Here is a 72,089-nt window from a genome sequence, read left to right on the forward strand (position 1 = left end):
TGTGATTTCTCTTTTTTCTGTATTTGAAGAGCTTATGCTATTGACTCTGTTCTAATACTTGGAGGTGTTGTGTTAAAGTGTTAAAATTGATTTTCTCATCTTTTTAATATGTGAATTAATTACTATAAACTGACCACTGAGCATGGATATTTCTGTGTCCCCAAAGCTTGGTCTGTTGAGTTATCATTCTCATTTGTTTCTAGGAATCTCATAATTGCATCTCTAATTTGGGCTGATACACAGTTTATCTCTTAGTAGTGTGTTGTTGAGCCTCCATGTTTTTATTCTTTCTATTATTGATTTGAGGTTTTATGGCATTCTTGTATGAGAAGATTGCTTGAAGGAGCCTAGCATGTGGTCAGTTTTAGATGATAAACAATGAGTGTCAGAGAAGAAGGTGTTTTGGGTTTTTTTTTGGGGGGGGGTTGCTGTTGTTTAGAGACTTTGTAAATACCTAAGAGGGTGAGCTGTATGATTTTATTGTTCAGCTCTTCAGTTTCTTTATAGAGTTTCTTTCCTGTTGCTCTATCTTTCCTTGAGAGTGGTGTAGTGGAGTCTCCTACAATCATTGCTGATCTGGTGATTTCTCTTTTCATATCTTTAAGAATTTGGCTGATGTGTTTTGAGTGCATACGTTTGGTGCATACGTTTTTATTATGGCTACATATTCTTGGTCTATTGATCCTTTGATCATTATGTAACATCCACTCTTTTGAAGTCTATTTTGTCAAAGATTAATATTGCCACTCCTGCTTCTTTTAAAATTTCATTTAACTTGATTATTTTTTTGCCATCCTTTCACTTTCAGTCTTTTTTTTCTCTGTGAGCTTGAGATGTGTTTATTGAGCACAGCAGATTGATGGATTTTGTTTCCTGTTCCAGTCTTCTACTCTTTGTATTTTGATTGGTGCATTTAGTCCATTAGGAAAATGCTGTCATCTCATATTAATTGTGTTTGGTATTTTTCTTTATTATTTTTGTTTTTTGGGTGTGTATTGGTTTATTCATCTTCCCCTGCGACCCCCTACTAGATCTGTGTGATTTGAGGTACTCTTTTAAGTGCATTGACCTCTCCGTGGTGTTGCACACTGTGGTGGTCTCATGTTTGTGTGCTAGAATAGTTGATTGTCTCACCATAGAGAGTCAGTTAATGTTTTTGTAATGGTGGCTTTGTTTCTATGAATTCTGTAAAAATGCCCTTGGTTGAGAATACTTTTACTTCTCCTTCATATTTGATATAGAAGTGTTAGATAAAGGATTCTTGGTTGGAAATTTTTTTGGGGGGCGGTCAAAGTTTGGAATATGTTGCTCCATTTTCTTCTTTCCTGCATGGTTTCTTCAGAGCAGTCTGAGCTTACTCTTATCTGCTTAACTTTCTATGGGACTCTATATTTCTCTCTAGTTTCTCTCAAGATTGTCTCCCTTTTCCTTGAACTACTGATGTTTTGATTTGGGGGTTGTTGTTGTTCAGGGTGGGTGGTTAATCTATTTGGTATTCTCTTTGCTTCCTGGCTGGCTCTCATCTCCTCCTTTGTGATATTTGGGAAACTTTCATCCTTGAATTCCCTAATTATTTAATCTGTACACTTGTTTTTGTCAGTTTTTAATATTCTTTTATTTTGGACTTTATAAATCAAGAATAATTTCAATTTAGTATTCCTACTCAAATGAATATTTTTGAAAATTCTCTCAACATCTATACCAAGCCAATAGTGATATCATTCCTTTTTTTTCAAAACTAATTTTTCAAAGTTAAATGGCCATTATTGCCATTATGGTTTATATTCTGATACAAAAATCAATTAACAGTGTAATTCAAGGAAACTTACTCTTCTCCCACTCAGTCATTTTATTGCAGTAATATTTGTAACACTCTTCAATACTGATGTGAGAGCAATGTATAACCAATTGTTTTTCCTCTTAGAATTTTTACTCTTATAAACATGCTGCTCTATTTACCGTAACTCTGGAAGCTCAATGCTTGGACTGCAGAATAAGATATAATTTATTAAAATCTGTTCTAGGCCAGTCTAAGACCGAGAGTTCAGTAGTTATTACTATTTCTTCTATTTTCATATTAGAGAAAGTTGAGCTAAATGCAGTAAAACTTGTGACATTAGGTTCACACTCAATTCTTTTATTAAAAGAATAAGTTTCTGTCATTTGAAATATACTGTTACTAATAAACACCCAAAAGAAAACAACAAAACATCATTCCTAAAAGTTTTTCATTGATCTATTCTATTCTTTGCTCTTTGGTATATTATCCTAGCAATTAAGTGCTAAGCAAAGGCTCACCTTTAGGAGAGAGAAAAGGATCTATATAATTTTGATTATTAAAGGCCCAGCCAGATGAGGTGACCACATTGAGCCAATTAATGGGCAAAACCAGCCTCATTGATTATTTCTGAACATAAAATAAAAGCCCATATCATAATATCTAGTACTCTGTTACACAGTGCTGAATTAAATATAATATTTTATTTTAAGTGCACTCAGTACTAAATTTGTTGAGAAAGATATGATTGTGGAAAATCATTTATTGAAAAAAGATTACAACTGTCCCTTTGAGTTTCTGAGACTATAATTCTTTTTTTAATTAAATACTTTGAGGGCTCTTACATCTCCCACAACAATCCATACACTCATCCATTGTGTCAAACACATTTCTACATATGCTGCCATCATCATTTTCAAAGAATTTTCTTGAGCCCTAAATATCAGCTCCTCATTTTTCCCCTTCCTCCCCAGCCCTAACTCATGAATATTTGATAAGTTATGGATTATTATTTTCAAAACTTACATCATCCTCTGTTGCCTGTCACCCAGTTTTCTGTTGTTCATCCCCATGCAAGGGGGTTATATGTTGATCCTTGTGATGAATTCCCCCTTTTTGCTTCCACCTTCTTATCTTCCTGATATCTCTAATCTCATGGTTGACTCTGAGGGTTTTATCCATCCTAGATTACCTGTGTTTCAGGCTCTTCTCTGTAGCAGTGTGCATATTCTGTTCTAATCTGATTTGTAAAATGGAATTGAGGTCAAAATAGGTGAGGGGAAGAAATAATTAAAGAACAAGAGGAAAGTCGTGCGCTTCGTCGGTGCTATACTGCACCCTGACTGGCTCGTCTCTTCCTTTTGACCCTTCTGTAAGGGGATGTCAGATTGTCTACAGATGGGCTTTGGGTCTCCACTTCATGCCATACCACCTCCACCCCTCACCGCATTGGGGTGATTTTGTTCTATATCCTAGAAGCCTGATACCTAATCTCATAGACACCTCATGATCACACAGGCTGATATGCTTCATCCATGTGGGTTTTGTTGCTTCTCATCTAGATGACCACTTGGTTGTCTTCAAGCCTTTAAGACCCCAGATGTTGTATCTTTTGATAGCTGGAACCATCAGCTTTCTTCACCACACTTGCTTATGCACCCACTTTGTCTTAAGTGATGATGTTGGAAGGTGAGCATCATCGAATGCTGGATTATTAGAAAAAAAGTGTTCTTGTTTTGAGGAGGCACTTAAGTAGAGGCCCAATGTGCTACTTTAATTCCATATATATATATATATATATATATATATATATATATCCCCCTATTGTTGCATATAAATATATTTACAAGTGTACATGCCTGTATTTAGATCTCTATAAATGTCCTTTGCCTCCTGGTTCTTTCCTCTATTTCCTTTTACTTTACTCTTGTCCCACCATCATGTTCAGCCTTCATCCATGTTTAGTAATTTCTTGATACTACATTGCCTTTGATTAAGCCCCACTTGGTATTCTACACCCTTCTCTGCATTGATTTTAGTTCACTTGTAGTTCCCTTGTCCCTGTGTTGGCTTCCCCCATCTTCCTTTCTCTCACCTCCCCTTCTCCAATATCCCCCTGGAACCATCAGTCCCATTCTTTTTGGCTCCTAATTGATTATCTTATCTAGATAGACCTGCAGAGATGTTAAAAAATGCAAAAACAAGGCAAAGCCAAACAAAACAACAAAGGAAGTCAAAACCAAATAACAATAACAACAACAAATAAAAAAGGCAAAATAATAACAAAAAGAAAGCCATTGACAAAAAATGGATAGGTATATAAATAAGTCAAGGTCTGTTTGTTGAGCTTTATGTGTGATTTCCAGTTGAGTCTGATGGGGTGCCACAAGGTGTCTCCGAGGTCTATTTTTTGTATTCCCTGGGGATTTCGTCACTTTGCTCCCCTTGCTGCTTTGTTGGATGGCTTAGTGTTTTGCCCAGTGTGATGGGGTCAGATTGGGCACAATCCCTGCATTGTGTCTCCAGTGTTGTCTCCCATAGTGCTATGGTTCAGTAATCTAATGTGTCATTGCTAAATATGTTTTCCCAGTCGCTGGGCTCTCATACTACCCTCTTCGTGAATTTTTTAACCATGTGCACAAGGGTCTTAACTTCAGTATATCCCACTTGTCAATTGTGACTCCTCTGTATTTTTGTCCTTCCCTTTTTCTGAAATTCTATGTGTTCCCTGTGCCAAGGTTCTCAGGTTTCTCCAAATTCCCTCATTAATGGCCCTAATAGTTTGGGGTTTTACCTCAAAATCTGAGCTCTACCTTGAGTTTATTCTTGTGCATGGAATGAGGTAAGGGTCTTGTGACATTGTATGCAGGTAGATATCTAATTTTTCCAGTACCACTTGTTGAAGAGGGCATCATCTTCCCATTTGCTACTTTGGGGCCCTTTTCAAACATCAGTTGTCTGTGTGCTATTGATTTTATTACAGTGTTTTCAGTTCTTTTCCATTGGTTTGAGTATCTGTCATTGTACCAATACCATGCTCCTCCTTGTCTCATATTATGGCCTATACCTTGAGATCAATTTTGTCAAAGATAAGATTGCTATCCTTCCCCGTTCTTTTTAAATTGCCATTTGCTTGGTATATATTTTCTCCAGCCTTTAATTATCAATCTGTTTTTGTCTGTAACCTTGAGATGTGTCTCCTAATGCCTGAGTTCAGCCCATTGAAATTCACTATTATTCCATCCATCTGTGGACTCTGTGATGTCATCTTGTACCTTTTGTGTTGGGTGTTTTTCTTCTACCTATCTTATCAGTTGTGTTGTGTGGATGTGCGTGCGTGCATGTGGTTCATTATTGCCTTCTTTCCACCATTCAGCTAATACTGTTTTGTGGGTTGTTTTTTGTTACCCTCGGGTTCGATGTGATGGTCTCTTAATTGTGCTTGATCAGTGTTGTTCTTCTGTTCATACTGGTAGGCAAGGATCTTTTGTAGCAGATTCGTTTTATGTAATCTTTGAGTTTTTCCTTGTCTGGGAAGGCTCTTCCTTCTCTATCTTTATAGATAATTTGTCTGGATTTAGTATTATTGGGTTTGCATTATTTTCCTTCAATTTTTGGAATATGTTACTCTACTCCCTCCTCTTCTTCATCGTGTCCGCTCATAGGTCTGAACATATTCTAATTTGGGTAACTTTATAGGTGACTGTGTTTTTCCCTAACTGCTGTTATGATCTTTTCCTTGATCTCATAGTTAGATAATTTAACTATTATGTGACTTGGAGACTTCTTGGGTTTCAGACTGACTGGTGTTTTTTTGGCCTCCTGAATGATTGCCTGATTTTCATTTATTAAGCTGGGGAAGTTTTTCCTCTAAGAATTACTTCCCTATTTTTGCTGCTTACTTCTTTGTTGTGTCTTGTTCCACTAGTCCAATTATTCTAACGTTGTTCCTATTCATAACATGAGACAAGGCTCTCAGGTTTTCTTCAGCTTCTCTGATTGTCTGATTTGACTGACTTTCCCATTTGTTGAAATCCATCTGGTTATCTTCTGTCACTGGTGCAATTCTCTGCCTTCTCAAGTGTCTTGGAAAGCCTATTAATTTGCTACTGGGTTTTGTTATTTCATCCCTTAGGTTTGTATTTCCCTTTGGTACGTGGCCTTTATCTCCTCTGTAATTTCATTCATTTTTTTGTATTGCTTCCCTCATATTCTGTATAATTCCAAGCACATCCTGAAGATTTCTTTCTGTGGAAGGCCAAGATCTGCTTTTTTTTTTTTGCACACCGTTAGGTTCATGACTTCTTCCAGCATTGTCTTCTGTTTCTCCTGCTTTTTCATTGAGGCAGTTTGGATGGTTGCTGTTTATGTGTTGGTTTAGGGGATCCTGGCAACATTTTCCAGAGAGCCGAAGAGACAGGGCTCTCTCTGGCCAGCTCGTATGAGTGCTTATTTGAACCACCTGCAGGTAGCAGGTACTGGGGGCTCAGACTATTGCTGTATCTTCCTGTGGTTTCACTCTTACCATTGCCAACCTGAATTCCATTATTTGGAATGTGAGTTGGATAGTGGACCCATGAGGATGGTGCTTCACTGGCTGATCTCCCCGGTAGCTGTGGTGGTGTGTCCCATGGGGCTTGGAACACCTCGGATGATGTGTGGAGTTTCCTTCTAACTGGAAGGCTACGAAGGGTGAGTGGATGTATCCTCCTTGGTGTAGAGCAACATGGATGGCTGGTGGAATTACCCTAGTTAGAAAAATCACTGTAGAGTTTGGGCAGATGTTCCCGCAATAGCGTGGAGCACCACAGATGACAGACAGGAGTTCCCCCAATCACTTGTAAGGTCTTGGGGGCATTGTAAGGTCTTGGGAGTTACCCTAGAAGTTTGAAGGGGGACCCCCCCCAGTTGATTGGGGTGCTACAGAGGGTGCTACAGAGGATTTCCCTAGCTGAGTGTAAAGCAAACAAGTACATGTGGGAGCTCCCACAACTGGCAGTAAGAGTGGCCTGAAGGCCAGTAGTGGCTTGTGAAAAGGAGGAAAGAGGAAGAGAACAATAAGAGAAAACAAGGGAGAAAGGAGAAAACAAAGACGCGAGGGGGAAAAAATCCCAATACACACGCGAAAAAAGCAAAGAACAAAACAAAGAAAACCAAGAATGAAAAAAGAAAAACTGAGCATGTTGAAACTGTGTCTGGAAAGAGAGAAGATATAAAAGAGGAAGAAAAAGAAGAAAAGGGGAAAGAAGAAGAAAAGAAAAAAATAGATAAAGCGATGTAGCTGTTCTCTGTCTCGCACCATGTGCACTACTGTCTCATGTCATGTGCAGCACTGCCACAGGGGGCAGGCTGGAGTTCTCCCTGCTGGGTGGGTGGAGGTGCCCTAGGCGGATAGTAGGGGGCTGGAAGTCAGCAGTGGCATGTGGAAGGAAAGAGAGGGAGAGGAGAGATGAAGAAGTGAAAAAGAGAGAAGAAAGAAAAAAAGAGAAAGAAGAAAAATCCCCACAACTGTGCTCACTAAGAATGACTCTGGTGGGAAAGAGAGAAGAAGAAAATAATAAAGAATAGAGAGCATATCCCTGATAACCCGAACGTGGAGTTAGAGGGGTTTCAACCCTGACCCAGGGTGGAGGATAGGTGTGCCTTTTTGTGCAGAGTCCCTGAGTTTTGGTGGAATTTCCCAAGTTGGCAAGATCACCATGGAGGCCAGGTGGAGGTTTGCTCAGCAGCATAGGGCACTGGAGACAGCTGTCTGTCATGGTTTCCTTGTGCGGTGTACAGCACTCCCACACAGGGAAGGCTGGAACTCCCCCTGCTCTTGAGCAGAAACTCCCTAGGCAAAGGGTAGTGGCCCGGAAGTCAGCAGTGGTGTGAGAAAGGAAAGAGAGGGAGAGAATAAGAAAAGGCAACAAAAAGAAAACAATCAAACTGGGACCTCTGAGACCGACTGTGGTGGGAAAGAGAAAAGGGAAAGAGAAGAGAGAGAAGAAAAAGGATAGAAAGTAAGGAGATAGGTGATCCCTGATCGCCTGACCGTGGGGCTGGAGGCGTTCCAACTCTGTCTCATGGTGGTGGGGTGGGGTGCCTGCTTAGTGCAGGGTCCCACAGAGGCTGGGCTGAATCAGCCTCGTTGGCAAGGTCAGAGTGGAGGTCAGGCAGAGGTGCCAGCAGTAGTGTGGAGTGCTGGAGATGACTGGTACAGCAGTCTTGGGCTGTATACAGCACTGCAGCTGATGGGGGAAGTTCCCTCAGCCATGTGTAGGATCCTAGGACAGAGAGGAGATTCCCCAGCCACGCAAAGGACAGGCAGGACCTCCCAGCTGTGTGTAGAACCACTGAGGGTGAACAGTAGCTCCCCCTGTTTTGTTGCAGAGTTGCCTAACTTGTGTCAAGACTGCTGATGCCCCGGTCCACTTGTTTAGTATTCTTCCAATATTCCAATGAGAGGTATATTATTTTTCTTCACGTCATTCTGTATCATCCTCAGACTTCCTTCAGATTGTTTTTGCCTTTTTGTTTGATTCTCTTGTTTGCTGACGTCTACGTGGCTGTCTTTGAATTCATGGATTCATGGATTTGGTTTTCATTTTCTTCTATGATTCAGTTCTTGTACCATGAATTTTTATTTCTGCTATATAATTTTCTAGGTTCTGGGTTTCCTTTGGGTGTGAGGTTCTTAGTATCTCAATTTCTTCCCTGTTGTCAATTTGATCACCAGATCTCTTGTATGGCTGAAACATCGTCATTTTCTTTCTTTTTTTCTTATTTTCCTTTCTGGTAGTTTAAGGAATCCTTGCTCTGTGTATTCCCTTGGGTTTTGGTAACCTTCAGTTGTTGACACTTGTTTATCTTGATTTCTTGCGATAGCTGCTGTTGGCTGTTGTTTTCATGGCATAGTTGTATATGTGTGAAGGGTTCTGGGTTGTATGTGTGTATGTGGCAGAATGGAGTGTTTTGGGAGGTTAGAGGCTGAAGATCGGGTAGGAGCTGGAAATCTTATTTTGTGGACATTAGGAAAATGTGATAAGGTTGGGTGTGTTGTATGAATAGGAAATAGGGGCTTGGTTGAAAGTAGGGTTTAAGTGATGGAATTAGTAATATGTAGTCTTCTGGTTAGATTTTTTGATTATTTGGCAGAGTGGATTTTAAGAAGTGTGATAGTACTTATTAGTTCATGTGAAACGTGTGTCTTACTGAGAAAGGACAGCAGAGCATTGAGGTTGTGGTGCTTGGGATTGGTAGAGAGCACTTATATTTAACACAGTCACTTATGGACCCACTATATAATATAGGAAGAGTGCAACAGATGATGCTATTGTGTTTATAGCTGAGGACCCATAGCTTGGTGGCACAGCGTTTCTCTGGTCAAAGGGAGGGAGTGCCCTGCCAGGGAGAGTAGAGTAGTCTCTGGCATCCGTATCAAGCTATGCTATCTGTCCTTTATGCTGGAGTTCCAGGGTGGCAATAAGCTGTAGCCATGGAGGGCCAGGTGAAGGGGACCTTCTAATCACTGGGAGGTTGGGATGAGGTAAGGATGGGATGTCTCTGAGCTGGGGGCGGGAGAGCCACCAAAACTTGCTGGTATACTGGATTCCATGTACTTCAAGGGAAAATGAGTTTTGTAGGTTTCTTTCTTTTTTATTTTTTTAACAAAAATAAAACTGGAAAAGAAAATCTTGTCTTGAAGCACCCAGAGTTCAGGTTGCACTTCTGGTTTCCCCGGGTTGGGTCCCTATGTGTTAGACTCTAGGTGAAACTGCTCGTGTTCACTGGGAGTTTCTATCTTGTGACCATAATAGCTGAACTCTTGTAAGGATGGGGAGCGTAGGCCAGGTGTTAGCTAGAGCTATGGGGATTCTTTCCAGCCCACCATGAATTCTAGCCTCCATACATAGTTACCAGGGGTTAAAAAGGATTGTGCATGTGGACACCAGGCGAGGGGTGAGTTCTGTTTGGGGGGCAGTTAGTAGTAAGAGGGTCCCTCACATTGGAGAGCTGCCGAGCTACAGTAGCGGAGGCTGAGGGGGTTGATGCTGTCCTGGGCTCTGAGTTCACCGGGGTTGTAAAAGAGCAGTGGGTGGGGTGGGGAGATAAAAAATCTTCCTAGAATACCAAGAATTCAGGTCACATGACTGATTTCCCCTAATTCAGGTCCCTCCCTGTTGGTTTCTGGCTTGGACAAGGAGCGATCTAGTTCGGAGAAGCTATCTGGCCACCATCTTCTCGGGATCACCGTAATTTTTTATAAGTTTTCATTTGCCTTGATTCATGTTTCATATGGTACACAGTCTTATTATAAACAAATGCTTGTAGCTGCTTCCGCTTATTTGAATTGTGAGCTATCAGCAGATAAAGGTTCCAAAAAATTTGTTTCATCTACATTATTTAGGCTCACTCTACTTTGAGAGGAAACTTTTCCCAAGTCATCTTTTGATGGCCTTCCAACCTTAGGGCTCATCTTTTAGCACTGTGACAGGTAAGGTTTCACTGCTATTTATAAGATTCTCAATAGCTAATCCTGCAGATGTGTACTGTCAAGCTCTAGTAACTCTCTGGTACATGGCATGTTGATGGCTTAACTTCCAGCATTGCAGTTACCAAAGGCCAGCACTCTATGACAAACTGACAGACAACTGGGGATGTCTTTTTATTTAGACATTAGCATATCTTTAAGGCCATCACTACGGCTTCATTTAAATTGGAAAACATCTTTCTATACTAACTCAGAGCTCCTTAATCCTAGTTGTTAATTAGAATCTTTGGTGTGTTTTTATAAAATACTTAGGCTTTCAGACTCTCATCTTATCTTAGAGACTCCCAGATAATTCTTCTGGAATGGAGCCCAAGTATGGATATATTTTAAACTCTTGCCATATGATTTGTTGATTTTCAGCCAAAAATATAAGTTAGGGTCTGATATTTCTCAATTACAGCTCACCTGTAATTTGCATATTTCCAAACTCAATCTCAAATTCATTGACTAACAACTTCTGTCGGCTATACTTGGAAATTCCTGTGTTCTTGTGTCCTACTTATGTGATTCATATGAACTGAAAATTTGACCACTGTTGTGTGAGCTACAAATATCTAATTAATTAAAAAATATTATAGTTGTAATCTTTATAAAGTTCAGATGAGTATTTTATTTTCCTTTAACCAATAAAATCTGTTAAGTCAATGTCTTCCATTGAGAATCAGTGTACTGTGAACACTCTTCAAAACCATGGGTTGAACTTAGGGAGTCTCTTTTCAGAGAGGCTTGAACTAAGCCATAAAAACGGACAGCCTCAAGGGACTTTTAGCTCTCTGGTTTATCTCCTCAAGCGTATGTTGGAGTCCATGTTGCTCCTTTACGATTGATCACAAAAATTCCCGATCTGTTGTCTAACAGCCTAACTGCAACTCACTGCTAGCTGAGAATCTAGTACTTGAGGAGTGAGACTTCTGGGAAACACGCATGATAGGAGCAATCACCTTTTCCTTAGGACTAACTATAAGGGCAAGTTCCATGAACAAGATAAAATTTGTCTTTGCCACACTGACATAGGTCCACAGCAAAATTTTTGAAAGAATAGTACAGCCTTTTGACAATTTTTCTTCCCTAATCTTCACAGTAACCCATTGAGGAGAGCAGCTTTAATACTATTTCTATTTGGAAAATGCAAAATAACAAATTTAGAGACGGTCGCTAATTTGGCAACATAGGCTGAGAAACATCATTGTGGAGTTGAACCTTAACTTTAGTTTTCAATGAAACCATAGCTTAGGCTTTGTAGTATAACATAGTCCTCTGTGTAATTTAGTGATAGATAATTGGCTGTGTGCACTAAGCACACATCGGACAAAGGGGATTTAATAAGTGCTAACTATTGCTTTCCTGACCATCCTTGTAATAAAGAGCGAGGCTCCTTCTAAACCCTACAAACTCAGTGACCAGGCAGATCTCCCCTGCTGTCCCACACCTACAGGGTTTTCTTCTGCTACTTTCTCCAACTGGTTCCCACCCAATACATGGCTTTCCAAATAGATTGAGTTTAACGCTTGTAGCACAACCATGACTGACAGTATTTTTAAGAAACTCACAATGCATGTCCTTGGCTTCTACTGTGAAAGCACATGAACTCATGGACTCTCCTGAATCCATAATCCTGTAACACACCCAACAGCTGCCTGTTATCACTGCTGGTCACAGCATGACATGTTGCAACACTTACTTTGTTTGCTTTTATTAAAATTATTTTCCTTCATTTTTATTTGTTTATTTTCTCTTGTCTACTTCTTCATTCTATCCCATTTTCTTTCACCTCCCTTTTCTGTCTTTTTATCTTGTCTTAAAAAATCTATTCCACAGGACAGGAGGAGAATATTATTTCCCCACTAGTCAGCCACACCTATCACACCTACCACTACTAGTGTACCCAATAGGTGAATGCCACAATTCATTCCTCCATCCATGGATCAATAAACACAGTGAGTAAAAACAGCTCCCCCTGCCTGAAGCTGCTCTTTATGACCAGCAAAAAGGCGCTTGTATGTACACTCCTCCAAGCTACTCCACCCACTAGACAGAAGGTTAAAGGGGAGAGCACTGCCAAACTGATACCAGACTAACATGCCTATGCCTACACTGAATATATTAAAACAACAGCAACAAAATAGAGTGCAAGAGAATAATACATACCACCAAATAAATATAGCAACTCCTAAAAGTGCTGAACACAACAGGCAGCTTCAAATCAAATAAAGAAAAGTTATGATGGGGCGATTAAGTGATAAAAATAAATAAATGGAAATCTCCTCAATGAATAACAGATCATAGAACTACCTGATTGGAAACATTGCATATGTAAAGAGCTCAGTGAAATGATAAATGAAATTAAGGAAAACACAAACAATACCCTAGAATATATATTTTAAAACCATACAAGAGCAAATAGACAAAATGAAAAAGGCAATTATAAACTATAAAATATCAATTATGTATTCAAATTATTAATGTTAAATTTTAGGAGACACATCTTGCTGAAAGGATAAGAAAGTAGAATCTAATCAATTAGATTAGATTAGAATACAAATTATTGCTGAATTAGAATACAAATTATTTAACATAAATGTGTATGAAGAAAGAAGTCAGGAAAAAATGTTGACAGATGAATAAATCTTTAAAAATATGTGGGACAGATCCAGGAGGGACATTTTTTTTTTTAAACAATTTATTGGGGCTGATACAATTCTTTTCACAGTTCATACATATACATACATCAATTGTATAAAGCACATCTGTACAGTCTTTGCCCTAATCATTTTTTTTTCTCTTTTCTTCTTTTACATTTTATTAGGGACTCCAACAACTCTTACCACAATCCATACATATACATACATCAATTGTATAAAGCACATCCATACATTCCCTGCCCCAATCATTCTCAAGGCATTTGCTCTCCACTTAAGCCCCTTGCATCAGGTCCTCTTCCCCCCCCCCTCCCTCCCCTTTCCCCCCTCCCTCATATGCCCTTGGTAATTTATACATCGTTATTTTGTCATATCTTGCCCTATTCGGGGTCTCCCTTCCCCCCTTCTCTGCTGTCCCTCTCCCAGGGAAGAGGTCACATGTGGCTCCTTATAATCAGTTCCCCCTTTCCAACCCACTCACCCTCCACTCTCCCAGCATCGTCCCTCACGCCCTTGGTCCTGAAGGTATCATCCACCCTGGATTCCCTGTACCTCCAACCCTCATATGTACCAGTGTACAGCCTCTGTCCTATCCAGCCCTGCAAGGTAGAATTCGGATCATGGTAGTTGGGGGGAGGGAGCATCCAGGATCTGGGGGAAAGCTGTGTTCTTCATCGATACTACCTCACACCCTAATTAACCCATCTCCTCTCCTAAGCCCCTCTATGAGGGGATCTCCATTGGCCGACACTTGGGCCTTGTGTCTCCACTCTGCACTTCCCCCAGGAGGGACATTTTAACAGCGATACTAATACCAGAATAAAAAGGCGGTACTATAATACAAACAAGACACAGAGAAAATTGTTGAAGATTTCTAGGGAAAGATGTTCTCAATAGCATATGCAATATGAACATGTATACACCCAAGATGTCCAACAAAGCCCTCACAGGAAAGATCCTTAAAGAAAGTCAATGAGATATATAATAATCAAACTTTTTAAAACCAAAGACAAAGGAATAATCTTGAGAGCAGAGAGAGGAAAGAGAGGTGTTACCTGAAAAGGGTAACCAGTAAGTCCAAGCTTTGATTTCTCAGCAGAAACCACGAAGGCAAGAAGTCAACAGAATGACAAATATAAAACCATGGGGGTGGGGTGGGGAGGGACCTGACAATTATATACCTAGCAAACTTATTTCTCATAAAGTAGGGGGATTTGTATAAAACCAAATCAATTTTATAAGAAACGACCAAATAAGTTCACTGGACAGTGAATAGATATCAGATAACGACTTACAATTAAGACATATGACAACATCACTGAGAAAGCAACACAGAAAAAATAATTTTCAATAATAAAATAAGCTTACAAGATTTAAAATAGAATGCCAGAGGCATCCATTTGTAAACGATAGCATCTACAAGGCAAAAAAGAGAATAAATGGTATAATTACATAGCTTTCAAATAGAGAGAATGATATCAAGATGGAATACGCTGATAAATATTAGGAAGATAAAAATAAATTACAGGGTAACCACAAAGAAGTATAATGGACCCTCTAACAAAAATGAATAAGAAAAACATCATGAAATCTTATACGCATAAGATCAACAACAACAAAGAAAATCTGTTAACAAAAGGAACTCAATACAGAAAAATATATAGAACGGAGACATCATCAGCACCATTATAAAAAAACCTAAAAATGACAGCAGTAAATTAACACCTATCATTAATTACAGCAAATATAAATGTTTTAATGCACCAACCATTGAGAGTGGCATAATAAATTTGAAAAAAACTGACTCCACAATGGGATGCCGACAAAACACACATTTTATACACAAAAACAAAATTAATAACCAAAGTTGGAAAAATATGTTAAGCTAATAGCAACCAGAAAAGAACAGGTGTGGCAATATTTAGTTCCAATAAAAAAAATACTTCAAGGCAAAAACCAGCATAAAGACTAGGAAGAGCATTTTATAATGATTAAAAGGTCAATCCAACAAGGGACATAACTGTGGTAGTTACAATATCTGTTGTCAATTTGAAATATAATTGAGACATAATTTGTTGTCACTAAGAGTCAGTAAGAGTGAAGGGGTGGAGTTTAGCCTGTCAATCAGGCCACAGCTTGATGACCTCATTTGGAGGTGCTAAGGAGATAAATAGCTCGCTTGAGGTGAAACATATACTCACTCCCTGCGAGACAGTCCTGTGGAGAAGACACAGTAGCCACGCTAGAGCCCTGGAGCTGAAGGAGCCACATGGAGACCCCTGCCATTGCTGAGATGCTTCCACTACCACTGGATCCACAAGACTTTCCACCCACTGGCCTGTGATCTTCCTGGATTTGACATCATTTCAAATGTTTTGTGAGTCGGAAGAGGACTTTATAGATTGGTATCCGACATATGGGCTAATATTGGACTTATGGACTTGATCTGGGCTGTGATGTTTTCTCAATATTCAATTGCTTTTGTATATAAAATTTTTGTTATACACATATGAGTGTCTATGAATTTGTTTCTCTAGTCTACCTGGACTAACACAATAACTATAGCAAATGTCTACATACCTAATCAAAGAATACAAAATACACAAAATTAACATTAATAATGTGACACCAGCATAAGGAAGACAACCTGTTATATGCAGACAACACAAATTTTTTGTTAAAAATGGAAGGAGTTGAAGCACTTTTTGATAAAGACCAAGGGTGGTAGCCTTTGGCATGGATTCCAACACAATGTAAATAAGACCAAAATCTTCACAACTGGACCAAGAGGTAACATAATGATAAATGGAGAAAAGACTGAAGTTATTAAGGATTTTATCTGGCTTGAATCCATAATTAATGTGTGTAGAAGAAGCAGTGAAGTGATCAAGTGATGCCTTGCATTGGGTAACTCTGTTGCACATCTCTTTAGTGTTGAAAAGTAGAAATTTCACTTTAAGGACTACGGTGGACCTGACCCAAGCCATGATATTTTCAATAGCCTCATATGCAGGTGGAAGTTGCATAGCAAATAAGGAAGACCTAAGAAGAATCAATGCATTTGAGTTGTGGTGATGGAGAAGAACACAGAAAGTACCATGAACTTCCCAAAGAATCAACAGATCTGTTTTGGAAAGGTGCAACCAGAATCCTCCTTGGAAATAAGGATGGTGATACTTCATATCATATATTTTTGGTAGATTTTCAAGAGAGGATAGTCCCTTGAAAAGGGCATCATGATTTTTAAAGTAGAAGAATAGCAAAAAAGAAGAAAGCCCTAGACAAGTTGGATTGGCATAGTGGTTGCAACAATGGGTTCAAACACAACAAGGGTTAGTAGGTGGCACAGGACTGGGAGGTGTTTTGTTCTGTTGTATATAAGGTAGCTATCTGTGAGTTAGAGCCAACTGGACAGCACCCAGCAATATCAGCAAGATGGGAAAGAGAAATAGTCAGCTCCACAATATTAGCAAGAGAGCTTAACATAATATTTTCATGTAAGATAGAACAACTTGTAGGAAAATCTCTAAGGTACAGAAAATCTCAACAATAGTCAATCAAAATGACCTCATAGATTGATGCAAAGTATGCTGTCAAAGAAATACAATAAAATTTATATTTTATTCTATTGTACATGAATCATATATTATGAGACAAAGAAAGGCTCAATCAAGTTTAAAAGATTTAAATACTACAAACATCTCCTCAGACCACAATGCTATAAACTTATAAATCAATAGTAGGAAGGTCTGAGGGATGTTATGGAGAGATCTAATACATAGAAACTGAACAACACATTGTATAAAACTACTGAGCAATAGAAGAAATAAAATGTGGGGGAAACTTCTAGAGAAAATATAAATGGAAACACAACTTTTCAAGAATTTAGGACTCAGCAAAACCAGTGCTCAGAAGTAAATTCATAGCAATAAATCCATATCAGAAACGCAAACTAAAATCTGTATCTTAGCCCCAAAATTCCAGCAATTAAAAAAGAGCATCAAAATAGGTGGTAGTTTCTTGAAAAGAGAAAATAGTAAAAATTAAGCAGAAATAGAATGAACTAGATTAGACTAGACTAGAAGTTGCTTCCTTAAAAGTGTAAACAATATTGATAACCATAAACAAATTCAAAAAGGAAAAAGGGCAGATGCAAAAACTATCATTAAGAAATGAAATATGTGAAGTTACAACAAAACTACTGGTATTTTTCTATAATATATAGTAACATGATACTATAAGACATGTACTACATTCTATTTCCCTCTTGTTATATATAAATATATTTACATAATATACATGCCTGTATTTAGCCCTCTATAAATGTCCTTTGCCTCCTGGTTCTTTCATTTATTTCCTTTCACTTTCCTCTTGTCCCACCATCATGTTCAACCCTTATTCGGGTTTAGTAATTCCTCACTATTACATTGCCCTTGATTAAGCCCCAATAGTCATCCTATGGACTTCTCTCCATTGATTTCAGTTTACCCTTGTCCCTGGGTTGGTTGCCCACCCCATTTCTTTTTCCAATCTCCCCTTCTCTGGTATCCCCCCGCCCCTTACAAATCAGTTAGACCAGAGCATGCACACTGGTAGAGATAAGAGCCCACAACACAGGGATTCCAGGATAGATAAAAACCCTCAGGACCAACAATGACAGTGGAGATACCAGGAGGATAAGGGGAAGGTGTGGGGAGGAAGGGGGAATCGATCACGGGGATTGATATATAACCCCCTCCCAGGGAGATGAACACCAGAAACATGGGTAAAGAGTGAGAGCAGATGATGTAAGATATGAAAACAATAATCTAAACTTATCAAGTGTCCGTGAGGAAGGGAGGCCAGGGGAGGGAGTGGTAAAAAATGAGGAGCTGATGACAAGAGCTCAAGTAGAAAGAAAATGCTTTGAAAATGATGAGGGAAACATGTACAAATGTGCTTGACACATTTGATAAGAGTTGTAAGAGCCCCCAATAAAAGAATTTAATAATAAAAATATACACTATAACAAATTGAAAACATACAATAAAGGGGAAAATATGTGGAAACACATGACTTGCCTAAATTAACACAGAATGGGCTAGAGATTTTGAATAGACACACAATTAAAAAAGAAATTTAATAGGCCAATTTCCCTGTCTTTCTTTAAAAGAATGCTTACTTAGATGGCTTCACTAGAAAATTCTTCTTAACATTCAAATAAAACATTACACTAATTCTACTCAGACTATCCTAGAGCACAAAAATTACAGAATATTCTTGAATTCCTTTTGTGAAGCAGCATAACCCTGATAGCAATGCCAAGCAAAGACACCAGTAAAAATGCAACAGGGGACCAATATCTATCATATCATGAAATATATATTTTTTTCAAGAAAAATCTAGCCAATGGAATCTAAAACCATAAAGATATACAGTGGATTATGAAAAGTGGGGTCCACACCAGATAATCAGGAATAATTCCACATCAGAGAAGCAATTTCACTTAATCCAATACATAGATGAAATAAAGGGAAATATCAAATGGTGGAAAAAGGCATTTGATAACAATCTAGTCCATACCCACTTCCCCCCACCCCATCCAAAATGTCAGCAAAATGGGAATAGAAGAAAAATTACTCCACCTAATTGAGGGCATATCCACAAAGCCATCTGCTAATATTATTTCCAATGGTGGGAGAATGAAAGAATTCCCCTTGTGAACAGGCACTAGGCATGGATTGTCTATATTGCCTTCCCTTTTAAACATTCCTAGCCAGGGCAATGAGGCAAGCAAGAGAAACCGAAAGCATCAACATTGGCCAAGTACTACTGGAGATGAACAACAAAGTAAAAGGTTTCACTCTTCTTCATTTCACAACTTACTATGCACTTACCAGGAGCCTTGGTGGCAGTTCAAAACTACCAACTGCTCCACGGGAAAGGTTGAAAGATTTGGCTTCTTTGCCCAGTGAAGAAATAGATATAGCGTAGGATACCCATGGGGTCATTTCAATTCTGTTCTATACCCTTGTTGTGAGTCAGAATTGACTCGAGCAGGGAGTTGTTTGCATTGAGTCATTATGCAGTTATAGTAGTTAAAACTCATACAACAGACACTTAGACCAGCAGAACAGAACGGAGAAAACAAGTAAATCTATACATTCATATAGACATATGAATATCCCCGGTTTCTTTGGTCTTCCATTTGCACTTTTAATTCCCTCTCTCTTTTCTTTACTGCTTTAACTCTAGTTCAGAATATATATATATATATATATATATATATATATATATATATATATATATATATATATATATAATATAATTCTGGATTATTCTCCAGGCTTTTTTATTCAATGTCCAACTTTCCCCAATTCTATACTGACTATAGATGATTGAAATCAATAAAAATTTCCCAAATTCATTCTATGAAGGGAACATAACCCTGATACCAAAGCCAGGCAAGGGCCCCACAAAGACAGGAAACTACAGACCAATATCCCTCAAGAACACAGACACAAAAATTCTCAACAAAATTCTGGCCAATAGAATCCAACAGCGTATCAAAAAATAATTCATCATGACCAGTGGTATTTAGACCAAGGATGGAAGGATGGCTCAATTTTAGAAAAACAATCAATGCAATCCACCCCATTGAGATAGTTTATTGTACCAACCTAGCCAGTAAACACACATAGGGTTAATTGAAGGGCGGAGAGATAACTCATTGAGCCTCGCCTTCCTAGTTCTCGGGTCTCTTGCTTTCTGATGGTCAGACCAGGGTGCAGCTGCCTTAGCCAGTTCCCTGCTTCAGCTGGCAAGGTTCACTTCCTGCAGCACATCCCTGAGGAAAAGCCACATGGACCTACCCCAATGAAGCCCTGGGTGCTGGAGCAAGCGCGTGGAGACCCCTGTCAGCTCTGAGATGCTTTCACATTCACTGATTTGGCTTTCCTTGTGCAGTCGGCATCATTGCGTGTGTTTGTGAGATAGAGGATTTTGTGGATTGGTGTTGGACATATGCGTTAATGTTGGGCTTATGAACTTGGGCAGCACTGGGTTGGGATGTTTTCTTGATGTGCACTTACCCTTTATTTAAAACTCTGTCTTATACATATGAGTTTCTGTGGATTTGTTTCTCTAATGTACCCAGACTAACACAACATTGACAGGACAAAGAATAACAACCACATGATCATATTAATAGATGCAGAAAATGTATTAGGCAAGATCCATTCCTATTTCCAATGAAACACTCAGCAAAATAGGAAAAGAAGGAAAATTCCTCAACATCAAAAAGGCAATAAATAAAAAGCTAATGGCCAACATAATACTCAGTGAATAAAAACCAAAAACATTCCCCCTGAGAATGGAACCAGACCAGGACGAACCCTATCACCACTTTTATTCAATATTGTGCTTGAATTCTTAGCCAGAACCATTATACGACAGAAAGAAGTCAAGGCAATAGTCTGGGGAACGAAGATGTGAAACTTGTTATTTGCAGATGTGATGATTTGATATAGAGAGAGCTTCGAGGACTTCACAAAACAACAATAAAAACAACAACACTGTTGAAACAATTGAGGGATATGGTAAAGTAGCAGGGTGTAAGATTAACAAGAAGAAATAAAATGAGCTTCAAGCTTTTAAGACCCCAGATGCTATATCTTTCAATAGCTGGGCACCAGCAGTTTTTTTTCACTATATTTGCGTATGCATCCATTGTGTCTTCAGTGATGCTGTTGAGAAGGTGTGTATCATATAATACCACATTATTTGAGCAAATTTTTCTTCTACTGAGGTAAGATTTAAGTAGAGGTATGTATATATATATATATATATTTACATATACATATCTAAGTTTATACTTATATATATATGATTTTTACTTTCTTCTTTTCTTCTTTCTTTCCTCCTGCCCCACTATCATGTTTACCCATTGTTCACCTCTTGGTAATTCCTTTCAGATACATTTTAATTGATCAAACACGACCATCACTTTTAGATCCCTTACTATTCCCCTGTCACTGTCATTATTTGCTCATTGCTCCCCTCCCCACTCCTCTTCCTCTCTCATGCTCCCCTTGGAACCATCAGTCCATTCTTGTCTCCTTGGGCTTGCTTATGCTGCCTAACTTATAGAGACAACGAGAGAGAAGGAAGAAAAAAAATAGAGCGAGAGTGAGAGAGAGATACTATACATATAGTTCCAAATCTAACTGTTATCCAGACCCAGAATAGATGAGTATTCCTCTGTTCCATAGCACCCAGGGCCTATTGTAATCCACCAGTCCACAGGGAAGCAACAAAGCCCACATGGCAGAAGCACACCAGCCTGTGTGATCATGAGGTGTTGACAGGAAAAGATATTAGAAGTTCAAAGGCAAGCAATCATCAGATTGACATGAAGGAGAGTAAACAAAGTGGAAACCCCAACCCCACCTGTAAGATAATTGGACAGTCCCTCACAGAAGTACCACATGGAAGGGAAAGTATATCCAGGGTGCAGTATAGCACTGATGAAACTATATCCTCTAGTTCTTCTTACTATTATGGTCTTAGTTTCACCTCATGAATCTTGTTAGACTTGTGTAAGCTCATTTGTATAATTAAGGTCATTCAATGCATGAAATCCAAGATTGATAACTGCTTCAGAAATAGTAATGGGTATCACGATTCCCAGAGAGGGGTGAAGGAGGAATCAATAGCAATAATGACTGTATAACTCCACTCAAGGGGAGTGAATAAAAGAATTGTAGGTGAACGGATACATTGGATTTTGTAAGATATGGAAAAATTAAAAGTAAATAAACAAATACTCTAGTAATGATATATAATATAATAATAAGGCTTCTTGTGGTATAGTGAGGGAAGAAGGAGGGTAAAGGAGAGCTGATATCAAAGTGTTCAAAAAGAAGGAAAAAATTAAATGATGGAGTTTTTTTTATTTTGATGGCAGCAATAGGACAACTATGCTTGATCTAATGACTTAAGGAATTTTATAATATCTGTAAGAGGTCCCAATAAAATGATTTCAAAAAGTAAGAAATCAATTTTATTGATTGTGAAGAGAGCTCTGAAAAAGACTTCAAGCAAACAATACCATTTACCATAGCCACACAACAGTTGAAATACTTAAGAAAAAACTTAAGAAATAAAAGACTTATACAAAGAAACTATAGAACATTATTTTAAGGAACCAAAAGAGACCTACACAAATGGAAGGATATTTTATGTGAATAGATATGAACATTTAATATTGTAATATTATCTAAATCAATCTATAAAAACAATGTTACTCTGATTCAAATCCAATGTCATTCTTTAAAGAAATGGAAAAATTAATTACCAACTTCATATGGTGAGGGAAGAGACCCAGAATAAGCAAAGGATTATTTAAAAGAAGACAACGTAGGAGGACAGTCACTACCCAACCTAAGAACTAATAACACAGCACAAGTAGCCCAAACAACTGGTTATTGGTATTATGATAGATACCTAGATCAAAGGGACAGAACAGAAAACCCTGAAACAAATGGATCCACCTGCAGGGAACTGATTTTCAACAAAGGACCAAAAAGCAGTAAATGGGGAAGGGACAACCTTTTGAGCAAATTAGCTTGAAAAATACAATCTCTATCTGCAGAAGAATGAAATGAGCCCCATAATTTACCCATGCACAAAAATGATGGTTGTTGTTAGGGGTCAGTGAGTTGGTTCCAACTCACAGTGACTCCATGTACAAATGAAAACATCGCTCGGTTATGTGCCAAGGTGGATTAGAGTTCTAAATGTAAACTCCTGAGCTATAAGGATCATCAATGAGAGAATTGTGACAAACTTAAGGACCCTGTTGCAGGACATGCACATTCTATCAAAATATAATAAAGAATAACACATAGGTGAAGAAAACATAGATTTGGACCCACTAACAAAGAAATATTTGTCATATGAAAAGACTTCAGCAACAGAAAATCTGGGAACCACTGTGCTGAATGAAGTTAGTCAATCACCAAAGAACAAATATTGTATGAGTCTAGTAGTATATGAGCAAAGATCAAACAAAAGTAGACTTCTGTTCTCAAGTCATGTAATCTTATCTCACAAGCAGTGAGATAGTGCTCGCCTAGTGGTCATGAACCATATATCACTTCCTTATTTTCACATTTTTAAAAACAGTTAAATTAGGGAGGCCTCACTTCAGCTGAGTTTAGTTTCTCATGATGTATGGACAGAGAGACCATCAGCTCCTGCCAAATAACATTTTTGTATGGTAATCCCAAATTAACAGACACTCTTACAAGAGTGGTTAGTGATTAATTATATAAGTATATTTATATATGATGATGGGGAAATATATCTACATGCATATATTTATAGGTTTGGTATTAAGGTAGCAGCTGGACATTGGGTGTCCACTCAAGTACTTCCTCAATGCAAGAATACTTTGTTCTATTAAACTGGCATTCCATGATGCTCACCTTCCCAATCGCTGAAGACAAATGTGTGCATAAGCAACTGTGGTAAAGAAATCTGATGGTGACATAAGGTGTCAAAGGGACCAGGTATCAGGCATCAAAGAACAAAAAATCATATCATTGTGTGCCCACCTTCCCGATATGATCGCTGAAGACAAATTTGTGCATAAGCAAATGTGGTGATGGAAGCTGATGGTGCCCGGCTATCAAAAGATATAGCATCTGGAGTCTTAAAGGCTTGCAGGGAAACAAGTGGCCATCTAGCTGAGAAGCAATAAAGTCCACATGGAAGAAACACACCAGCCTGTGTGACCACGAGCTGTTGAAGGGATCAGGTATCATCAAAGAACAAAAAATAATATCATTGTAAATGAGTGTGAGTGCAGAATGGAGACTCAAAGCCTATTTGTAAGCAACTGGACACCCCCTTACTGAAGGGTTGTGGGGAGGAGATGAGCCAGTCAGGGTGCAGGGTAGCAACGATGAAACATATAGCTTTCCTCTAGTTCTTAAATGCTCCCCCCACCAACACTATCGTGATCCCAATTCTACCTTACAAATCCAGCTAGACAAGAGGATGTACACTGATACAAATAGGAACTGTAAACACAGGGAGTCCAAGACAGATAATCCCTTCAGGACCAGTGGTGAGAGTGGAGATACAGGAGGGTGGAGGGAAGGTGAGGTAGAAAGGGGGAACGGATTATAAGGCTCTCCATATAACGTCCTCCATGGAGCTTGGACAACAGAAAAGAGGGTGAAGGAAATCGGACAGTGTAAGATTTGAAAAATAATAATAATTTATAAATCATCAAGGGTTCATAAGGTAGGGAGGAGCAGGGATGGAGGGGGTGGGAAATGAGGAGCTAATAACAAGGGCTCAAGTAGAAAGCAAATGTTTTGGGAATGATGAGGGTAACAAATATACAAATGTACTTGACATGCAATGGATGTATGTATGAATTGTGATAAAAGTTGTACGAGCCCCCAATAAAATTATTTTTTTAAAAAACAAGAGTGACATCCTAATTGAACACTTGATTTAGTTTCTATCTATCTCCTGGCTATGCAGGCTGAATATTATAGACAATTTAGACTTTATACCTGTCTTTTCCAAGAAAAAAAAACATGTTCTAAAATTGACTGCGGTTGTACCATTCTTTTCTAATATAATTGAACTATTGAATTGTATGATATGTGATTTTTATATCAGTATAACAGTGGACAGTGAACTATATGTTTGGTGACCAGAAGTTGAACTAGTGAATGGACATAAATGCTCATCATCAAGTATTACTGGATTTCTGATTATCTTCTGGTGCATGGTAACATGAGCACTTCCTTTTTTTCTCATTAACATTAGATATGAGCATCAAATTTGCCTTGAGCTATGAAGTGGGAATAGAATTTATATGTGTGTCATATCTAAGCTGATGCCTTCAGAATTAGTGTGTGATCCACCTTATTTTCTCTTCTCTATTCTTCTACAGAACACTTATAATTAGTGAATCTTCTTCCATCAAACTGGTTCCTCGAGGAAGGAGACATGGAATAACTCTCCTTGTTCATCTACAGTCACTAAGGTTTTGAGTTATTTGTTATGCAGCATGATAAAGACTGTCTTATCTGCTTCACAAAATCAGTACCCTCATTAGCTGTAATCTATAATTAACTGCTTTTCTATTGTCACAGCACGCTTGGTCCTAGTAAGCATTATGTTTTTAACTCCCGGAGATAATTTGTAGTTTCTAGTACTAAAATTCTTTGTCCTTAACTTGTGTTTCTCCCTTTGAGCAGAACTATATTTAAATTGTATCTGAATTCTATCCTAGCAAATTTACTAATATTAAAGTAAGAAAACCTAGACCTGAGTGTTGACTTCATCATTTACTAACCACAGGAAGCATGATGAATAATTTACCCTCTCTTACTCTTGATCACTGTGTCTATAAAATATAATAATGCTTGTCATATTTCCCTAACAATATTGTGAGTAAAGGCTGTTCTGTTGTTGCTATTTGCCATTGAGTTGGTCCAACTCATAGTGGCCTTATGTAAAATAGCATGCAACACTACCCATTCAGGAAACATCCTCATAATCTTTGTCATTTTCAATTCTATCCTTGCAACCCTCTGGTCAGTCTATCTGGTCAAGAGAATTCCTCCTTTTTGCTGCTGATCTACTTTATCTAGACGATACCAATTTCCAGGGACTAGTGTCTCCTAACAACATGTCCAAAGTATCTGAGACAAACTGCTACCATCTTCATCTAAGACCAGCACTATCATTCAATTTCATTGATTCTTCTTCAATATTCCATCTTCAATGTCCAACTTTCACATGCATATGAAGTGATTGAAAATACCATGGCTTCTCAGGTATATGTTAATCCTTGCTTTTCAACCCTCTAGAGAGGTTTTGCAGAGTAGATTTATATTATGCAGTGCGATGTTTGACCTCTTGACTATTATTTTCATAAGCATTGATTATGTTTCTAAGCAAGATGAAATTCTAGACAACTTCAGTATTTTTCTCACTCGCTCATCAGGTAGATGTCAACCCATAGTTGACCCTATAAAACAGAGTTGAACTGCTCACGTGACTGTTCATGAGAGTAGAAAGCTCTGTCTTTCTTCCAATATTTTTTTCTTTACTTTTCCCCAACAGTTTTATTGGCATATAATTTACTATTCATACAATTAAATAGTTCAATCACATCAAGAAGAGTTGTACAATCATCACCACAATCAGTTTCAGAGCATTTTCTTCATTTTTGTACTCACCTCCCCTCAATTTCCCCTGTCATATGTCCAAGGAAAAATTAATCCAGTTACTGTCTATAGAAGATTTATTTATCCCAATATATTTTCTAATTTGGAAATAATATCTATGATAAAACATTTCCATAAAGTGAATTCTAATTCATAATAATCTTATGAATAGAGTTTCCTAGGCTGTAAGTCTTAGGGGGAAAATAACCTAATCTCTCTCACTTATCCTATAGACAAAACTATCTCTTATATACATATGAGTTTATGTGGAGTTGTTTCTTAATGCACCCAGACTATCACACCTCCTTTCATCGGTCCAAAGTGGGAAGACAGATTGTTGTAATTGCCAAAAGCATTGTAGCTTCTGCCACCTCCAAAATTGCTTCTGTCATTACCAAATTATTATAACCATCGCCACAGCTGCCACCAAAGCTGCCACATCCACTGAAGTTTCTGCCAGACCAAAGTTGTCATTCCCACCAAAACCACCTCCTTGGCTACCACCGAAATTTCCAGAATCGTTTGGACCTCTCTGTGTAGAAGAGGGACTGGCCATCTATTGCTTCAGCAGGACTTTCCTTACTTCACAGTTGTGGACATTTACAGTGTGGTATTTCTGAATGACAATCTTCTCTATGGAATCATGGTCATCAAAAGTCACAAAAGCCCCTCATCTGGCCACTGCCTCATTCAGTCAGGATTTCAATCACTTCAATTTGCTCATTTTGCTCAAAGTAGTCTGATAGCAGGTGGTCTTCACTGTCTTCTTTGATACCATCAGCATGATTTCTTCACAGAGAATAGGCACCTGGTCTTTGAGAAGGTCTGACTGAGACAGCCCTCTTTGTTTCTAAAACCCCTCCACCCAATGTGCGTGGTCTTCCATTCATGGTTGCATCCACATCCTCTGCAGTAGAGTCAGTGACAACTCCAACGCCTCTGGAAAGCTTGGTGTTTGGATCTCTCATTACTACACAGTCCAAGAGAGTTCCTCATTGCTCAGTACGGCTCCACACACCCTGATCTGATGTTTGAAAGCTCAACCCTCCAATGAAGAGTTTCCGTAGCTGCTCAGTGTCTTTTGGAGACTCTGATGTAGGCCTGACCGCAGTGTGGGGGGGTAGGGAAACCCTGAGGACGCTTCCTGCACAGCACACACAGGCAGAAAGCTGTTAAAATCTTCATTAGAGCACCATTTGGGAATGATGTATTATGCATGTTTGTTCCAGTGTCAGTAAAAGGTGCTTCTACAAAATAATAACATGTTTTACTAAGTTGAAATATTAAAATGTGAAGTTATTGTTTCTTTACATTTCTTCTTCATATTTCTGACAGTGTTGTTTTCACCTTTCCAGGCCATCCGAGAAGAATTTCGTGCACTTTGATTTTTAGCACATTAAAATGACTTTTCTGGCATCCTCAACGAACTCAAATTATGTTCCTTTGGAATGTGACACAGATACATCTGAAGGGGCAACTATCTGTAGGGTGAATGGGGTGTGATTTCCTAATGAAATTCTCATAGGAAAACCCTTGCTAACTGAGATAGTTAGTTTATTGTGCCAACCTGGTTCATAAACATATGTGGGGTTAATTGAAGAGTGGAGCGATAAATAGCTCGGTGAGCCTCACCTCTCAAGTTTCAGGGTCTCTTGCTTTTTGCTCAGCGGACCAGGGTGCAGCTGCCTTAGCCAGTTCCCTGCTTTAGCTGACAAGGCTCTCTTACTGCAAGACATCCCTGAGGAGAAGCCGCATGGACCTACCCTGATGTGGTCCTTGGTGCTGGAGCAGCTGTGTGGAGACCCCTGCCAGTACTGACAAGCTTACACGTTCACTGACTCGGCTTTCCTACTGCAGTTGGCATCATTGTGTCTCTTGTGAGATGGAGGAGGACTTTGTGGATTGGTGTCAGACATATGGGCTAATGTTGGACTTGTGGGCTTGGGCAGCACTGGGTTGGGATGTTTTCTTGATGTGCACTTACCCTTTATATAAAACTCCCTCTTATACATATGGGTTTCTGCATATTTGTTTCTCTGATGTACCCAGACTAACACACTAACTTTTAAACAGATAGAAAGCTGCAATTAAAAAAAACTCTTTGGCACAGTTGTCTTGGCTTTTTAATTCACTATCCCAGTATCCCATTTTCTTGGGACATCCATGTAGTAAGCCCCTGTGTTCATGTTATGGACTTCAAGACAATCTACCAAGACGATTCTTTTGGAATCCCCTCAACCAGGTGCTATGCAGACTTCTCGTTGAACTGACAGAGCAGATCTTCCCAGGAGCCACAATGATGATTCAGCCTTTCTCTGAGTCATGTTGGCAAATCCAAGAGTCTGCGAGTTGTCTTCTTTAGCTTTATGTTTGCTAAAGAGATCGAGGTAACGATAAACTCTTTGAGTCAACTGATTTTTGTGCAACACTTTCCTCATTGCTGGAGGTATCTTGAGATTAAGACAAGTTATTAATGAAAGAACTTATCTGCAGCCATCCACTGACTGCAGAGGTATGTTTATACATGATTTGATTAGAATAAGTCTGTGCAGACACGCACAGGAACCCCCGGGAGTAATACTTTTTGACTCACTAGGTATGCATCCAAATGCTTGCTCACATAAGGTGCTTTACTTTTATCTTGGATTTAATTGATTTAAATGAAAACTCAGTAATATCATTATAATAAATAACAACTTCTGATACAGGCTGTCTGTTTCCAAGCACACCTTCACCTTCTCCAAAAACCTTATAAATCTAGCATCTAGTTTAACACTATATTGTAGTGAATTTGACCGAGTTTAGAATTGATCAAGAAAAAGGTATGACCAAGAGCTTGCATTGTTGCACAATAAGCTTTTCAGGGTTGTATTGACAGCCTCTTGCAGTGGGAAGCCCCTCACAGTAGAGACCAGGAGCACAGGGAGCCCCCAGAAGGGAAAGAAGGCATGAATTCCCACACGTCACTGCCAAGTAGAGAAAAGAATTGGATACCTACACAATCTTCCTGACATAATTCTTCAAGCAAGGCTGTGTCTCTGGATTAGAGAACTCTGAGCAACAACAGTGTTTAAGGAGCCTTTAAATGGCAGAGTTTTATTTTCTCTTAGGCTAACAGACATTGGTGTCAATTTCTAGGGATACGGAAAGTAGCCAGACTCTAAGTGGTTAAAATCTGCTTATTCAAACCGCAGTTTTTTATACTATTGGATGTGGACATATTGGAGTTACTTAAACTCACACCACTTTGTTCCCCTAACAAAATATGGGAAGATCAAACAACTTAAGAATCCGAGTTCCACAATTTGCTGTCACATGTGAGACCATGTGCATCCAGTTGGTTTCTCAGAGAGTCGGTGAACACCTTGTACTTGTAGAACTGAAATTGTGGACCCCACCCCCCCGCATTGTCCTGCCGTGGGGTTAATTAGAATAGTTGACACAAGATTTCTGGTGCATTTCAAGCACCGACTTTCATCCCTTATCTGAATTTATGAAGATGATCTACTTTTCAGAACATTGCTTTCTCCTCCAGGTGTGGACAGAAAGTTTTCCTCTTTGACCTAATATGATCCAAATTGAAAGTAGAATATTGAAAGAATGCACAAGAAGCACTGTCTTCATTTTCAGCCTATGAATTAACAAAGAGAAGGCTGAACTAGCATGAATAATTTAACCTTTTGAATATCTCATATTGCTCTAGCTGAAATAAACAATGTAATTTTAATTGTTTCACTCCTCATCATGGTGAAAATAATTAGATATGCTATGGCATATTATGATGTGTTTACGTATAAAATATATATGTGAACATATGTATGTTTAGAGAACAGTGTCATGAAATTCCATTGATTTAAAAAATACATCACTAGGTTATATGTGTATTTTTGTTTAGAAAAGATAGCAAAACACCAAGGGTTTTGCTTCCTTATTTGTTGGGCCAAAGCATGTTGAACTCTTAGTATTTCATAATATTAAAACACATTATTTAAGTACCAGAATAATTGGAATTTCCTCTTCTAATTGCTTTCTCAATATCTGCTTCAGTTATATTTGACAAATAAAACATCCAAGTAATTCATTCCATTTTGGGTGGTGTTTCAAAAACAATAACCAATACGTTACCCCCTTTTAAATATACATTCCTTATTTGTGGGAATTGCTTCTCCATCCCCTCTGAATTGTGTAGAACATGTATTACAGCTTTGTCAAACACAGAGTGGCACTTTGTTGAGGATAACATTTGTATCCCTTCCTGATGAATGTTTTTAATCAACTTGGTTGAAGGTAAAACCAATACACACAAAGCATTAAATCTATCAATAAAATATCCAATGGTGTACAATATGATGTTGATTAAAATTACTTTTGTTGTTTCCCTCAAAATTTTTTGAAGTCTTGCCAGCCTATATTTGTTCATTACTCCCTGCAATATGATCTCACTTATCCAGTATCAGCAGACAGTCAGACTTGGCCCTAGTAGCAATGTTTATAAATAATGGCAGTTCAAGTATTTGAATTCTAAACTGTTTAATCATGTTTTGTTAAAACATGAGACTTGCATTTATAACCAGTTACCCTCACCTAGACTTTGATTCATGGTGATCCTGTTTGTCTCAGAGTAGAATTGTGGACCACAGGTTTTCAATGGTTGCTTTTTTAAGAAGTAGACCACTTGGCATTGGTAACAAGCAACATTCTATAAATCAGTGGGATACTAATTGAAATATTTGAATGAATGGATGTAGTACTGGAGGCATTCTTTCATCTCTGCCAAGAAATTTGGAAGGTAGCTATGTGGCCAATGTATTGGAAGAGACCAATATTTGTACTCATGTCAAAAAAGTGTGATCCAATAGAATTTGGAAATTACCAAAAAGTGTCATAAAAATCACACTAGTAAAATTTTTCTGATAATAATTTAAAAGTGAGTGCAGCAGTCCATTAACAGAGAACAGGCAGAGATTCAAGGTGGTCTTAAGAGTGATGCAGAATGAGGGATAGCATCACTGGTATCAGATGGATTTTGGGTGAAAACAACAAAGACTATCTGAGAGATGTTCACTTATGTTTCATTGAGTAAGTAAAGGCATTCAACTGTGTGGATCTTAAAAAGTTATAGGACATTTCAAAGAAGGGGAATTCCAGAATACTTAATTGTGCTCATGAAGAACCTGGGAGGAGAGGTAGAGATAGGAATTCAAACGGGATAAGAGGATGAAATCAGGTAAGGTGTGTGTGGGGGCTGAGTACTTACACCATACATACGCAAACTGCATGCTGAGAAATAATTTGTGAAGCTAGACTCTGTGAAGAATGCAGTCTCAGGACTGGAGGGAGAGTGAAAAACAACCTGAAATAGGGAGAGGACACATCCCTTTCTCTCTGAAAATGAAGAGGACTTTAAGTTCTTACAAGCCTTCCATATAGAAAGAGGTGGGGAAAGAGTCCTCACAACTGAACCAATAACTAATATGATCAACAGAGAAAAAAAATTGAATTTGTCAAGGAATTCATTTTATTTGTATCCACAGGCAATACACATGGAAGCAACAGTCCAAGTAATCTACAGTCTACATTGGTGATCAGCAATTAGGGTCTTAGAACTTCAGAAATCATCTAAAATATCATTTCTTCGTCTCTCCCTGACTGGTGGGAAGAAGAATGAAAGAAAAGAAAGTTCTATGGTTTTAAAAGCCCAGTTGCAGGATCTAGACACACTATCAAGTGTAATGAAGGAAACACACAGATTATGTAACAAAAGAGATGATCAGCATCTACTAAGAAATAAGACGTAAGTGCATCAAAAGACTGTAATAAACAAGTAACAAAATCACTGCAATTATGAGATATTACTTTATACTTACAAGAATAGCCATGGCAAAACAAGCAAAACAACAAAAAATAAAACAGAAAAGAATAAATGCTGGGATGGGTATAGAGAGATCTGAACCCTCATACACTACTGGTGGATCTGTAAATGTGCACAAGCATTATGGAAAGTGATGTGGTGCTACTTCAAACCAGTAGGGCTAGAAATTCCATATGACCTAGCAGCAATCCCTCTCCTGGGTATATGCCCTAAAGAAGTAAAAGCCATATCATGGACAGACAGACACTCACGCATGTTTATCACATCCTTATAGCAAGACGATGAAACATCCCAATGCCCATCTATGGAAGAATGGATAAAGATACTTGGGTAGTGCTCACAATGACTTCTTATGTGCCACTGGAAAACAGTAATGGAAATATGAAGCACTTCATTCCATGGATGAAGAATAGCATGCTGAATAAAGCTAGCCAATCTCAAAAAGATAAATATTGTATGAGACCACTATTAGAGGGGGGAAAGACCCCCAAAACAACAAAAAACCCAACATAAGGACTTTCATACCAAAGGATTTGGAGTATACCCAGATGGGAATGGGAAAGGACAAAAGTTAGTTAACTTGGGTGACATGGAGGATGGTGGCCCATAAAAGAGAGCAGATAAACCAAGAAACAAACTACTGGGAGTTCCGTTGGTGGTTTGATCTGAAATGTAACCCCCCACCTGATTTACCAAACAGTAAAGATTGTCCATCAAATGGGGCCCTTTTAAAATCATCCACCTTAAGGGGGGAAAAAAAGCAACAAAACAAAACAGAGACAATCAGTACCACAGGATTATAATGAAAGAGCTGTTGTGTTTTTTCATGAAAAATTGTCAGCGTGTGTGCAAGTCTGTTTTATTTCCCATTAACTTTTCCTAAATTTTTTAAGTGTTTCTAATTGTTTTATTAGACTAAAATATCTTTTTGACTCCCGGCTAATGAGCCATGGTGGCCAAAGATTTAAGCATGAAGCTGCTAACAGAACGGTGGCAGTTTAACCCCAATCGCCAGCCACTCCACAGAGAATGATGAGGCTGTCTACTCCTGTAATATTTACAGTCTCAAAAACCTGGGGAAGAAGTCTGACTCATTGCTACGGGGTCTCTGGGAGTCAGACTTAATTCAATGCTAGTGAGTTAGCAAGTGTATATGAGAAAAAGTAAAACATTGTTGCTACTGGGTTTCCAGTCCACGCATGCATGACTTTGTTCCACACATAACTCTAGGATCAATGGATGGCTGCAGACAGGTTCTCTCAGCAATAGGCAAGTCTCATTAGGGTGCCTTCAAACTAAGAAACCCAATCAGAAGAGTGACTTCTGGGGGAGATCTTCTGGGGCAGTTCAATTTATAGAAGAGAGGGGAGTTCAGAAGGTTGTCAGTACCGTTTTTCTCAGTCCAAAGGATAATGTTCATCTCAAAAATATGGTATGATTACAAAGACTTAAGGGGAAATTTCAAGAAAATGGAAAACTTTCTCATTAGTGAGAAAAACAACAGGAATTTTTTTTTAAACTAAGACAATGCACTTGTTTATTCTTCCATCTTGCCCCATCAGATTTCTTTTTTGTTTCCCAAACTCAAAGAACATTGAAATGAAACATGGTTTTCATCTCTTGAGCATTTCAAAGCTACTATGTTGAAGTGTGGTGAATTGCAGCTATTAGAATCCTTTGGGGGATGGATTTGTTTGTAAGCTGGTGAGATAATTAAAGTTTATTTTACCAACTTGGCAGATAAACAAATGTGGGGTTAATTGAAGGGCGGAGAAATAAATGGATCCATGAGCCTTGAGTTCTTGGGCCTCTTGGTTTCTGATGGTCAGACCAGGGTGCAGCTGCCTTAGCCAGTTCCCTACTTCAGCTGGCAAGGCTCACTTGCTGCAAGATATGTCTGAGGAGAAGCCACATGGACCTTCCCTGATGCAGCCCTAGACGCTGGAGAACCTGTATGGAGACCACTGCCAGCGCTGAGATGCTTACACGCTCACTGATTCGGCTTTCCCCCTGCAGTCGGCATCATAATGTGTGTTTTGTGAGATGGAGGAGGACTTTTGGATAGGTGTTGGACATATGGGTTAATGTTGGCCTTGTGGGCTTGGGTAGCACTGGGTTGAGATGTTTTCTTGATGTGCACATACCCTTTATATAAAACTCTCTTATACTTATGAATTTCTGTGGATTTGTTTCTCTAAAGTACCCAGACTAACACAGATGGAAACATCACCTTTCAAAGTATGTAGAACTAGATGGAAGATATGACAAGAAAAAATAACCTTATATTGTGATATTTTTTGTTTAGTAGATGTGTCTCTAATTCGATGGCACTATATCTTCATTTACTCTGGTCTGCTTTCAGTTCATTCACATGTTGTTGTGGATGATGGTTGCCATCTAGATGGTATGACCTGTAGTTACGCTATGCACACCAGCAGGCAGCACTGCCTGGTCCTGAACCATCTTCATCATTGTTCTCATACTTAAGCCCATTAATACAGAAACTGTGTCAATACATCTCCTCGAGGAACTTCCTCTCTTTAATCGCCCCTCTACTTTACCCAACATGATGTCCTTCCCCAGGGACTCCTGACCACATGTCCTAGGCACGTAAGACGAAGTCTTCCCATGCTTGCCTCTAAGGAACACTGGTTTTGCTTCTTTTAAGATGGATAGGTTTATCCTTTTAGCAATCCATCTTACTTAACAATCCAAATGCATTGATTCTTCTTGAGCTTCCTTTATTCAATGTCAAATTTTAACATGCATCTAAGGCAATTAAAAATACCATGGTTTGGGGTAGGCACACCTTAGTCTTCAAAGTAACATCCTGCTTTTCAATACTTTAAAGAGGTCTTGTGCAGCAGAATTGCCTAATGCAATTCATATCAATTCACTGATAATTCCATGAGCACTATCGTGGATCCAAAGAGACAAAATTCTTGATAAATTAAAACTTTTCTCCATTTATCATGATGTTCCCAATCAGTCCAGTTGTGAGGATGTTGATCTTCTTGATCCTGAGTTGGAATCAATCATGACAGCTTCAATCCTTGAGCTTTAACAGCAAGTGCTTTCAACTGGCAAGGCTGGGCCATATGCATATTACATGTCGTTGATATGGATGCCACATTCTTCTTCATATAAACCAGCACACAGGTTTGTTCAGCATACAGATTGAATCATTATGGTGAGAGGATATTGCCCTATTGTACACTTTCCTGATTTTAACCCCTGGTTCTGTTTGCAGTATTTCCTTGTTGTGTTTGTACAACAGCCCTATGATCCATACACAAACTCTCCGGGAGCACAATACAGTGTTTTGAGATGTTATCCATAGTTTGTTATGAGCTACATAGTCCAATTCCTTGGCATAGTAAATAAAATACAAGGAAACATGTTTCTGTCATTCTCTACTTTCAGCCAATATTTGTCTCACATCAGCAATGATAACCCTGTTCCATGTACTCTTTTGAATCTGACCTGAAAACCTTACAGCTCCCTTCCATTGTACTGTTGCAACCATCATTGGATGATCATCAGCAATATTTTACTTGCATGTGACATAAATGGTGTTGTTTTATAATATGAGCATTCTGTTGGGTCAACTTCCTTTGGAATGGGTACAAATATGGATCTCTTCAGTCAGTTGTCCAAGTAACTGTCTTCCAAATTTCCTGGCAGAGATAAGTGAGTGGTTCCAGTGTTTCATCAACATGTTGAAACATTTCAATTGGTTTTCTATCAATGCCTGGAGCCTTGTTTTGGGCCAGTACTTTCAGTGCAACTTGAACTTCCTCCTTTGGCATCATTGTTTCTTGTTAATATACTACCAGTTGAAATGGTGAAATGTCAGTCAGTTCTTTTTGATGCAATGAATGTGCATTTCTTTCACTTTTTCTTGCTGCCTGTGCCTCACTCAATATTTTGCCCATAGAATCTTTCAATATTGTAACTCAAGGTTTCAGGTTTTTTTCTTGTGTTCCTTCAGCTTATGATATGCTGAGCCTGTCCTTGCCTTTTGATTTTCTAATTCTTGTTATTTACATATTTTTAAAAATATTTGGCTCTGTCTTCTAGAGCTGTCCTTTTAAAGTTTCTGTTCAGCCTTTAACTTCCTCATTCTTGCATTTGCTTTAGCTTCTCTACAATTAAGAGCTAGCTTCATAGTCTCTTCCAACATCCACTTTGATCTTCTCTTTTTTTCCTGTCTTTTAAATGACCTTTTGCTTTCTTGAATATTGTTTTTGAAATCTTCCTACAGCTCATTAGGTCTCTGTCTTTAGTGTCCAGTGCATCAAATCTGCTCTCGAAATGTTCTCCAATGTAAGGTGGGAGATACTCAAGTTCATATTTTGCGTCTCGTGAACTTGTTTAATTTTCTTCCGCTTTATCATGAACTTACATGTAGGCAATTGATGGTCTGTCTCACAGTCGGCTTCTGATTTGGTTTTAGCTGCTGATGTTGAGGTAATCCTTTGTCTCCCACAGATGCAGGTCCGTTTTATTTCTCTGTGTTCCATCTAGAGAAGTCCATGTGTTGCTGAAAAAGGGTATTTGCTATGGACAAGTCTTTGGTTTGGGGAATTTCTATCATGCCATCTTCAGTTTGTCTCTATCACAAAGCCTGTATTTTCCAACCACTGTTCCTTCCTTTGTTTCCAACTTTTGTATTCCAATCACCAATAATGATCAATGAATGAAGATCGCATGTTTGAGCAATTTTCAACTGAAGCAGTTAGTAGAATTTTTTAACTTCGTCATCATTAGCTTTTGTGATGGGTGCATAAATTGGAGTAATAATTATATTAATTCTTTGTAGGGAGATCTATATAATACTGTCATAGACAGCATAGTACTTTATGATTGATTTGGCCATATCCTTTATGATAATAAATTCCATAGCCCTCCTCTTGATAGTGTTTTCTCAGTGTTGTAAACAATATGATTTCCTATTTTAAATGGCCAATATCCATCCATTTGAGCTCCCTAATACCTAGGATAGTGATCTTTATGTGCTCCACTTCATTTGTGAGGATTTCTAATTGTCCTAGATTCATCCTGCACACATTCTGAGTTCCAGTATTCAGCAATTTTTTGCAGTTGTTTCTCTTTACCTTGAGTCGTGCCCCATCAACAGATGGAGATCCTGCAGGCTCCACTCCCACAGACTTTACCCAACGCATGCCATCGTGGTCGACGCCACTCTGAGAGATCAGCTCCTTCTCAGTCCTATGTTGTGTACCCTGGCCTCCTAGATACCCATCCTCAGGCCCTGTCTCCCACCGTGCTCTGCATCCACTCACGAGGGCTTCAGTATTAGACAATGCGTAAGGTGTTCACCAGTTCCTTCTTCCAGGGTGTGGAACACAGTTCTTCTTCATGGTCTATCCTGAGTCTCCAAGCTCTGCCGAAACCTGTGGTTCACTTTGGGTGACCTGGACAGCATTTCAAATACCAGGGATCTAGCTCCTGGCATCACAGAAGCATACAAGCCAGCACAGTATGACAAATGGACAAATGGCGGGTGTTGCTATTAGGTGCCATCAAGTTGGTTCCGATTTGTACACAACGGGATGAAACAGTGTGCAGCCCTGCACCATGCACATAGTAATAGTTCAAAACCATTGTGTCTACTGTGTAGGGAGAAAGCAGAGAACTTAGTGAGAAACTGATGAAATGTGTCTTTTTCAAACATTCTGACCCATTACTCACTTACCAGATTACTAGACCTAAAGTGTGATGTTGCTATATTAGTTTAGGATATGGGTTCTGTTGACCTGCCCCCATGACAATATTCTAATGTATTTTAGAAATCAGATATGAATTTTCACAATTTCCTGTAGCAATATGTGTCTTCAGATTTCTGCATTTGAGAACTTCTCAGGTAATTTCATATGATGACATTGGATTGGATCATTATCCTTATATGCTCAATTGAAATAATCATCATTTTGGGGTTGGCATGTAAAAGTAAAATGTTTATCTGCTCCTACATAGTAGTTTCATCTGACCCATGAAAATATTTGGAGCTCCAGCTCATTTGATCACTGTATTTTTTATAGATATGTCATTATGATCTGAATTAACTTTAAATATATATAATTTCTATAACACTCTGCTACCATTAATTTTCCTCATTTAAAAGTTTGTGGGTCATTTAAGGTAGTAAATTTGTGATAAGAAGAAATCTGGTTTTCCCATGGATTAACTCTACTAATTAATCATGGCCCTCTTTCTTTGGTCCTGGAAATAACTTCAGTATCTTTTTTAAAGGATTTTCTCCCAGAACAGTTGCCAGCAGATATTTGGGAGAAGGGGAGGTGGTAGAAAGGAAGGGGCTATAAACCAACCCAGGGACAAGGGAACAAGTGAACTAAAATCAAGGGAGAGAAGGGCTTTAGGACGCCTCCTGAGGCTTAATCAAGGGCAATGTGACAGTGAGGAATTACTAAACCTGAATGAAGGCTGAACATAATAGTGGTACAAGAGGAAAGTAAAAGGAAATAGAGGAAAGAACTAGCAGGCAGAGGATATTTATAAAGGTCTAAATACAGGCATGTACTTATGTAAATATATTTTTATATAATGATAGGGAAATATATATTTATATATAATGATAGGGAAGTATAATGATATATATATGTGCTTATATTTGTATGTGAAGAATTAAGGTAACAGATGCCTACTGGGCCCTGACTCAAGTACTCCCTCAACACAAAAACACTTTATTCTAGTAAGCCAGCATTCTGTGATGCTCACCTTCTCAATTTGATCACTGAAGACAAAATGGGTGCATAAGAAAATGTGGTGAAGAAAGCTGACGGTGCCTGGCTATCAAAAGAGATAGTGTCTAGGGTCTTAAAGGCCTGAAGATAAACAAGCAGCCATCTAGCTGAAAAGCAACAAAGCCTAAATGGAAGAAGCACACCAGACTGTGTGCTCATGAGGTGTCAATGGGATCAGGTATCAGGCATCTAAGACCCAGAACAAAATCATACCGGTGTGAATGGTGGTGGAGGGGTGGAGTGGGTGTATGATGTAGAGACCCAAAGGCCCAAGCCCATCTGTAGAAAATTGGACATTCTCTTACAAACAGGTCACAAGGAAGAGATGATCCAGTCAGGGTTCAGTATAGTACTGGTGAAACTTGCAACCTTCCTCTAGTTCTTTAATGCTTCTTCCTTCCAACTATTTTCCTCTAGTTCTTTAATGCTTCATCCTCCCAACTATCATGACCTCAATTCTACCTTACAAATCAGACTAGACCAGATCATGTACACTGCTACAAATAAGAGCCTGAAACACAGGGAATACAGGATAGATAAACCCCTCAGGACCAACAAGGAGAATAGAGATACCAGGAAGATAAGGGTAAGGTGGGGGGGGGGGGGGAATCAATCACATGGATCAATATATAACTCCCTCCCAGAGGAATTCCCAACAGAAAAGTGGGTTGAGGGTGACAGAGGAGATGTAAGATATGAAAATAATAATCTATAATTTATCAAGGGTTCATGAGGGAGGGAAGGCATGGGAGGGAGGTGGGGAATGAGGAGCTGATATCAAGGGCTCAAGTATAAAGACAATGCTGTGAAAATGATGATGGCAACATATGTACAAATGTGCTTGACACAATTTATGAATGTATGGATTGTTTTAAGAGATGTAAGAGCCCCCTATAAAAGTATTTAATAAAAACAAAATAAAACAAAACATGCTTCAATTATAGAACAATATCATTAATATCACATTCAAATACACTTTGTTGAAGATCATTCAACAATGCTGCAGTAGCACATTGACAAGGAGCTGCCAAAGAGGGTCAGGCTGAATTCAGAAGGGATATTATTGCTGGTTTTAGATCTATCTTGGCTGAAAGCAGAGAACACAAGGGATATGTTTACTTTTGTTTTATTGACTATGCAAAGTGAATTGACTGTGTGGATCATATGTAAACTAGGCTTAAGCTTGAGAAGACGGGGATTTCCAGAACACTTCATTGTGCTCCTTTGGAACCTGTACATGCATCAGGAGGAAATTGTGCAAACGGAGCAAGGGCTTGTTGCCTGGTTAAAAATAGGAAACGTTTGTGTCATATTTCTATCCGTTCACAATACTTCTTCAGTCTCTAGGCTGAGAAAATCATCAGAGAAGTTGGATTATATGAAGGAGAACGCAGAATCAGGATTGAAGGAAGTCTTACTAACAACTTAGAGCATGCATATGACACAACCTTACTTCAAAACCTCCGGATTTGAAGCACTTATTTATGAAGTTCAAGGATTGTAGCCTTCAGTATGGATTGCAACTCAGTGTGATGAAAATAAAAATGTTCTCAACGGGACAAATCTGATGATGTACAGAAATATTATGATGAAGAGAAAAGATTGACGTTGTCAAGGATTTCGTGTAGCTTGGGTGCACAATACTCATGGAAGCAGCAGCCACCAGATCAAAGGAAGACACAGTGAGTAAATCTGCTATATAAGACCTCTTTAAATGGTTCAGTAACAAGGATGTTACTTTCAGGACTAAGGTCAGTGGGTCTGACACAGTGATGGTATTCTCTTTTCTTTTAAACTGGCTTGCATGTCATGAAAGAATTTAAGTCATTTTCCATTTTATTTCCTCTCATCGTATGAGAAGATCTAAACACACAGAACAGGGTTGAGGTCTGATGGGACAGGAATTTTGGAGGGTTTTTGTGGGATGCAGAAAGATTTCTCCCAAGTTGTCTCCCCAAATATATGCCAAACCTAGCTGCTGGCTTGCTGCACATGGCAAATGGCTACACTTGGAGGCCATTGAAAGCAGGTCAGAAGTTATTCTCCCTAAGGGTTATCAGCCATCTAGAGCAATTGGACTGTATAGTCTGTCCCACCCCAAGTAGGAGCCACTCCCTTCTGATAAGCATAGTAGACTGTTTCCCTGAAGGAGAGTCCAGGTAGTTTAAACCTACTCAAGGATGACCAAGGTTAAGCTGCCATATTGAGTCTAGGGTCCGCCCATCTTGTCACATGTGTACCCCTAATCCCTCCCTTTTCTATAATGTGCACACCCTTAGCTCATCCCCTTCCTGTCACGCTTATGCCTATTATACATCCCCTTTCTGTGATGTGTATGCCTATTGTACTGTCACTTCCTGTGACATGTGTGGTTATCTGTAATCATGCCCCTCAGCATATATGGGCCTTGGCCAGAAATAAAGAGAGAGACTCACCTGCCCACTGCCCACACTGTGAATCGATAAGGCTGGTGAGATCATGGCTGTCTAGGAGGTGAGCATGCTACCATGAAATGTGTCTGACTTCTTTATTTTACTCTCTCTCTCCTATCTCGCCTAGTCTCTATGACTTTACTATAATAATTATATACCATAACCATAAATAATTGTGCCTAATGGACCCATGATATACTTGTGAGGGGATGGTTTTCCCCACAGGTTTTTAAGGTTGTATCCCTTCTCTTTTTCTTTGGTTTCTCTCTCTTTTTATTAATTTTATTTATTTTCCTCTTTTATTTGTGGCGTATAACACCACCTTCTTTTTCTTTGGTGTGAAAACAATTTTTTTCTTCCTTCATAATCATGGTATCATAAAATACTTATGTTTATGATATTGACTAACTTTGCTGAACATAATCCCATCTAATAGTTTCCATGTTATGAGGTGTTGGACACTCATTAATTTTTAAGGATGCATAATACTTCATTGTGTGTATGTACCAGAATATTTTAATCCATTTTTTAGATGGCGACGTTTATTTTTCCATCTTTTTACTATTATAGAAATTGCAGCAATGAACATGGATGTGCATACATTTGTTCATGTTTTTTTTCTTTTATTTCTGAAAAGAGATTGCAGAATCATAAGACACTTGAATTTGCATTTGTTTAAGGAAGTACCATGTTTCTCATCATGGTTGCACATTCCTGCAATCCCACCATAAGTGTACGAGTGTGCCAATCTTTCCTCATGCGCGACAATATTTTTTTTAAGTTTTGCTAAGAATGCCCATGTGAGGTTGTATCTCATTTCAATTTACATTTCTCTTCAATTTACAATTCTCACAGATGTGAGAATTTCTTCTTATGATCTGTCTGAATACCATCTTTCATAAGTTATCTATTCCTTGTGCAAATTTTAATTGTATTCTTTGTATTAAGGTGTAATTTTCTGTAGAGTTTGTAATTAACCATTCATCTGATGTATCATTGTTAAATATTTTCCCCTAAACTGTGATATTTACAATGGCTTCATATGCATATGAAATTTGACATTGAATAAGGAAGACCAAAGATGCATTTGAATTACAGTACTAGTAAAGAATGTTGAAAGTACCGTGGACTTCAAAAAGAACAAAAAAATTTGTCTTTGAAAAAGTATAGGCAAGATGCTTCTTAGAGGCATGCAGCTATATGAAACTTGTCACATACTTTGGTCATGTTATCAGGAGAGACCAGTCCTTGGAGAAGGACATCATTCTTGGTAAGGTAGAACAACAGCAAAAAAGAAGGAGGCTCTCAAGGTGAAGGGTTGATATTAATTACAACAATGGAAGGCATAACATTGTGTAGCCTTTCATTATGTTGTACACATGCTCGCTGTGAGTTGGAACCAACTGGATAGTACCTAACAACAATAACAAGTTCAAGATGTACCCTTACAGAAAGAGAGAAACAAACTAGACAAAGTCCAGAGGAGGTAACGGTGACTTAAGAGCTAGAAAAGTTAGGAAGCACCTCAGAGAAATAAATACAAAGATGTGAATACCCTTAATTATTTCTTCAAAAATTATCCTAGACTAAGAAATAGCAGTAACATGGAGCCTCCATGTCAGGAAGACTTTTTGTAAGAGGAGGGAGACCTCTCTGACCTTGCATGAGCCCAGAACAAAGCTGGGAATCTAAGCAAAGGGCTTGTGAGACAGATCCTGACCAGAATGATTTCATCTCTGGGATCTTTTTCAATTCTGTATTTAATGGATTATTATTAATAAATGATATCACATGATTATTTTAAATTAGAAAAATAATCTTATTCAGATTTAACAATTTCCGATATTTGATCTAACCCACATAAAATCTAAAATCTTCTTTAACTCTCTAATACATTCACAAACTCCAGAAATATGTTATGAGAAATCACAATTTTCTAAGAAAAAGTTGTAAAATAGTAACCTTTTAGATATGATGTCTAGGAAGATATGCCCTTGTAACCACTCCTCTTTCCAAGTCCATGAAGAAAAGGGTTTCAGTTCTAGCTTGGCTACTCATTTGGTATCACAAATAATCTGTTGCTAGGGAATAAATAGGGTAGAGCACCATGATTTCTTCTCTGCATGGATTTTCTTTTTAATCTTCCAGAGGCATTTTACTGAAGGACGGCAATTATGTACCATCAAGTGCTTTTGGATGATCAAATTGAAGCTCTGTCTAAAAAACCTTTACCTCATTTAAGGGTACAACTCGTAGAATTGTGTTTTGAGGTATGGCTCTCCTACAAACTTTTCTCTTCACTTGCTTTTTTTGTTGTTTTTTAAACACAAACCCAATGGAGAGCAATACATTTTGAACTGACTTCCCCTGGATTTTCTGCTGTTATCTGTCACTTCACATTTGCTTTTGATGTCTTTAGGACAAATATGCTGCCTAAACAGTACCTACTCCAAAAATTGCTAGTAATCCTTCACTGTACCTTCTCCTCTTCTCAGGTAAATGGCTTGTTGCAACCAATGAAACCTGGATAAGGAGGGAACTATTCCTCTTCCAGATGACTTTATTATCCTCTGGCATGAAGACAGACCTGGGTTTATTGGCCCGAGATGATCTACAGCAAAATTGTGCCCTCATAGCTGCAGAAGTAATTAAGTTCACATTGGAGCTATCTGTCCTGCTGTCAGGAATGAGGAAAAGTCCATAGAGTAATTTAACGCAGCGAACGCTGATGCTAACCTTTAGGTAGTAGACAGGAGGCATGCTAGATTGTGGTAGTCGTTTTACTGCAATATGTCAGAGACAACTACTATGAAGTTGCTGATTCTGAAAACAAAACAACAACAACAAAAAACCAATACCTCCTCACCCCAAAAATACATTATATTCAGAAGCTTGTAAAGGCACTCTGACTGAAGATTATCAGGAGAGGAAGCAGTTTGCATGGTGCCCACCCTTTTCTGGGATGAGGTATAGTGAATAAGTCTGGGATTGTGCTCTGACATAGTTAGTTAGTTAGTAAAATGTTTTAACTAAGGCAGGATTAAAATGGAAGATATTAGCAACATTACCTTATGGACTTATTGTGCAGGCTAAATAAAATTGTAGGATTTAAAAAACTGTAACAAACCTGACATATAATAAATAACCAATAGATATCTACCAAAATCCTACTTACCAAAGTTAAAAAATTAATCCCTTTTGGTCTACTCATTACCTCTGAAAACCTTTTCCAAATGTAAACAATCCTAAAAATGTCCTTTATTTTCTCTTTTTGGTGGTAACTAATCTTATTTTTCACTTACTTTGTCGGTGGATGGTGCCCTTCCTATCAGAAGCTATATAAATTAAGTTGGATTTATCAGCATATTTATCTTTATACTCTCATAGGAAGGGTTTAAATACATGGATAACAATTCTAAGTTAGTGAGTAGAAGGAGGATTGTTGGATAAATTATTTTTTTCCCCGAACGGTAAAACTTTTCTATAAAACACTACCCAACTTGTTTAAAACAACAACAACAAAAACACCCAAGAAACAAAATCTCATGTATGGCATCACGGCACCCATTCTGCTCAGCACAATCCCACAGTAAAGTTAAGCTGTCCTATGGGGTTTCTACGTCTGGATCATTATGGAAGTTGAGTGTCACATTTTTATTCTGGAGAGCCTCTGGGTAGGTTCAGATGACTGATTGTTGTTAACAGTGGCAAAGCTTAAACATTGTTCTACCAAGGGCCCTCAATTGGTTGGCTAAAGCAGAGGACAGATTAAAATCCATGTGTGGAGAGTTCAACTTCACATTAGCTATGAGATAAAGTCAAGTCTTTCATTTTGGAATTGTGGGACCTTCCTCCTAGGTGAGACCAGGACATCTCAGTGATTCAAAGCATCCATTTTTGTTGTTAGTTGTCAGTCACTATGTTTTAGGTTCTGACTCATAGCTGCTCTATATCCAACAGAACAAAACACTTCTTGGTTCTGCACCATTCTCACAATTGTTGTTATGCTTGAGTACATTGTTGCAGCCACTGAGCCAATTCCTCTTGTCTAGGGCCTTTTTTTTTTTTCTGACCCTCTACTTTACCCAACATGATGTCTATATCTAGGGGCCGGTCTCTCCTAATAGCAGGTCCAAAGTACAGGAGATCATCCCTGTTTATAAGGAGCATTCTGTCAGTATTTCTTCCAAGAGAGATGTGCTTGTTTTTTTTTTTGTTTGTTTGTTTTTGGCAATCTGCGGTACTTTCAATATTCTTTTCCAGCCTAATAATTCAAATATACCAATTCTTCTTTGGTCTTTCCTACCTCCACAGGCAGGTGAAATGCTTAGGTTAGGCCCATATTACTCCTCAGAGTAATATCCTTGCTTTTCAACACTTCAAAGAAGTCTTTGCTTTTCAACACATTAAAGAGGTCTTGTGCAGCAGATTCACCCAATACAATTCACTGTGTAATCGCTTTACTGCTGCTTCTGTGAGCATTGCTTGTGCAGCCAAGCAAGATAAAATCCTTAACAACTTCAATTTTCATTCTCGTTTTCATGATCTTACCCATTGGACCACTCATGAGGAGTTTGACTTTCTTTACAGTGAGTCGTTACCCACACTGAAGGCTGTAATTCTTAAGCTACAGCAGCAAAGGCTCCAAGTCTGCCTCACTTTCTAACAAGGAGATTTGTATCACCTCAAAATCACAGGTTAAAACTAAGAGTCCTGCTTCTAGCAATGCCACCTTTTTTGTTCAAATAATCCAGCTACTGTGATTATTTGCTCAGCATTCAGATTGATTAAGTATGCTTCCAGGACACAACCCTGACGCCAACCTCGCCGGACTTTAAACTATGCAGCATTTTCTTGTTCTGTTCGTATCACAGACTCTTGATCCATGTGCGATTCCACATGAGCACAATGAAGTGTTCAGGAATTCCCATTCTTCTCACGGTTATCCATAGTTTGTTAGGATTTACAGTTGACTCTCTTGGTGTAATAGTTACATCATTTCATGTCAACTTGAAGTGTAGGGGTGGAATTTAGCCTGTCAATCAGGTCTGATGGTGCCTCCTTGTGGGCATGAACTTCTCATAAAGAGGGTCCCTACCCCCTACCCCCTGCAAACCACCTACCTCCGTCCTCTGCCTTTACCCTCCCAATGGCAAGCCTTTTGAAGACCTGCCACATACCTTGCAGCTCCCTGTGATGCTTCCACCAACCTTTGATTCACAACACGTTTCACCCACCGGCCTGTGATCTTCCTGCATTTTGCATCATTACTGTGGCTGCATGAGACTGAAGAGAGCTTCATGGACTAGTATTGGACTTGATCTGGATTGGGTTGGGATGCTTTCCTTTCTTTCTTTCTTTTTCCTCCTGTGGCCTCAGAAGAGCACCCTGCCAGTAAGAGACCAAGTGTTGAAGTTCCAGTAACTTCTGAGGAGTTACCCATGTTTATACAGGATGCTGTCTCTTTGAACAGACCTCCTGGAGTCAAAACCAGCATAATTGATCCTCTCCATGGAATCGTCCTGGCAGACAAAGTCTGGTGCCAATGCTGCAACAATATATTGTGAGATAAGGAAACTACTAGAGTTTTATTCACTAAATACCCTACATAGACACCCAGATAAAATTAGACAAGATAATGAAGTAAAATTTCTGGAAACCTATTGTGGTAGCAGGAAATATTAGCTTTGATGGCCAATTTCTGGGGTATATTTGGTCAATTTGGGCTTCTTTTTAAATCCACTTAAGAAAATCAATTTGGGTTTCTTTTAAAATCCACTTTAAACATAAAATTTATTATTGTGACCATTATTGATAATAACAGTGGCACTTCAGAAATCAGCTAATCATTTTCTCTGCACATTCTGAGGATATCTTTCAAAAATATAGAAATTAGATTGTAAATAGAAATTTTGAATGTATCAAATTAAATATTTTTGATTTATGCTTTTGTGTTTATTTAAACACAATACAGTATAAGTTCTCATTTAAATGGCAACTTCTAGAATCTCCTTCTTGAAAATTTCCCAGAGTGTGCTAGCCATTGTCAGAATTTCAGAAAAACAAGTAGAAGACTTTCTCCACCTGGGGCAACACTGTGAGAGACGGTTCCCAATCACCACCATCCACTTTATCAAACATGATGTCTCTCTCCAGGGAATGGTCTTTCCTGACATGTCCAAAATCTTATGCATAGCTTCAAAGAATTTTCAAATACTGAAAGTCAGACCATCCAGGTGCATGCTCCCCTTCCCCACACCAAACTCCAATGCAGTGTTTTCATCTCTCTAAACCTGGCATCCTCAAAGGACTCAAATTGTGGCCATACCTTTGTTATTTGACTTGATTACAGATAAGAGTTCAGTCCTCAGCTTCACAGCTTCCGACATGAGATTTTTGTCAACAAATTTATTATCTTGCCTTCGGAAACTGTCGCAAAATCTATAATTCTCTATGCATTGACAATGACCACATCTACCCACTGTAAACAAAACTATGCGGGAAACCAATTTATAACCAGAAAAGCAGCAACTGTCCAAGTAATCAAACCCTGAATGACATCACGTAAAATTGGCCAGATCCTCCACTCAAGTCTTCCCTCAATGCAACAACACTATGTTCTAATAAGCCAGCATTCTGTGACGCTCACCTTCCCCACAAGATCGCTAAAGACAAAACAGGTGCATAACCAAAGGTGGTGATCTAAGCTGATGGTGCCACACTCGGGATGCTTTTCTTACATATAAATACTTCTTGATATGAATCTCTCTCTTACACATATATGGGTGTCACTGGATTTGTTTTGCTAGCTAACCTGTCCCAACACGGTCAATAAAACATAAGTAAACTTCTTTCTGGTATTCTGTGCTTTCATCCAAGATCCATATGACATCAGCCATGATATACCATGCTTTACATCCTCTTCTGAATCTGGCCTGAACCTCTGGTAGCTCACGGTCAATGTACTACTGCAAAAGTTGTCGGATGAAAAAAGAAATTAGAAAAAAAAGTTGTTGGATGATATTTAGGAAAAAGTATTACTTGTTATGGGGAGACCATTCTTGCTTCTAAGGAGCAATTAAAATATTCTATAATTTGTACATTCTGTTGGGTAACTTTTGTTACAATGGGTACAAATATGGATCTCTTTCAGTCAATTGGCCAACAAGCTGTCTCCCAAATTTATTGACATAGAGGAATGAATGCTTCCAGTGCTTTCTCCGCTTGTTGAAACATTTAAATTGGTATTTCACCTTTCACCAATTCCTGGTGCCTTCTTATTTTTTGCTAATGCTTTCAGTGCAGTTTGAGCTTTTTGCTTCAGTACCACTGGTTCTTGATCATGCGCTACACCTTTAAATGGCTGACTGCTGACTATTTATTTTAGGTACATTGACTTGTATTCTTTTAATCCTCTTATGATGCGTCTGACATTATTCAATATTGCATTTTTCAATATCTCCACTCAAGGATTGAATAATTTCTTGCATTTTTTCAGTAGAAGGCTTGCTGAGTGGGTTCTACATTTTTGGTTTCCTAATTCCGTCTTTTCACATTTCATGATAGTATTTTACCATGTCTTCTTTTTCTTTGACTTTATACTTTCTTTCATCTGCCTTTGCTACTCTGTGAGTAAGAGTGAGTTTCCAACTTTCTATTTTGAGACAGCACTGTTTCCTCAGTCACTTATTGAGTCCCTTCCTAAAATAACTTCAGACACTATCTCTGAAAATGTTCTGCCTCTATTACTAGGTTTCCAGTATCTGAGAGTGCTATCCACGAGCTTTTCAGTATCATCTCCTTGAGTTGGAATTGACTCAACAATAATTAATGTTTATAAAGAACGGACCAAGAACCTTCCTCTTTAACTGGAGGATGGTCTGGATTCCTTCTCAGTGTAAATCTAGGTTCATGAGGAACAAATGACACTACTACTGGTACCCTTTGTTTATGAATTTTTGGACAGAGTGTTTCATATCTCTCTGTTAATTAAGCCAAGAAGGATTTTGATATGTATCTACTTACTTTTTACAGATAAGAAGAAAAAGATCCAGAAAATGAAAGTGAACTAAGCACAAGGTAAAGTGTTTCAGGTAACTGGAGAAATTTGATTTTTTTAGTTTTGTGCAGGATGTTGTGAAGATACCAGGCTGCCTTCTTATATCAGAGATCTGATACCATCGTCAGTTATCAGTGCAACCTGGACCCCCAACCTAGTAGGCAGGAAATATTGGTGATTGGTCTTAACTTAAACCTATTTCATCATTATAAGATAAAGACCACCAAATCCCTGCTCGATATTTTCCATCGACAATGTCACTTATTCAAGAGTTTGTTTAGTGGCTCAAATATGGTGATTATTCAATGATGCCTTATGCTATTAATTTTTAAAAAACATTTTATTAGGGGCTCATACAACTCTTATCACAATCCATACATATACATACATCAATTGTATAAAGCACATCTGTACATTCTTTGCCCTAATCATTTTCTTTTCTTACATTTTATTAGGGGCTCATACAACTCTTATCATAATTCATACATATACATATATCAATTGTATAAAGCACATCCACCCATTCCTTGCCCCAATCATTCTCAAAGCATTTGCTCTCCACTGCTATTAATTTTTAATATATTAATAAAATGTATAATTATCATCTTCATTGTTTCTGTTCTGCTGTCTCAAATTCTAGTTGGAGAGATCAGGTAGGTCCTTTCACAGCACATACCCAGTTCCTGGAGATGTCATGGTTTCTTTAAGGAATGGGATCATACAATTTTAAATTGATAATTTAAAATTTAAATTGTCTTTAGAAATTATTGGTTCCTTTTTTGTTTCCTTCCTAATGAACTCAGGCACACTGAAACTATATTCCAAGCAGTAGTAGATTTTATCTATTTCTCATATTTTCACTCCTGTCCCTCTTTCCAATAACCATTATCTATCCAAAATGAGAAATAAATTTGTTGAATGAGCAAAAGTAATCCATTGCTTTACTACTAAATTTTTATTTTAAATGAAGAATGGTGGCTGGTGAGAGCTCATAAAAGTAAGTCAGAAAAATTCCCCAACTGATTATGTTTTGATGCTGAAACAATCAGCCAGGAGAATACTGGTTTTACTTCTTCTTGTTGGAATTTTTCACTTTCTTCCAGATCTGCTGAAATCCTGACTCTGTGAGGCAATCTTCTTGAGAGAATGACCATCCCATTGGCCAGTGGTAGGTAGGGAAGTGCGCTGACTTTCATACACTCTCAACTTTTCAGTGGAAAATTAATTGTGTTGGCCACGCTGAATGTAAAGGTGATGCTCAGTCGTTTGGAGTGTGTTAGGGATATTAACAAGTTACAATTCAGGTGAGAAATGCTCAGGATATAGTTGTTCAGTAAGGGCTAGTTCTCTTCTGTAAACTAAGACAGGCCTCTCTCCGACTCTCTTGGTCTGGCCTTTGCCCTGCTTGGACAATGTTACTAAGTTCTTTGGGGACCGCTAATCAATGTGTCAGGGGTGAGCCACTCCACCATAACTTTCAGCTTTAAGGCATTCAGCGTTTGCTCAGGGACTTAGCAAACCCAGCTATCACAAGTAATTGCTTAAAGGCACCAGTCCTCACATCATCATCCTGCCCCAAAGTACTCAGCTTGACTTGCTCAATGAGCTGGGCAGTCCATCATTCTATCTCTGCTTTGGATCTTGGTTCTGCTGTTGTTCCTCTGGTGTCCAGTTGTCTCCTGAATAAATGAGATTGATTCATTGCCCAGGGATTTGGGGTTCCAAAGGATACAGTCTGCTCCTAGCTCTGCTCTCTTGCTGGTACAGAGATCACTGTCTTGTGCTTCAAAGAGGGCTCACTTCATATCCAGAAAGATAGTAATCACAATGAACTCTATTTACTATTACTCAGCTATGAACCAAAATCCAATCACTATTTCCCTCAACTTTCTTACCTAGAGTCATCAGGAAAAAGAAGGTCGATGGTGGTAGTTTCAAACCCCATGACTAGAAAAACCCTGTGAAATAATCCACTTCATTGCAGGAAGGCATTATGCTAAACATTCCACACACATGCATTTTATAATTCATTACAACCTACAAAGTAGATATTAACAAACTCACTCTCTGCAATCGACTCAGTGCAGATTCACAGCAACCCCACAGGGCGGGGTAGCATTGCTCCTCTGAGATTCTGAGACTGCAGTTGTTAAAGATGGGCGGGGGGGGGGGGGAGTAGAAAGCCCCATCTTTCTACCAGGAAGGAGATATTACCACCTCCCTTTTACAAATGCTTCTGATCTCTAGAGCAATAAAACCCATATTCTGTGTACCCTAAAACTGCCTGTTATTTGCCTTATACCATCTTCAGACTCTAGAACATATTAAGCCTTTTTTATAGATAGATCATTTTATTTTGGGCTCATACTACTCTTATCACTGTCCATAAAGGTGTCAAGTACATTTGCACAGTTGTTGCCATCATCATTCTCAAAGCATTTTCTTTCTACTTGATAATTTATAAATTAATATTTTTCCATGTCTTACACTGTCGGATGTCTCCCCCTCACCCATTCTTATTTTGTCCATGCCCTTGGGAGTGGGCTGTATGGAGATCATTGTGATCAGTTCCCCCTTTCCCCCTTCGCTAAATCTGCATCCTGCAGATGCAGAGCCCAGGATGCTTTCCAGAGCCGTGAAATAAGTCCCGTATCAAGTCCCTAAGGGCTGCATCTGCTGGTTAAATTTTTGTAGTCTTGGGTAAATCACTTTATTTGCAAGCCCTTCATCTTCTCATTTGTGAAGTGTGACTAGCATGACCTGCTCTAGTTTCTGAAGTTCTGTGAGAATAAAATGAGAGCATTGAGGCGAATACACCTTTAATTCAATGCTTCTATTCAAATGAAGACAGAAAATGCTGCTGGAGTGACGTGAAGCACAGCTGAGTTCATATGTGAAGTGTTCTTATTTTTAAGACATGATGCAGTGCAAACAAAACCTTTGAGTGTAGGCAACCAGATTTTAAGTTATAAAGTTGAGAATTCAGTCACTTAATACTACAAAATAGGAAGAACTTTAGAGATCATCTGTTTCAGACCTTTGATATGGAAGGTACCGCATTGTGCTTGTAATAAAATATAAAAAGGAAATAACTTATTTATCGTTTCATATCTGATCAGGGGCACAATGGGAAATGCAGCCCAACCTTTTAGCTCTCAGACCAATGTATTTTGGCAGATATGTAGCAAACCAGAAATAGCCTTGAACTTAAGATAAGAACATAATCGACTTAAAGGAGATTACATAATTGGCTCCGTTTAGTTTTCTTTCTTTTTTTCCAGTTTAGTTTTCCTTATGCTACCATGTAATTAAAATCATCCTTTTTTTTCTTTCAGTGAGGTGGCTGTTTAATATAAAGTCATCTTTAAAATATATTTTATCCTTTATATGCTCCCAGGAGCTCTGATTTTGCATTGGTTTCTGAGAGAAATGCTGTTTTCTTTGGTTCTTCAGGTTCTGCCGCATTCCAGTGAGGGTAACCTTGAGTGGAACATATAATTGGGGCATACCATGCCTGGGACACCTTTCTGGAAGTCAACTGACAGACAAGAAACATTCAATACCCACCTACTGCTGAGCCTAGTTTTCCATAATAACTCTGTTTCCATTCACAAGACCTTGATTTTCATATTTGAATCATAGAGAATCAAGCTTTCAATGGGAAAAGATATGTTTCCAAATTCATTGCCATCCAGTCAATGCTGACTGATAGACCCTATAGAACAGAATAGAACTGCCCTTGTGAGTATCTGAGAATGTAACTTTCTGGAAGTATAAGTCCGCATATTTCTGCCAAGGTGGGGCTAGTTTACCTTCTACTTATCAGCCAACATATTACTGCTCTGCCAACAGGGCTCCTTGTGTTGTTGTGTCATTAAGTCTGTTCTGACCCATCGTGACTCTGCGCACAAGAAAATGAAATATTGCCTGGTTCTGCGCCATCCTCATAATTGTTCCCATGCCAATTGTTGCAGCCACTGTTAATCCATCTCGCTGATTGCCTTCCTCTTTTTTTGATGCCCTTCCACATTACCAAGTCTGATGTCCTTCTCCAGGGACTGGTCTCTTCTGACAGCGTTTCCAAAGTAGGGAAGATAAAGTAACTCCATCTTTGTCTCTAAGGAGCACTCTGGACATAGATCCTCCAAGACAGATAGGCTTGTCCATAGAGCAGTCCATGGTAATTCTACTATTTTTCGGCAGCACTGCAGTTCAAATGCATTGATTCTTCTTGGGTCTTCATTATTCAGTATCCAAGTTTCACATGCACTTGAGGCAATTGGAAATATCATGGCTTGTCAGGCACATCTTGGTCCTCAAATTAACAACTCTGTCAAGAAAGAGGTCTTGTATAGCAGATGTAACTAATGCAATATGTCTTTTGATCTCTTGACTGCTGCTTCGGTAAGCACTGATTGTGGATTCAAGCAAGACAAAATCCTTGACAACTTCAACCTTTTCTCCATTTATCATGATGTGACCTACTGGTCCAGTTGGGAGGATTTGATAACCTTTAATTGAGTCATAGTTCATAGTAAAGGCTGCAATCCCTGATCTTCATCGGCAAGTGTTTCAAGTACTCCTCACTTTCAGCAAGCATATTACAGCTTGTCAATAAACCTTGAGTATAGGTTGGGTTATATGCACAGTTTGGGGGAATAACATGTGGAGAAAATGATGTACTCTGGGGGCTCTCATAAGTGCCCTTTCTGCTCTTGCCTTCTTCAATAACTTTAGAGGAAACATGTGAAGATAATAATGCTCCAGACTAGAATCAAATCAGGGGGTGATACTTGGAGGATTTCTGTCCAAAGAAATCATCCAAGCAGACATCTACAGTGGAGCTGTGTCAATTCCACTAAGATGTTGAGTCTTGGGACATTGCTAGTTATAAAATCAAGTGGTTTTTGTTTACCCTATAATACAACAGTGAAAAGAATTGTGGTCCGTATAGATTTGACCCTAAAAACTAGAGCGTTTAAAGAAACTTACTCAACTAAACTCACTGGCATCAGATAGATTCATGACAAACCTATAGAACAAGGTAGAAACATGTGGTTTCTAAGACTGTTTATGGGAGCAGAAAGCCTCATGATTCTCCCTCAGAACTGTTACAGATTTTGAACTTTTGACCTTGTGAAAATATTTGAAGATGATATGATCCTATGTTAAAAAAACCCAAAAGTCTCCACACACAAAAAGCTTACTAGAAACAATTGGGGGTTTTGGAAAGGTTGCAGGACACATAGTTAACAAAAATGAAGGGAAAAGAAAGACATAAGGTAATGATACGATTTACAAGAACCACACAAAAGATGAAATCCTTATGAATAAACTTAGCTAATGAAATGAAAGACATACACAGAGAAAGCTACAGATCATTACTATAAGAAACACAAATGGGGGTATTTCTGGCAAGATGGCTACTGAGTAACACATACTAGAGGGACTCCACAGAAGTCAGTACAGGAGAGTCACTAAGAGGGAAATTCCACACTGCAGGGTTGCAGAAGGAGCATCATAAAATTAAGTATTCACAGATCCACTAGGTTTTGAGGAGCTGTGGGCTTTTGGCTTAATACAGTGGAAGGCGGCTAAGGTCTAACCTTAGGCTCACCACTGTCTTGGCCAGAGCCAGGATAATTTGGAGCCAACTCAAGGGCTTTATCTCAACACAGTCAGAGCTTACTGCTGCCTCAGGGTATGGTATAAACCCTTCCAGTCCCACAGTCAGGGATCAGGGCTCAACTATATTGTTATCTTTGTTTTCCTTTCCTCTCTCTTCTCCCCCCCCCCCCAGTCTCAGCAGGCCCTTTTTTGGCTTTTTTTCTTCCCTTTTATCTCACATGCCACTGCCCATCTCCAGCCCATTCCCCTTAGCTTATGGCATTTATGCCTGCCCTCCACCCAGCTGGGAGAGCTCCATCCTTTGCAGCATAACTTGAGGCTGGGGAAAGCCTCCCCTCTCCTTCTTCCATGGAAATCCCTCCCACTTCCTTCAGGGGAAATCCTGATCACCTCTTTCTGGAGGAAATCCTACCCATCTTCTTCTGGGTAAAATTCTGCCTTCCTGCTCCCTGCAGTGCTTAACACATGGCTGGGGAAATCCTGTCCTCCTTCTTCCAGCCTCTGTGGTACTCATGTTGCAGCAGGAGCCCCAGCACACCCTCTGCAATGCCCCAAGCGGCTGTGGTCACACCATCATGGCTTCTTGTGAGATCACCCAGTGAAACACCATCCTCGTAGGTCCACAACCATCCTACCAGCATTCCCTGATAGGACCATCCACTTGCCCTCCAAATAACAGAATACTGGTTGACTAGGGAAAGAGTGATGCCACAGAAGGACAATGCAATAGGCCAATGGTACAGTGAAATTAGCTGCAAGCAGTTTGAAGAAGAATTCCTATTAGTCTCCCAGAAATATCCCACTGCTCTTTAACTCTGAAAAATGGCACCTGGATCCTCTAAAACAATGCAAGACAAACAGCAACCAGTCCCTAAAACCTCAACAAAAAAAAACAAGAGAAACAAAAAAAGGCAATGCCAGAAGATGTCCCAAACATAAAGATGTGCATAGAAGAATCACACATCGAGATGCCACAGAAATAAATTTTTAGAATGCTGCTTGGAGTCATACAGGAAATGAGGGAGACTATACAGAAAAAGAATGAAATGATAGAGGAGATAAAGACCATACACCAAAGGGAAATACAAGAGCTTAGGGATGAGATAACAGAAAACACTAGCAGACTCATGGACTTCACCAACAAACTGAAGGAGCCAGAGAACAACATCAGTGACCTGGTGGACAGCCAAGCAGACTTTAATAAACATGAACAAAACTCTAATAAGATCATCAGAGAATCTGAAGAAAACCTAAAAACTATGTGTGGTGCTATGAAGAGGAACGGCATCTCAGTAATTGGATTACAGAGGAAGACACAACAAAGAAGTCATCTGTAAAAGTAGTGAGAGAATTCTAAGAGGAAAACTCCCCCAACTTAATGAATGAACACCAGGCAACCATTCAGGAGTCTGAAAAAAAAAACAGCTAAAAGGAATCTCAAGAAGTCACCAAGGCACATAATAGTTAAACTATCCATCTTTGAGGAAAAGGACAAAATCATGAGTGCAGCTAGGAAAAACAAGCAATCACATATAAAAGTTCCCCAATAAGAATATGCTCAGACCTATCAGTGGGCACTGTGAAGAAGAGGAGACGCTGGATCAAAAATACTCTCTCCAGCCAAATTATTTATCAAGATAGATGGAGAAGTAAGAGTCTTCCCAGACAAGGAAATGCTCAAAGAATACATTAAAAGAAACCCATCCCTACAAAAGATCCTTGCCGACCCAGCATGGGAAGAAGAACAGCACTCACCAAACACAAATAAGAGACCACTATATAGAACAAACCCACCAAGAGCTCAACAGAGAGAAAACAGCCCCAAAGATAGCATTGGTTTGAAGGTTGGAAAGAAGTTAAGAATGAACCTCATATACATGCACAACACACTGATAATTCAATATGCACAATACACTACAATTCGACAATTTTGTTTGGTGGACATTTACAGAGTGCTCCACTCAAATACAAAATAATTCACATTCTTTTCAAACCCACATGGCACATATTCTAAGCTAGACCACTTGCTGAGGCATAGGTCGAATTTGCATAAATTTAAGCATATCGATATACAGACCTCTTACTCTGACTCGCTTCCAAAAAGAAAAAAAACCTAATTGCCTACTGAGGATGCGGGCAAAGGACCTGAATAGTAATTTCACAAGGGCAGAAATCCAAATGGCCAATAAACATATAAGAAAATGTTTGTGATCATTAGCCATAAGAGAAATGCTAATTAAAACAATAGTGAGATACCACCTAACACCCTTAAAGACAGCCCAGTTCAAGAAAGCAGAAAGCAACAAGTGTTGGAGGGTTTGTGGTGAGATAGGAACTCTCATTCACTGCTGGTGAACCTGTAGGTAATATCTAAAACAGATGGAAATTGAGCTACCCTATGACCCAGCAATCCCCCTATTGGGCATACAGCCAGAGAGGCAAGAAACAAACCACAGCCTGACATCTGTGCTCCAGTGTTCATCGCAGCACAGTTCATAATTGCAAGGAGTTGGAAACAACCCAAATGTCCATGAGTGGATGAATGGATTAAAAAGATGTGGTACATTCATACATTGGAGTACTACCCATCACTAAAAAGCAGTGATAAATGCATGATGCACATTGCTGCATGGGAAGAACTGGAGGAAATTATGCTAAGTGAAGTAAGCCAAACACAAAAGGACGAGTACAACATGAGTCTGCTGAGGTTAGCTTAAAAATGCTAAAGGGGCATAGGGAAAAAGCTACTGTATACAAACACTCCTGGGGTGAAGTGCAGGAAGTATGGCAGGGGCCAGACGAAATGCAGGGATACATATGGTAGCCAACTAAAAAGGAGAGGTGAAAAAAAAGGAAGGAAAAGAAATGGGTAGCAGGGGAACAGGGCACTCACCCACCCAAGGGGAGAGTACTGTTTATATCCTCACAGGAAAAGAGGGACCAGACTTCAATCTGGTGCTCCAAGACATGAATGAAACATACCGGCATGAAGCAGGTAACCAATAGAGAGGTCTGAGAGGCCGGTTCCAATCCCAACCATGTGGATTGCTCCCCACTCCTACTGAGGAATTCACTTCAGAGGACAATACTGATGCTACAGTTCAGGGAGGGGACATGTTTCATCAAAGCACACAGGAGCAAATGAAAGGAGAGGAAGAGAGTGGAACACATCCTGGCCCGCCAAGCCCTGAGAATGTTATTCCCTCTTAGAGCAGCCAAAGCACAGAGAGGACCACAGAGCCAGCTCTATTATGAGTATTGGTCAGTAATTCACTGACCAATAGTGTTATGGGGACAACACTGGAAACACAATGCAGGAATTGCACCCTATCTGACCCCACCACACTGAGGAGAAACAGAACAGCAAGGGAAACAAAGCAACAAAGTCCCCAGGGAATACCAAAAATGGACTTTGGGGCCAGGGCATGCACCCCATCAGACTTGACTGGAAAGCACTCCTAAGCGTTAACAAACAGATCTTGAACTATTTACAGGCTTTTCTTTGTTTGTCTTTTGTTTTTGTTGTTATTTTTTCTTTTCTTTTGAGCTTTGTTTTGCTCTATTTTTTGGGTGCATATTATTATCTTTTCAGGTCTATCTAGATAAGATTGGTGGGAAAAACAATCTGGAGGAGAAAACAATGTGCCTGACAGTTCTGGGGGGACATGGGAATGGGAGAGGTAGGGAAAAGGAAGTGGGTGTTAACAACCCCAGGGACAAGGGAACAGCAAGTGATCTAAAATCAATGGGAAAGAGAGTGTAGGAGGCCTGGTAGGGCTTGATAAAGGGCAATGTAACTCAGAGGAATTACTGAAACCCAAATGAAGGCTGAATATGATAGTTTGACAAGAAGAAAGTAAAATGAAATAGACTTTGGGCCTCAACTCAAGTACTTCCTCAAAGCAAGAACACTTTATTCTATTAAACTGGCATTCCATGATGCTTATCTTACTGACACGATCACTGAAGATGAAGTGGATGCATCAGCAAGAGTAGTAAAGAAAGCTGATGGTTCTCGGATATCAAAGTATATAGCACCTGGGGTCTTAAAGGCTTGAAGATAAACAAGCGGCCATCTAGCTGAGAAACAATAAAGTCCACAAGGAAGAAGCACACCAGCCTGCGTGATCGTGAGGTGTCCATAGGTCCAGGTATCAGGCATCAAAAACCTAGAACAAAAAAATCTTATCAATGTGAATGAGGGAGAGTTCAGAGTGGGAACCCAAAGCCTATCTGTAGGCAACTGGACATCCCCTTACATAAGGGTCATGGGGAGGAGACGAGCCAGTCACAGTGCAGTATAGCACCGATGGAACATACAGCTATCCTCTAGTTCTGTAATGCTTCCTCCTCACCACGTTCATGATCCCAATTCTTCCTTACAAATCTGGCAAGACCAGAGGATATACACTGGTACAGATGAGAGCTGGAAACACATGGAATCCAGGGCAGATAAACCCCTCAGGACCAATCATGAGCGTAGAGAAGCCAGGAGGGTAAAGGAAGGTGAAGTTGAAAGGGGGAACTGATCACAAGGATCTACATATAAACCCCTTTCTGAGTGATGGAAAACAGAAAAGTAGTTGAAGGGAGACATTGGACAGTGTAAGAGATGAAATAATAATAATAATAATTTATACATTTTCAAGGGTTAATGAGGGAAGGAGGGGGAAATGAGGAGCTAATAACAAGGGCTCAAGCAGAAAGAAAATTTTTGAGAATGATGATGGCAACAAATGTACAAATGTGCTTGACACAGTGGATGTATGCATGGATTGTGATAAGAGTTGTATGAGCCCCCAATAAAATAATTAATAAAAACAAGACAAAAAAAGAAACATAAATGAAGGTATAGTCCATGCTCATGGATACTTAATAGTGTGAAATTATAAATACTCCCTAAAACAATCTACAGATAGAACGCTATCCCAATCTAAGTCCCAAACATATTCTTTAAAGAAACGGACAAATTAATTACCAATTCCATATTGGTAGGCAAAGACCTAGGGTAAACAAAGAACTTCCTAAATAGAAGAATCAAGTAGGAGGCCGCCCACTACCAGCCTTAAAATCAATAGAACTCTAGAATAATTAAATAATAAAATAACAAATGACCCAATTAAGAAGTGGGAAAAAGACATGAACAGGCAAAAGTGAAGTACAAATGGCTTAAAAAAAAACACATGAAAAATGCTCACAAGGACTAGTCATCTAGGACATACGAAATAAAACCATAATGAGATACCACCTTACATCCACAATGCTAGCCCAGTTCAAGAAAACAGCAAACAACAAATTCTGGAGAGGATGGGGAGAGATTGGAACTCATATACACTGTTGGTTGAATTGTAAGTACAAACAACTGCTATGGAAAATGATATAATGATCCTTAAAGCAACTGGGAATTGAAATCCCGTACGTCCAGCAATGCTACTATTAGGCATAAATCTCAACGAAAAAGAGAGCCACAGCATGAGTGGGGTATGCTCTCCCATGTTCATAGCAACACAGGTCACAGTAGCGAGAAATTGGCAGCAACCCAAATGTCCAACAGTGCAAGAATGGATAAATAACGCATGGTACATACATACAAAGGAATACTATGCATCTCTAATAAAACAGTCATGAAAACATGAAATGCCACGTGACATGGAACAACCTGGAAACCATTATATTGAATGAAGTTAGTCAATCACAAAAGGACAAATATTGTCTACATCCACTACTATAAGGAGAAACGCCAATTAAACATCTTATAGACTGTGTTAGTCTGGGTACTTCAGAGAAACAAATCCACACAAACTCATATGGATAAGGGAGAGTTTTATATAAAGGTTAAGTGCACATCAAGAAAACATCCCACCCAGTGCTGCCCAAGCCCACAAGTCCAACATTAACCCATATGTCTGCCACCAATCCACAAAGTCCTCCTCCACCTCACAAAATAACACTATGACACCAACTGCAGGAGGAATGCTGAATCGGTGAATGTATAAGCATCTCAGGCTGGCAGGGGTCTCCACACAGCTGGTCCAGCACCCAGGGCTGCATTGGGGTAGGTCCATGTGCCTTCTCCTAGGGGATGTCTTGCAAGAAGTGAGCCTTGCAAGCTGAAGCAGGGAACTGGCTAATGCAGCTGCACCCTGGTCCAATCATCACAAAGCAAGAGACCCGAGAACTTAAAAGGCGAGGCTCACTGAACCATTTATCCCTCTGCCCTTAAATTAACCCCACATGTGTTTATCAGCCAGGTTGGCACAGTAAACTACCTACCTCAATCCACCCCTTGCCAACTTGGTACATATACATAATTCTTTGGCCTCATAATTGCAACTAAGTGACACCTGCACCTTAATCTATAATCCTGTGAATATGTTCCCCCACATCTGAAAGTTTGTAAGCCAACCACTTTATGCCTTTATCCCCCCAATTTTGGGTATCTAATTTATATACTGGCCACTTACATCAACCCAGTGCTCTGAGGAGACCATCATATTTTCTTTCAATAAACTAACTACCTCATGGACCAATTCCCAAACAAAGGGGTTGAATGTCTGCCTATTGGCCACAGAGCATACATCACCCACCTTATGTGCACGTCATAAAAACCTCCTTAAAAGAGGAGACCTCTTATAGGCTGGGGACACTCGTTCAAGAAGGAGGTAAGGGAGAAATCATCCACTTGAAGGCATACATCATACAAAAGGCTTTCCCCAAGTTTACCCCCTCCCCGCCCCCAAAATATATTATGCCAAGCCTAAGAGGCTGCTTGCCAGCACATGGTAGGTCAGATGTTTGGAAATATTCACCCTAAAAACATCAGCCATTCAGAGCAATCAGACTACTGTCTGGTCCACTGTAGGTGGGGCTCACACGCTACTGATATGGATAGTGATTGTTTCCCTGGAGAGCTCAGAACAGGTCAAACCAGCTCAGTGACATCCAAGGTTACGGTGCCATCCTGAATCTAGGATCTTGTCACATGTGCACCCTTAATCCCTCCTCTTCCTCCTGTGTGTACACCCTTAGGTCGTTCCCCTCCTGTTGTTGTAAGGCCTATGGTACTACCCCTTCCTATGATGTATGTTGTTACCTGTAACCAGGAGGCTTGGATGTCCCCAAGTATAGATAATCCTTGGTTAGAGATAAATTTCTCTCTTCTCCTCTTGCCTCCCATCCCACGTGGACCACCAAGAGGGGCTTAGGTGAGCATGCTACCCTGAAATGTGTCTGACTCCTTTATTGCACTCTCTCTTCTATTTCTCTCATTCTCTATGACTTTACTATAATCTTTGTGTATTATCACCCTACAGTTGTGCCTATGGACCCATGATATTGTTAGGGGCTTGTCTCCCCTGACACATCTGTAAGGGATGCTGAACAATACTTTCAGGGGACCTGAATTGAGAATAAACCTAGTTTTATGTTCCTGGGTAGACTCTTGGTTTATTTCTACCAAATTCTTGGTGATCCATGCCATGGATTAAGCATTATGATGACCTTAGATGCTGGCCTTACAGGGAACATGACATCCCCCAAGGACCACATCAGAAGGACTTGATGCAGAAGTTTGACTAAATGAACTGGGCCCTACCTCAACATAACCTGTACCCTTGGACTTAGGGCTGGAATACTGTGATGGGAGAGGAAGCAAAGGATGACCACGCCAAGACTCAGGAAATTGCAGTCATGGAATCTTGGATTGGGCATTTAGCTTATTGAATGTCCAACGAAAGGTGACCAAGGACCAACATATATTTAGTACCTCAATGATCCCTGTATTAATATGAGAGGTATTAATTTAATAAGTTCTCTCCTTGTAAGAATTAGTAAATCGAATTTTCCCCTAGCACTAACCCCCATGCTCAGTGTGAACAGAGCTCTATCAATTAAGAAATCAATCTGTACAAAGCAGCAACTCAAGGCTTGCAGCTTATAATCAGTCTACACTTGAATAAACTCCTTACATCAGCAGTATCTTAAGTCCTATGTCATTAGATAAATTATTGATATTATCAGTGTAATCACCTTATATCCCCTAGGGATGATTGACAATGATTTAAAAAAAATCATTTTAATGGGGGATCACACAACTCTTATCACAATCCATACATACATCCAGGGAGGGAGTTATATGTAGATCCTTGTAATCGGTTCCCCCTTTCTACCCTACCTTCCCTCCACCTTCCTGGTATCACCATTCTCATGGGTTAATCTGTCCTGGATTTCCTGTGTTTCCAGTTCCTATCTGTACCAGTGTACATCCTATGGTCTAGTAAGATTGGTAAAGTAGAATTGGGATCATGATAGTGGGCGGGGGAGGAAGCATTTAAGAACTAGAGGAAAGTTGTATGTTTCATCATTGCTACACTGCACCCTGACTGGTTCGTCTCCTCCCTGTGACCCTTCTGTAAGAGGATGTTTTCTTGCCTTCAAATAGGTTTTGGGCCCCACTCTGCGCTCCCCCTCATTCACAATGATACGATGCTTTGTTCTTTGATGCCTGATACCTGATCCCATTGACACCCTTGTGATCGTATAGGCTGGTGTGCTTCTTCCATATGGACTTCGTTGCTTCTCAGCTAGATGGCTGCTTGTTGATCTTCAAGCCTTTAAGATCCCAGATGCTATATCTTTTGATAGCAGAGAACCATCAGCTTTCTTCACCACATTTTCTTATGCACCTGTTTTGTTTTCAGCAATTTGTCGGGAAGGTGAGCATCATGGAATGCCAGTTTAACAGAACAAAGTGTTCTTGCATTGAGTACTTGAATCGAAGCCCAATGTTAATCTGCTACCTTAATCCTAAACCTATAAATATATGCACATAGATCTTTCCCCCATCATCATATATAAATATATTTACATATGTACATGCCTGTATTTAGACCTCTATAAATGCTCTTTGCCTCCTAGAGCTCTCCTCTATTTCCTTTTATTTTCCTCTTGTCCCATTATCATGCTCAGCCTTCATTTGGGTTTCAGGAATTCCTCTCCATTACATTGCCCTTGATCACATTCTGTCAGGTCTCTTACACCCTCCTTACCACCTATTTTGGATCACTTATTGTTCCCTTGAACCTGGGTTTGTTAACACCACTTCCTTTCCCCCACATCCCCTTGTCCCATGTCCCCTTTGAACCGTCAGTCCCATTGTTTTCTCCTCTAGATTGCTTATCCTGATTTTCTTTTTGTCTCTTATTTTTTCATATTTTTGTTTGTTGGTTGGTTGTTCTTTTTTTCATCATATGAACACCGAAATTAACTAGAGTCATTCATACCCCATGTCCAAGTAGATAGATTCTGGACCCTCCCCCCCTTAATTCTAGCCCAAATCCAAGAACAGATAGTTCTTATAACATGGCTCTGCTTGATACTTACCTTCATGAAAAGATAATTGAAGATTATGGTGCTGCAGCAAAGGGTGATGAATGAAACAGATGATACCTGGTTGTCAATTGGAATAGTGTCTGGGGTCTTAAAGGCTGTATTCACACAAGTAGCCATTTATTTGAAGCATCATCGAAGTCCACATAAACTTCTTCCTGATGCTCCCTATCCACAGGTGAGGGTCTCCATTAGCTTTATTATGAGACAGAGATTATTGTCAACTTTAATAGCATGGATCAAATCATGGTATAATGATACTTGGTCAATTGCCCTCCATCTTGACCCAACCTGAATTTGCTCCAGGTTCAAGTATTTCTCACTTCTTCCATGACAGAAATATCTTCTCTGGCTTTTTAAATATTGTTGGTGGTCTATTCTTTCTTATTTATATTTTAATCTTTATATTATTATTATTTTCTGTTCTATTTTGTATTTATTTTTTGTTGTTTCTGTTAGGTTTTCTAGTTTATGATGCACAGAAGGAGTAGATGCATAAAGACAATAACTGATTCAATAGTTTGTGGGGAGTGGGGAGGTTGAGGGGAATTAGGTTCTAAACCATGAATTTGGGAGTAGGGAGGGAGCATGAGAACTGCTTGTGATGAAGTATGTACAACTGTTAAAAACGAAGACAAAAACAATTTAACTTTGGAAGTGTATGATATGTGAATATTTTATCAAGAGAATGACTAAAATAGAAAAAGTAGGAAACCAAATTTGACCAATGGTTATCATGGATGAAGGAGGAAGAGGTTTTGCTTAGGGAACATTGAGTTACTGCTAACGGTTATGGAAAAATTTGGCAAAAAATATAAAAAAATGATTGTGCAAATATGCAGAGAACAATCAATGGCACTGAATTCTATATGTAGAAGTTACTGAATTGGAGAATGTTTTGTTGTGTATATTGAATACCAGGAAGAAGAAAATGTTCTAAAATTGATTGTGGTAATGATTTTATTATTCTTATTGATATGATTGATTTATTGAATTGGATGAAATGTGGATGAAATGTCAATAAAACTGCTTAAAAAACCAACAAAACAAAACCTTATGGAGCACAGTTCTATTCTAGCACACATGTAGTCTTCCCTATTTGTAATTGACTCCATGACAACTAGTTGGTTGCAATTCAAATGAAAAAAATTTTAAAGAAAACAAAAATGTACTTCTATGAACTTCCACTTCTTCCACTCAAGAAATTACCAATGGGAAAATAGCAGTATGGTGTTTAATCCAAGGTGGAGCTGACTCTCAACCTCAGTTTCTCTGTGTCTCCTAATCCAACCTCATTCCTGACTATTAGGTGCCATCAACCTTCCCTATTTATCAGAAGTGGATTCATGTCACTCGTCAGTGTAGCTGTTTCAGCCAGTCATTCCATAGTTCCTAATAGGACTGAGGGAAAGGCACTGAGAAGACCCTGTTATTTCTAAGAATACAATTTTCAGAACTTTATGAGATTAGCCAAGTTCAATTAAGGTTAATATATCAAAGAAAAGACTGTTGTTTTTAGAAAATAAATGGTTAGATGGCTTTTGTATTTAGCCAGTTTAAGACTAATAAAGGGAAAATTGCAGAGCATATTTTACATGCCTGATTAAACTGGTGGGTTTAAGTGGGCGCAAGAAGAAATTGCTTTGTGATGTGAATAAAGTGTAAAAGTACCAGCTAGAGAAAGCACGCACTCCTATTTATTGTCCCACGGGGAACTTTCTGTGCAATTCAATGGAAATGCTAAAAGGTCTACTCTGCAAAAGTCACTGCATCTGGCAACGCTTCCAGGAGAATGCATTGTTTTCCGTGCTCATCAGGGCTGGTGACTTCTTTGGAGCCCCGACCACATTCTGAGCAAAGGAATCCAGCTGTCATTTGGGGGTTGGACACTTATTGAGTAGAAATAGAGGACCCCAGGATCACTTTCTTGGCACTCCATTTCCCTAAAACTCTCCAGATTTCCTTGTGGGTACATGTGACTAATCAGATCCCCATATGCCAATGTTTGTAATTACTTGGAAATCAGAATACTAAATAAGATTCTTGTGACTAAAATTTGGATTTCCACAATAAAATGTTAATAAGTTGGCGTTCTCTAAATGATACTGGGGATCATTGAATAAAAAGAGAGTAAGAGCTAAAAAGAAATCTTTTTAAAAACGGAATAATCCCTCAAGCATTTAAGCTCAGGCAAAGCTCAACACAAGAAATTTCTATGGAAAAAAAGAAATAAAATGGGAAATCAGGGGTGGGGTGGGGTCTGAATAATAAAATATTCTGGATAAGTGAATTTTCAGTGATTTTTTTGAGAGGGTAGAGCTATTCAACTATTGCTTTAGAAAAATCATGTGTCTTGAATACAGCTGAAACTATTTGCCATTATGCAATTGGAGAAAAAATTGAAGTTGTCAAGGATTCCATCTTGCCTGGATCCACAGCTCATACTCATGGAAGCATCGGTCAAGAGATGAAACCCCCTATTACATTGGACATATCTGCTGCACAGGACCTCTTCAAAGTATTGAAAAGCAAGGATGTTACTTTGAGGACTAAGGTGTGCCTGACCCTAGCCTGGGTAATTGTCTCATCTGCATGTGAAAGAAGAATAAGATTGGCATGGTGGCTGTTTTGATGGGCTTGGACAACACAACGATTGTAAGCGTTGCACAGGAATGGGTGATATTTTTCTTTTGGTTGTTCATGGGTTCTCATGAGGCAGAAGGCAAATATAGTGAAGATTTTACTGACCAGATCCTAGCATTTTTATAAAAATTCTTCATATTTTTTTCCTTTTTACTCTCCCTTCCCCCCAAAAGAGTTGCTTAATTATATGTTGCGCTTTTGCCATAATAGAAGACCAAAGATAACGATTTAGCTTGCTGGTGCTCTGAGGTGCCGTTGAATCATGTCGATCCATATTGTTGAGGGTGTTCCTTTTATCCATTTCCCTTCTATTTTGCAACGCATGGTTTTCTCCAGGGACTGGTCTCTTCTGATGATATGCCCAAAGTACGTGAAACAAAATCTCTTTGTCCTCGCTGCTAAGGAGCATCCTGACTGTACTTCTTCCAAACAGCTTTGTTTGATCTTTTGGTAATCGATAATCCCTTCAATAATGCTTAGCCAGCATCATAATTCAACTGCATCAGTTGTTCTTCAGTCTCTCTTTTTCATTCAATTTTCACACGCATATGAGGCAGTTGAAATGACCATGGCTTGTGCCAGGCACACCTTAGTCCTCAAAGTAACACCCTTGTTTCCCACACTTTTGAAGAGCTCTTTTACAGCATAATTTAATGCACAGTTTGATCTCTTGATTGCTGCTTCCATGAGCATTGATTGTGGAATGAGTCAAGATGAAACAGTTGACAATTTGAAAGTTTTTTCCATTTATCATGATATTACCTATTGGTCTAGCTTTGCAGACTTTTGTGTTCTCTACATTAGTTTTAATCCATATTACAGGATACAATTCTTGATATTCATCAGCAAGTTTTCACTTTCATCAAGCAAGTTTATCTTATCTGTATATCAAAGATTGTTAATAAGCCTCCCTCCAATCCTGTTACCTCATTGTTCTTCATAGAGTCTAGTTGAATATTTTCCCAGCCAACTGATTTAATAGGTATGGTGAAAAGATATAACTCTGATACACATCTTTCCTGATTTTAAACCATGAAATATTCCCTTCTTCTGTTTGCACAGATGCATTTTAATCCATGTACAAATTCCAATGAAGTATTCTTGAGTTCTGAATCTTCTCAAGGTTATCCCTAATTTTTTATAATCCATACTGGGATAAAGACACAGCTTTCTACTCCTGTAAAGAGTTACTCTTGGAAACTCACAGGGAGCCATTCTACCCTGTCCTATAATGTCACTATGATGTCACAATTGATAAAGAAGTTTGGAAGATAGTGGAATGGAAGAATGTCTGACTTCCAACTCTGGAATTGGTCTTGGAAGATACTAATGGTAATATTTCTGTCTCTGCTGTGTGAACGTATATTAGAGCAGATATCAACCCCATGCTATTATTTCCGTAGCATATTCACACATTCTGAGGATAAGTACAAGGATATTTGGGGCCGGGGGGTGGGGGGAAATTATTCTACCCACTATAACACTAAAGTTACCAATGATAAATTATTTCAATTTGTCAGTTGACTCAACTAAACAAAAATTAAGTTATTATGTTCTCTGTGGGGCACAGGTGTGCAACTGCTAGAATCAGCAGAGTAAAAGTTAAAACAGGCTGTATGAAAGCCGGGGTTTGAGGTAGGCCTAGGTTTCAGTTTCAGTTTCGGTTCCTAGTCACTGATGCAACACATCACCTGATCCAACCTTACCAATGGGACACATTGCCTGATGACGCCTTAGCCAATAGAGTTCGAGTGACAGCCCACCAGTGACTGACTAATCAGGAAAGCACGCCTGAACCTACTCACCAATCACTGCTGGACAATGCTGGCGCCAGAAGTTTTCTCCAATAAGTTTAAAGAACAGCAACCCTGGACTGCCCCTTGTCCCTGGCCCTATAAAAGCCCGGGAACAAAGAAATCGGGGCTGATTTCCTTTGGATGCTGCATCCCCACTGCGCTGGGCAGCAGAGGGAGGTAGCCCTAGCTCGAGCTAGCTAATAAACTCCTTTTGCCGCTTTTGCATCTCAACTGGTCGTGATTATTCCGTGCGTCCAAGGTAAGCTCGCCTTCGTTCCCCGAATCTAACATCTCAAACAAATGAAAGTGTTTATAAGATAAGTCAATAAACTACCAGGAAAATTGCAAACCAGAATGGGTAGGGGCATACTGGCAGTTCCAACATGAATGGAGCAGGATTCTGGCAGGGATACATTTAAGGGAGTTTAAAGTTATGGTGAGTGGATAGATTAGATGACCTCTTCAGTTATTCAACCCCTTGTATTTTCATAGATACTAGTGCTGAATACTTTCTTAGCAACAGATTTAATATAACACTTGCATCTTGTTGACTTCCTAAAGGACAATGGCAGTTTATAGATCACAGCACCATTTAAGATTAGACATTTGAGAAGGAAGTAGAGCAGAGACCATGTCATAAGAGTGAGGCTTTCAAACTCCTGAATTGGGTTGGGTTAAAGCCTTTAAGAGTTCATTGACAGGAGGCTGCTGTAGGCTCAGGCCAGATTCAGAAGAGGACCTGGTACAAGCAACATAACTCCTGACCTCAGATAAATCTTAGCTAAAAACACAGAATATCAGAGAGATGTTTATCTGTCCTTTTCGACTGTACAAAGTCAGACGTGCATCCATTCCTCCATCCTATCAACTTCTTTACCAATTGTGACATCAACTGTCCTTCGCATAGTGCATCTTACCTTTCTATTTAAAAGAAAAAGAAAGAATAGGAAACAGAACACCATACTCACAGGCACTGAGTTGATACCAACTCATAGCGACCCTATAAGACAGGGCAGAACTGCCCCTGTGAATTTATGAGACCATAACTCTTGATAGGAGTAGAAAGCTTCCTCTTTTGCCCACAGAACTATTGGTGGTTTTGAACCACTGACCTTACAGTTTGCAGCCCAACATGTACCCACTATGCAACCAGGCTCTCTATAAAATCTGATAATGTGTGGCAATAGCCACACAGATCATACTCGTGAAAAGTTATAATGTTCAGAGCTTAAACCACTCAGCATTACCTTTTTTTTCTGTTCAAATCACTATGTACAGATTTCATATGAGTTTTGGAATTTCCTGTTTTCACAAGGTCTGCACACTCAAATGCCTTTGTGCAATCAGTAAATCATGTATGACCATTTTTTTCTGGTTTTCTTTGCTTTCAGCCAAGGGCCATCTCATATCTGGAATGATATGTATCATATCCCTCATGCCATATTCTCTTCTGCAACCAACTTGGATTTATGGCAGCTTGTTGTTGATGTATTGCTGCAATCATTTTTTTATTATCTCCAGCAAAATACTAAAATGTTAATAATTATAATGTTTGATAATTTCCCCATTGTGCCTGGTCATCTTTATTTAGAATAGAAAAAATGTGGGTCTCTTCCAGTGTTTGGCCTGGTAGTTGTCTTCCAAATTTCTTGACATAGTCTAATGAGTGTTTCCAAAGCTCCATTAATGTGTAGAAACATGTGAAACATGTAATTTGATATTGCATCAATTCCTAGAGCCTTATGTTTTTTGCCATCCCTCCAGTGTATCTAGGACATGTTCCTTCAGGACCATCAGTTCTTGATCATCTGCCAGTCTTAGAAGTGCTTGAGGATTGTCAGTTCTTTTTGGTATAGAGACGATATTTCTCCCATTTTTCTTGTGATGCTACCTGCCTCATTAATATTTTGCCCATCGACACCTCTAATACTGCAACTTTAGGATTCTTATTTTTTTCTTCAGTTCTTGCCACTTGAGGAATTCCAAGTGTCGTTTCCTTTTCCCTCCCTAATTTCATCGTAAGAATTTGCCTTTCAGAGCTGTCCTTTTAAACTTTCTCCTCACCCCTATTACTTTATCATTTCTGCTAGTCACTTTTACTTCTTTTTTTTCCAGAGAAAATTTTAGTCTTTTCTGACATCATTTTTGCTATTTTCTTTCTTTCCTTATTATGACCTTTTGTTTTCTTTATGTCTGCTATTTTTCCCTTGAAAGCATTTTTTTCTTTTTCATTTCTTGTGATCGCAATAAAGTCCATAAATCTCATAATTTTTATATGCCTCGCTGAAAATAGAACATCAGACTTCCTGAAACCTTGATTTAATTTTTCATATTTCTAGGAATAAGTGACTATACAAGATAACTATTAAAAATCAGTGGAAAATTCAATTATTTTTCAGTTTTTCAACAAACTTTCGAAACCCTTTGTATGAACTTCTTTTTTGGTATGAACTTTGTATTAACCCTTTGTATGAACTCATATTAACTTAATTGTCATTGGGTAAAAATTTTGTATAGAATTTGTAGTGATTTATGACCTCTCCTGTATGCTTGCAGAAAGGCAGAGAAAAAGAGGAAGACCATCAACAAGATGGATTCCCACAGTGGTTGCAACAATGAGGTCGAGCTTAAGAACAATTGTGAGGATGGCACAGGACCAGGCAGTGTTTCGTTCTGTTGCACAGAGTCACGATGCGTCACAACTGATCCACTGCCACGAACAACATTCATGATTACTTGTTTACATAGGCTATGTTCTATCACTTTAGATTTCCAAATGTTGTTCCATACATAGCACACTCAAGCTTGATAGCAGTTTTGTTTTAAAATTAGATTAGAGGTGTATGTGCCTTTTAAAAAAGTTTTCATCTAGGTATGTGCTTTATGCATATTTGAAAAACAATTATAGCGCAGATCTAATTCCATGATTGTTTGAAAGGTAAATTTACAGATCAAATAATGACACCAACGGTCTTAATAACAGTTACAGAAAAGTAGTAAAACTATACTTGTGTATTTTTTAGGGCTTCACAAAATGAGATGAATTTAACCAAAATGACTGGCAGGTAAGCTTTTCTAGGGAGGAAAACATGGAGCCTGGGCCTGAATGAAGTTCAGTGGAACTGCTAGATCTTTTTCTTTTTCTTTGTTTGCTTGTTTGTTTTGGTCAACATTTCCAGTAACCTCTTTCAGACATACTACGTTATTATATGGAGTACTTTGAAATACATAATCTTAAAAAATGGAATTTACACCAAAAAAATTCACCTAATACTAGAGAGGCTGTTGAAATGGCTGGTG

General features: G+C 38.9%; 1 pseudogene; it reads right to left on the minus strand.

The window, feature by feature from the left end:
- Positions 1-26,463: 26,463 nt before the first annotated feature.
- LOC142424102 (heterogeneous nuclear ribonucleoprotein A1-like) lies at positions 26,464-28,622 on the minus strand (annotated as a pseudogene).
- Positions 28,623-72,089: the final 43,467 nt, after the last annotated feature.

Source organism: Tenrec ecaudatus, chromosome 13 (assembly GCF_050624435.1).
Source record: "Tenrec ecaudatus isolate mTenEca1 chromosome 13, mTenEca1.hap1, whole genome shotgun sequence".
Classification (NCBI taxonomy): domain Eukaryota; kingdom Metazoa; phylum Chordata; class Mammalia; order Afrosoricida; family Tenrecidae; genus Tenrec; species Tenrec ecaudatus.